This window comes from Peromyscus californicus, unplaced genomic scaffold (assembly GCF_007827085.1).
Source record: "Peromyscus californicus insignis strain IS unplaced genomic scaffold, ASM782708v3 Scaffold_5__1_contigs__length_169319896, whole genome shotgun sequence".
In the NCBI taxonomy this organism is placed as follows: domain Eukaryota; kingdom Metazoa; phylum Chordata; class Mammalia; order Rodentia; family Cricetidae; genus Peromyscus; species Peromyscus californicus.
In genome coordinates, this window is record NW_026294573.1 from 28,087,199 (window position 1) to 28,145,049 (window position 57,851).

The window sequence follows — 57,851 nt, forward strand, 5'->3', positions numbered from 1 at the left end:
GATAGGGGATGCTATGGAGATCTGAGAGACTCTCCCTGGAGATTTGAGGACTGTATTTTGATACTTTATAGGAAGAGAGTACACAGTTTATGCAACTGTGGACTGAATTAGACAAGACCAGAGACTGGTTTAAATAAATGACTTGGATACCACATGCCCCCTACCCACAGAAGGAACAAGGAATAAACTAACAGATTGACACCGACATACAGTATCTCCCAGATTTAGGCTCTCACTCCTCCTAATATGGAATTTAGAAGATGGTGGAGCTGAGTCCTACTTGGAGTTAGCACAACAGACCTTGGACAGATGATATAGAGCCAGGCTGAAACTCTTCAATCTGATCCTGTTAAAAAGGTGGAAACATGAGGCTGGAGAGATGGCTCAGAGGTTAAGAGCACTGGCTATTCTTCCAGAGGTTTTGAGTTCAATTCCCAGCAACCACATGGTGGCTCACAACCATCTGTAATGAGATCTGGTGCCCTCTTCTGGCATGCAGGTATACATGCAGGAGCAACACTGTGTACATAATAAATAAATAAATCTAAAAAAAAAAAAAAAAAAAAAGTGGAAGCAGCCAGAAAGCATACCTTTAATCCCAGCACTTGAGAGGCAGAGGCAGGAAGATCTCTGTGAGTTCAAGGCCAGCCTGGGCTACAGAGCAAGTTCCAGGACAGCCCAGGCTACAGAGAGAAACCCTGTCTCAACCAGCTCCCCACTAAAAAAAGAATACATTCTTGGGGTCAGCAAAATGGCTCAACAGGTAAAGGCACTTGCTGCCAAACTGAAGGACCTGAGTTCAATCCCCAGGACCCATATGGTGGAAAGAGAAAACCAGCTCTTGCAAATTATTTTAATTCTACATGTGTGTCTACAATACACACAATATATAAACAAATGAAATGTAGGAAGATTAAAAAAATAGACTATTTCCCCAGAAACTCAAAGAAAAGTAATGTATTTTCCCAGATTTCTCAGGCACTGATTTTCTTATAATTATTTATTATTATTATTATTATTATTATTATTATTATTATTATTATTATTATTTTTCAAGACAGGGTTTCTCTGTGTAGCTTTGGAGCCTGTCCTGGAACTCACTCTGTAGACCAGGCTGACCTCGAACTCACAGAGATCCTCCTGCCTCTGCCTCCCGAGTGCTGGGATTAAAGGCGTGCGCCACCACCGCCCGGCTGATTTTCTTATATTTAATAGCCAGTCCTTCTTTTCATTTCTCCCCAAAAAGAGCACATGGAGAGGTTAGGATACCTGCTTGGCTTAGGCAAGACCTTCAGTTTGACCCCAAGTAATTCACCACTCTAATAGGGCATGTGGAGAAGGAAAAAGGGAGAAATCTGTGGCCTCGTTTCTTGGCTCTTTTGCTCAGGGCTAAGGGAGTGCCTGCTTAGGTGCAGAACACTCAAAGAAAGCAGCAATACCCTTCACCTTGGGCCCAGAGAACACCAAAGTACACACAAGGTCAGCTAAGGAAAATGCCACTCGGAGGACAGGCAAGTATTATATACGTGAGCTCTCCCCATGACGGGCATTCAGACCACTGAGTGAGTTGTCCGATCACTCCACAGGGATGCAGAGGCCTGTGAAGGGCAGCCGCAGCACCCTCTTATTCTGGACACAGTTACCTCCTGGGATACTGTCTCAACTTAGGCACTGACTGACCTAGGAATGAGCACTCTAGCTGGACAGCAAACCCTGCCCTCAAGGCAATGAGATTTATTTAAAACCTACATACACATTAAAACAGTTTTATACACATTTCTCCCATTACAAGATTACAAATATACAAATTTATATTCCTTCCAAATCAGCATCCTGAGAAAAACAAAACCCCGAGCAATCAACAGAAAACCTACACCTTGTTTTCATCAATTAAATTGGCTGTTTTATGTCTCTCAATAAAAGACAGACACAATCTCCTCCGACTTCCTGTGCTCAGCTTTCGACACAAAGCCAACTTTCCTCTGGATGGTTTTGGCAAAGCAGCACTGAGTTCGCTTCTGAGAGGGACAATTGGTCTATACTTCTGAAAACCCAGTGGCAGACCAAGGAGGGTGAGCGGTGGCAGCTCTCTTCAACGTGCTTATTAAATTCCACTCGTCTGCTCTCAATATTAGTGATGAACTATTGAAACGTTCTCTGACTGGTCAGGACAACAAACTCAGCCCAAGAGATGCAATAAACAGTGGTCGGGTTTTCTTCGGTCAGCAGAGGGGAGGCTCACAAACGAATGCTTTGAGATCTAGTCCCAGGGAAAGTCTCTCTTCCACAGATTACCCGGTGTGGGCAGACACTGGGTATAACCTCATCTTCCTCCCACACTCCAGAAAATGAACTAGGTACCGGTTTAAGTCCTCATTTCAAAGGTAGTAAAGGTTAATTAGAAATGAAGCCTGGAAGCTTACAGGAACAGAAGGAACAAGACGGACGCAACAGCCGGTCGGTCGGTGGTTCTTGGGCCCTCCATCTAAGCCACTCACACTGGTCCTGGTTACCATGTTACAGGTCGCGTGGGTGTGGAGGAGTCATCCCAGTACTGGCTTTCAGTGCTTTCTGTAATTTTCTATAATGCCGCACTTTCTTCCTCCTCCAAACACCTCATTTCAAAGTGGCGTCAACCCAGGAAACTGCTGGGAAAAAATGTCAAATGCTTAACAGAAGTGAGGCTTCAATTATTCTGTAAGTGGCTGTTGGAAACTGTAGTGATAAGAGTAGTGGCCGAACTGGAAATAACACTGGGGAAGAAAACTGCTATCGAGAGTGCGTGGTACAAGAACTGGAAACTGGAAACTCTGCCCATGATGGTCAGCGGAGGAGAGGTCATCAGCGCAAACGCCAGTCCCACCGTTAGGGGCCAGACCTACTTGGAGCAGTTTCAGCAGATGCTGGCATCCTGGATAGTGTTAGCTTTCCAAGTATCTGAAGATGCTTCGCTTTGGTCCTGGACTGCTATTATCTGTCTTTAGCCGTTTAGGAGATGGTGACATCATTAATGATGGCCCCTTTCTTCTCACCTAGAGAAAAAAACAGAGAGTCAGGGCCAGCAGCTCAAGACTCACACAAGTGCCTATCTTCACTGAGTTCTTTCTTTCTTTCTTTTTTTTTTTTTTGAAACAGGGTTTCTCTGTGTGGCTTTGGAGCCTGTCCTGGAACTCACTCTATAGACCAGGCTGGCCTTGAACTCACAGAGAGCCGCCTGCCTCTGCCTCTCAAGTGCTGGGATTAAAGGTGTGCGCTGCTGCCACCACCGCCACCACCACCCAGCTCAGAATTTTTTTATTTCATTTTATTTTACTTTTTTGGGTATGTATGATATATGCATGTGGGTATGCTGTGCATGCCATGTGCATGCATGTGGAGTCAGAGGATGCTGGTATCTTCCTCTATTGTTCTCTGCCTTGCGCCTTTAAGACAGAGTCTGTCTCTGAACAGGAAGTTTGACATTTCAGCTGCCAGCGAGCTTCCAGGATCCACCTTTTTCTGCCCTATGTTGGGGTTACAGAGTCATAGCCATACAGCCATGCCTGCATTTTATATGGTGCTAGGATTCAGACTCAAGTCCTCATGCCTGCAAAGCAAGTCCTCTTGCCCACTAAACCAGCTCTGTCTGTCTGTCTGTCTGTCTCTCTCTCTGTCTGCCTGTCTGTCTGTCTCTCTTCCTCTCTCTCTCTCTCTCTCTCTCTCTCTCTCTCTCTCTCTCTCTCTCTCTCTCTCTCACACACACACACACACACACACACACACACACACACACACACAAATATTTTAAAAATTAAAACAAATAAGTCTGAGGCTGGAGAGATGGCCCAGGGGTTAAGATATTTGCTTATCTTGCAGAGGACCAGACTCCATTCCCACATGGTAACTTACAGCTGTAATTCCAGTTCTAGGGGATCGGGCACCCTCTTCTGGCCTCCCCAGGTACTAGACACACACATAGTGCATGCACATACATGCAAGTAAAATACAAACAAATCTTAAAAAACAAAACAGAACAAACCTCCCACAAATAAACACTATTTGGAAAGCACCACGTCAGTTTTTAAATTCCCTACCTGAGGCTTAGATGATTCCTTTGCTGCCTCGGCCTTGGTAGGAGAAAGCGTATGAAAGACAAAGTTTCTTGAGTTTCGGGGAGCGCTGGGGTTGAGGTCAGACAGGGCAGAGAGTTTCTGAAGCACAGTCTTGGGCTGGTTTAGCAAGGAGCCCATCTTCAGCTGAGGAAAGAAGAGATACCTGACACAAAACTGCAAATGCTGAAAAGAAGCAAGTCTAGCCCTGTCTGCCTCGCCTGTACTGAAGGGATGCTTTTCTACCTTAAGCAAGACCTTCTCACTTCCTGTGGCCACTTCCCTCGCTGAGTGACACCACGATCTACAGACTGTGAGACCGTGACATCAGATTAACAGGGTCCCAACTAACCTGGTGAGCACTTCCTGGTCTGATGGCTTCAAAAGGATTACTGGGCACAGACTTTGACTCCTGAACAACCACAGCCCGACTGGCTGGAAAGAAAACAAAGAGAGAAGTGTCTGGGCAAAGCCGGGTAGAATTCCCTCTACATTCAAACAAGCTAAGAAGACTTAAAAGCTGATGTAAGAACTGTTTATTTTATATTCGTGACCTTAAAACTATAGCAAGTGTCACTGATGAGACAATGAAGTCAAGATTATCAGTTAATCATTAACAAGGACTAACTTAAGGAAAAACAGCAGTTGGTGAGTGAGGAGCAGTACATAACAGTCCATTTATGGCGTTCAATACACCTATATTCAATCTCAGCTCTAATACCTGAGCATATAAACCCTGGGCAACTCAAAGACAAGCCACAATTTACCAGCAACCTTTACGACAAGCCAAACACAAACCAAAGCACAACTCTACTGACCAACAGCTTAGAGCCAACCTCTGCCTCCCCTTACCTCGGTGGCCCCTTTAAGACAGTACGACAGAATTACATTAGCCGCCATAGTCCCTGAAGGCTAGAGTCCCCTCCTAAGCTCTGGCACTGACAATTCAAGCAGCCAGACCTAAAGAGAAGTCAGAGCTCACCATTCCTCTGCAGTGCCTTGGCTGTAGCTTTCTTGGCGAGCATCATAAACTGACTGTCTTCCCCAAGGTCGTCTTCGTCAGCAGCAATTTTCCCCTGTTGAGCCTGAATATGAAGACCACACAGGATTAGCCAGGTGTGGTGGCACATGCCTATAAAAAACCCAGCACTTAAAAAGCTGAGGCAGGAGGATTACCATGAGGTTGAGGCCAGTCTGGGATACATAATGAGTTCCAGGCCAGCCTGTCTTCAAAACGAACTCATAAAACATAAGATGATGATGATGATGATGATGATGATGATGATGATGATGCTTATTACAGCTTCCCTAAATAGTCAACTTACAGGAGCTGGAGAGATGGCTCAGTAGCTAAAAGCACTGGCAGCTCTTCCAGAGGATCTGGGTTCAACTCTCAGTACCCACAGGGCAGCTCATAAATGTAGGGCAGGGAGGCTAACACTCTCTTCTGGGCTCTGTTGGCACACATGTGGTGCACAGACATACTTGCAGGCAAAATACCCATATACATAAAATAATGATATAAAATTAAAGGTTGGCATGGTGGCTCACCCCTCTTTTTTTTTTTAATGTATACAGTGTTCTGTCTGCACATATGCCTATAGGCCAGAAGAGGGCACCAGATCTCATTACAGATGGTTGTGAGCCACCATGTGGTTGCTGGGAATTGAACTCAGGTCCTCTGGAAGAACAGCCAGTGCTCTTAACCTCTGAGTCATCTCTCTAGCCCGGTGGCTCACACCTTTAATCCCAGCACTCAGGAGGCAGAAGCATGTGGACCTTTGTGAATTCGAGGCCAACCTGATCTACATAGTGAGTTCTAGGACAGCCAGAGATACATAGTGAGACCCTGCCTCAAAAAAAAAATTATCTAAAAAATTACATATATTAGAAAAGAAGTTAACATTGGCTGAGGTGTAAAGTTGGGTTACTGAGACATCATTTGTTTTCTTTTTTACAACCTTTGCTACCTTAGATCAAAAATATAAAAGGGCTGGAGAGATGGCTGAATGGTTAGAAGTGGCTAAGCGGTTAAAAGCCATGTGCTGCTTCTCTAGAAGACCCAAGTTCAGTTCCCAGAACCCATGTAATAGCTCAAAACTGCCTGTAACTCTAGTTCCAGGGGATCTGGTGCCTTCTTCTGGCCTCCACAGACACTGTACTTACATGCACCTCCCCCACCTCATAAACACATAATTTACAAAAGTATTATTTTATTTATTTTTTTGAGACAAGGTCTCTGAAGTTTTGGCTGGCTTGGAATTCACAGAGATCCACCTGCCTCTGCCATGTAACAGCTGGGATAAAGGCATGCGACACAACTCTCAGCCTTAAATATATATATATATCTTTTTTTTTTAAATTGGACAGTTAGCTAGAGAGTTGACTATGGTAACCTTTTCAGTGCAAAAAAAAAAAGCAAACCCCTAGCCGGGCAGTGGTGACACACACCTTTAATCCCAGCACTCAGGAGGCAGAGCCAGGCGGATCTCTGCGAGTTTGAGGCCAGCCTGGTCTACAGAGTGAGATCCAGGACAGGCACCAAAACTACACAGAGAAACCCTGTCTCAAAAAAAACAAACCAAAAGCAAACCCCAAGATTAAACTTAGGTATGTTGTTGCTTAAGTCTCATGGCTGGTGAAGTAGCTGAATCTTTGCCCCCTTAAACGTGGTCAAAACGGGCAATTTTCTCGGATGCTTTCTACCTGTTCCCGAAGCCACTGCTCTCGTTCAATTCGCTCCTTTCTCCACCTGGCTTCAGTCTCGTCAAGCTGTTCTTCAGTCTGATTGTCATCAGAGTCTCTGTGGAACAGATCCATCTGGGAGGCATCATCTAAAGGAAAGAGGTAAGGGTTAGCATTTTGTGATTCTCAGAGTGATCAGACAGACACAAAACAAGCCTATAGCCGCTGCACATTGACATAAACCTTTCCCAGCCACAAAAGAAAATCGATGGATCTTTTAAAACAGCTATGGCTACCATGTTTTGTTTGTGTGTGTTTTTTCCCAGAAAGGGTTGCAGGTAGCCAGGTTGGCATTGAACTTGTTATGGAGCTAAAGATGATCTTGACTCCCAATTGTTCTCCCTCCACCTCCCAAATCTTGGGATTACAGGCATGCCTAGCTTCGATCTCTCTTTTCTGATTTTTTTTTTTTTTTTTTTGGAGACAGGGTTACTCTGTGTAGCCCTAACTGTCCTGAAATACTGTGTAGACCAGGCTGGCCTTGAACCCAGGACCTCAGTATTCTAGGTAAGCACTCTACCAACTGAGCTAAATCTCTGGTTCAGTTGTGATTTCCATTTACCATCTTAAAGTAGACAAATATACACACATAGATACCTATGTGTTTCCACCGGAATTTCCTCGTTCGTCCAGGCCCATCGCTGTGCAGATCCCCGTCAGCAAGGTACCTCTCCTGGTATAACCGCAGTTGTCGCTTATCGTCATCCAACAGGGTTTTCCTACAACAGAAAAACAAGGTGCTCGATACCAGGACCTTCCTGCCTGATAAAACGGCCACCTTGAGGTGCCCTACTGCTTAGAAGGGTTTGTTAGGATACTAACATGTGTATTTTCTTGATCTGACTCTCCAGTTCCTCATCAGAAGGAAGCACTTCATCAATGACGTCTTCTTCGTATTCGTCAATCTCTTCCCCATCATACTCGTCTTCACTTCCCACATCACTTCCCGACACCTCTGCCTCATCTTCCAGGTATTTCTTCAGTCTCCTAGAAAGCAATTTGAAAGATTAGAAATCAGACAATGGCCATCTACACAGACTGTGGATACAGTAAGGAAAGCAGGAAGCCACTGTGAGTTATCCATGCTCTAGTGGATAGCCCCATGTGCGTGGCCCTCATTAAATCCAGTAAGTCACAAAGCAAAAACAAAGAGATGTGAGTAGGATGGGCTTGGTGGGGTAAAGGGGGGATGGGGTGATGACTGTCAGGATGCGGGGGGGAGAGTGAGAGGGTAGAGGAATGAATGTGAGCAGATTGCATCATATACATGTATGAAGTAGCCAAAGAATTAATAAATTTAAAAAAGCAGAACATAGAATCATCAATAATAATAGGCTTAAATTTATACATTTTGATATCATCTCAAATAATTTTTTGATATTTAAGTGTTGGTCACTTAACCTATACTATGTGCTAATAGCTGTACTTTATAGGTATTACCATTATCTTATTATCTTAGGAACGTGTACTATTACCTCTGCCATTGTATAGTTAAGAAAGAGACTATCAAAGTCCAAGGAGTCCAACACTAAAAATGCCACTAGTTCTGAAAGGAACTAGAGACGTTTGTATAGAAATCATTTAATGACGCTCAGAGAGATCAGTTTACTCAAGTTCCCACAAGTAGGTGGCACTTAACCCAGCATGGATAATCCTACAGGCAGAAACTTTTAAAATGTATTTTGTGTGTCTTCACGCAGAGGTCTGGGGACACCTTGTGGGAGTCCATTCTACAGCCTTCCACCTAGTTGAGACAGGGTTTTTATTTCAGCTGCTATATTGGATACTCCAGGCTAGCTAGCCCACAAGCTCCCAGCTTGTTCTGACTCTTAGAAAAACCAACCAACCAACCAACCAAACCAACCAACCCTTTTAAATTTTTGGATTATTTTATATGTATGAGTATTTTTCTTAAGTGTATGTCTGTGTACCACATGCTTACAGTGTCTATAGAAGATAGAAGGGGCTGGGCGGTGGTGGCGCACACCTTTAATCCCAGCACTCAGGAGGCAGAGCCAGGTAGGTCTCTGTGAGTTCAAGGCCAACCTGGTCTACAGAGTGAGATCCAGGACAGGCACCAAAACTACACAGAGAAACCCTATCTCAAAAAACCAAAAAAGAAAAAAAAAAAAAGAAAGAAAGAGAGAGAAAATGTAACAACAGGCTGAAAGCAACAGTATAAATCCAACAGAGATCAACAGGATGTTCTGGTGGGGGTCCTCTTTTCCTCTCAGCCTGTCGGCCATCAGTCGGCGAGGAGAAAGAGACAGAAGGGGTGACAGAAAGCTTTGTGCACAGCCTCCAGAAGACAGACTTCGGTGAATCAGCTCAACTTTATTCCAGAGTATAGGGAATATAGGATTGGGGAGCCTGGGGGCAAAACCCTCATTTGCATTAAGTGGCACACTCCTACCACAGGACTTAGTATATGGCAGTAGGGTCCTATAGCAGAAGTCTTCTTATCAGGGATCTGTGCCAAGGGTCAAGCTAAAGATGAGTCAGGCATCTGGTTTTAGAGACAGGCATCTGGTTTAGAGAGCTTTCAGATAAGGTCAGGCCTCCAGGCCTAGGGTCATCCTCCAGATAAGGCTAGGTAGAGAGCAGGAAACTTTGCTGGGGAAGGAAAGAGTTTCCATATTACCGAGATTAGAGAAAGCTGCCAGGCTATGGCACACTGCGACCTCTACCAGCCAACAAAAATCTCAAACATCCTGGATCCAAAAATCATGCATGTGCTATATGTTACCGAACATTTATTAGAATTACGTTTGTGAAAATTCTTTAAAATCATAAAATACTATAGGCTGAGTGGTGATGTCATAGCTGGGTAGTGGCAGCACACACCTTTAATCCCAGCACTTGGCAGCCAGAGGCAGTTGGGTCTTTGAGTTTAAGGCCATCCTGGTCTATAGATGAGTTCTAGGACAGCCAAGGCTACATGGAGAAACCCTGTCTCGAAAAACTAACCTCCTCTACCCCCAAAAACAAAACCCCCAAAAAACCATGGATATGCTACAAGGAGGTAAAGTCAAGATGCAAAATTAAACACATAGGGAAATTATTTAAATCTCAGTTGTGTAAAAACATTTGCATAAAAAGTTATGAAGAAATCATTATCAACATTTTCACAACATTCTGGCCAATCAATATGAATAACTACCTTATTTTTTCCCTCCCTCCCTCTCTTCCTTCCTATTCACCCTTCCTCCCTTCATGTTTATGGTGCTGGGAATAAACCCAGAGCCTTGTGCACACCAGGCAGTGCTCTACTATTGAGCTACACTTCCAACCTGTCTGGCTGTCCACCTGTAAGTCCATATGTCCATCTGTCCATCTGTTTTTGTTTTTATTTTTTTTTCCAAGACAAGGTTTCACTGTGTAGCTCTGACTGTCCTGGAACTTGATCTGTAGACCAGGCTGACCTCAAATTCACAGAGATCTACCTGTCTCTGCCTCCCAAGTGCTGGGATTAAAGACATGCACCACCATGCCCGGCTTCCATACAGTTTTTCTGAATGCTCTAAAATATGACCAGAGTGACAAATACCATAAAATAAAACAATAAAATGGGGGATTGGGGATTTAGCTCAGTGGCAGAGTGCTTGCCTAGCAAGTGCAAGGCCATGGGTTTGGTCCTCAGCTCCGGAAAAAAAAAAAAAAAAAAAGACAAAATAACAAAAAAATTAAATGGGCCATTTGTCCAAGACAAGAATCAAGAAAACCAGGAATGACAGGAATTCATAGGAGCAAAGTTATGGGCAATGTCAGTTATTCACGAGGTCCTTCAGTTATAGGAAGTGATTCAGCTCTTGTCATCTTGGGTGACAGATGGTAGTACCCATCCAGCAAACAGCCAGACCACACCTGAGTACAAAGAGGACATCTAGGACACAAGAAGTGTAGAAGCAACACTACTGAGAGGGTCATCAGGTCTGGGAGGTAACAAGAGATATTCAGTACAGATGTGACTTAAGTACTCAAGAAGTGGCCATAGAAGGGTTTTTAAACACTATTAATTGTGTGCATCTGTGTGCCGTGGCACAGGTGTGGAGGGCACAGGACAACTTTCGGGAGGTGGTTTTCTCCTTTCACTGTGGGGTCTAGAGATTGAACTTAGACAGGGTTGCACAGGAAGCACTTTTACCTGTCACGTCATCTCATTCACCTAGAATCCACAAAGCATTTGTTTAATTTATGGTAACCACAAAAAGCAAAAACCAAACCAGCAAGTTTATGTAAAATGGTAGCTATACCTCAACCTAGAACTGTCTAGGAGGAGGAGGAACGGACAGAACACCTACATTTGCCTTTTCATCTTCTCCGACTGCTTTAGGAGCTCTTCTTCATCATCTTCCTGGTCGAGGGCCAGCTCTTCATCACCGGAGTCACTGTGTTCATCCTGCAGTTAGAACATCACACACAGAGCTGCACACAATAAAAACATGGACCACAGGAAGTAAATGCTGTCGTGCTTTGAGCATAAAATAAAAGTTTGTGTGCTCTTTCTCCTGTTTTTAAATTTATTTATTTTGTAGACAGGGTCTTGTCATATAATCCCAAGTGGTGGGATTACAGGCACATGGTCCTGGGTTTGAGCTCCAGTACCATGAGACAAAACCAAAAAAAAAACAAGAGGATTTGTGAAGTCCTGTCCCCATGCCTCATCATAGGACATTGCTTCTGGTAAGACGCTCAACTCAGAGTTCGCAAACACTGATGATGTAAGAGCAGGAACCTGAGGGAAGCAGCGTGTGGAGCTTGGCTGTGTTCCTGCCACACTCACCTCATCACTAGCAAATTCATTTTCATTTGAAACAAGCTGAAAATCTCCAAATTCCTCCTCTTCACCCTCTTCTTCCCTAGAAGACAAATCACTAAGTTACTAAAATCGAACTACAAGCAGCCAGCTAAGTCAAGAATTTAATACATTTAGCAACACCAGTAATTTCCTTAAGAAACAGGAAACAAGGTATTTTACCTTCTGTAATTACAGCCTCATAAAGCAGAGATAGGGGTGCCCAGGATGGGCTCACTAGAAAGTCTAGTCATGCTTAGGCATAGTGATACATGTCTTTAATCTCAGCACTTGGGAGGTAGAGGCCGGAGGAGCTCTGTGAGTTTGAGGCCAGCCTCTTTCTTTCTTTTTTTTTTTTTTTTTTTTTTTTTTGGTTTTTCGAGACAGGGTTTCTTTGCGTAGCTTTGTGCCTTTCCTGGAACTTGCTTTGTAGACCAGGCTGGCCTCGAACTCAGAGATCTACCTGCCTCTGCCTCCCTAGTGCTGGGATTAAAGGCGTGCGACACCACCCGGCGAGGCTAGCCCTTTCTACAAAGCGAGTTCCAGGACATTCAGAGCCATACAGTGAGACTCTGTCTCAAAAAAACAAAACAAAACAAAAAAAAAAAACAAACAACAACAACAAAAAAAACCCCAACAGTTTATTTTTAAGTATATTCATACGAGCTAGGTGTGGTGGCACCCATCTTTAATCCGAACACTGAGAAGTCAGAAGCAGGCAGATCTCTGTGAGTTTGAGGCTAGTCTGGTCTATATAGTGAGTTCCAGGCCATCCAGGGCTAGACAGTGAGACCCTATCTCAAAAACAAAACAAAACAAGTATGTTGATACTGTCATATAAGCAGCTTCCAAAGTCAAATGGTTACTAAACACTCTATATCCGTTAGACAGATCTTCACCCTCTCTCCCCACTTCCTGTCTACATAAAACTGCCTATTCCAAAGACCATACAGAAGTGGACTTATACAGTAGCTCTCCTTCTATGACAAATAGTTCTTACTCCTAGCATAACACCTCCCTGGTTCCTCCATGGTGAGGCATGTGTCATAATTCCCTTCCTGTTGGGCTGGGTATGGTGGTACACACATGGAGGATGAGGCAGAAGGATCACTGGTTTGAAGTCAGCCTGAACTAACACTAAACTCCAGACCAGTCTGGGATGCATAGGAAGACCTAGTCTCAGACAACAAAAACAAACTTCCTTCTTTTTAAAGCCATTTAATGTGTATAAATTGTATTTAGCAGATGTGCTGGCTAGTTTGATGTCAACCTGACACAGCTATAATCACCAGAGAGGAGGGAGCCTCAGTTGAGAAGATGCCTACGTAAGATAGAGCAGTGTGCAAACCTACAGGGGCATTTTCTAAATGAATGATTGATGGGGGTGGGGCAGGGGTGTTGAGAAAGCAGGCTGAGCAAGCCATAGGGAACAAACCATAGAGCATCCCCCATGGCCTCTGCATCAGCTCCTGTCTCCAGGATCCTGCCCCACTTGAGTTCCTGTCCTGACTTCCTTTGACGATGAACAGCGAGGTGGAAGTGTAAGCCAAATAAACCCTTTCCTCCCCAGTTTGCTTTTTGTCACGGTGTTTATCACAGTAATAATCACCTTAACTAAGATGGCGGGCCACTGCAATTCCTCTTCATTTTGGCTATTATCAAATAATATTAAACACAAAGTATAAAAACCTATTTTATTCATTTATTTATGAGAAAGAAATTCATGTAGCTGAGGCTAGCCTTAAACTTTTTTGCCTTTATTTATTTATACATTTACTTATTTAATGTGTGTGCATGCACCACCGTGTGCATCTGTAACTGTGTGCATGCCATTGCCTGCATATATAGAGTTCAGAGGACAATTGTGGGAGTCAGTTCTCTCCTACCATGGTAGACACCAGGGACTGAACTCAGGTCTTTAGGCTTGAAGACAAAAAACCTTACCCACTGAGCCATTTACCTGGCCCTAACTTCTGGTTCTCTTGCTCCTGCTTCCTGAATATTGGGTCAGGCACACACACACCAGGCTTTCTGGTTTGCAGGTAGGTCTTTCCCATGTCACTCACGTGGCCTGGAGCTCTCTATACAGCTGAAGATGACCTTGAACTCCTGATCCTACTCCCTTCACCACCTAAGTGCTAGAGTTATAGGTGCATACCACCACACCTGCCCACTTGAATCTTTACTTTTAAGTCTGTGTGTGTCTCTCTCTCCTTTGAGATAGAATTTCAATGTCTACGCTAGGCTGGTCTGGAATTCACAATCCTCCAGCCTCAGTCTTCCTAGTGCTGAGATTATAGGCTACCACACCTACCACTTACACTTCTTTTGAACCTAAGAGGAGTTGCTGGATCAGATGGTAATACTGTTTTTTCTAGCAGCTCACCAATGGTAAATAGAGATTTTTCTTACCTTCACTGATACTTAGTTGTTTATATAAAACTGTAATCATTCTAATGGATGTGAGGCAATATCTCTGATTTTCCTTCCCAGAGTTATTTAGTTTATCGCTGAACCCGGAGAATCAGATCCTAGGGTTTTATCTTCCCAAGTTCCCACCAGTCTTTGGGACTCACCTGTCTGTCAGGAAAGAGCCAGAGCAAAGAGCAAGTGCCTCTTCCATGGGGTCATCCGTGCTGCTCTCCTTCTCCTGCTTGCTCAGCTCCAGTGGAGCCACAGGGGAGGCGTCTACCTCAACGAGGAAAGATCAGTGAGGAAGGAGATGACACCTTTACTCTCCCTGGCCATCTAAAGACCGGCCAGCTCAGTTCAGGTTTTAGATAAAATGTTGAAAAGTTCACTATCCATTCTTTCAGCAAATCCTCCTACTTTCTGTGTAGGAAGGTAGCCACAGGAAGACAGTAATGAACAAAACAAACACCCAATTACCTCACAGAGCCTACATCCTATTCCAGCATGCAACATTTACTATATATCAGATGAATTCACAATCCTCCTGCCTCAGTCTTCCTAGTGCTGAGATTATAGGCTACCACACCTACCACTTACACTTCTTTTGAACCTAAGTGGAGTTGCTGGATCAGATGGTAATACTGTTTTTGTATACAGGTTAACTTGGGCCAAAGCTAAAGCATTTCTTAGTTGACACTGTCATTCTAAGAAAGGAAGAGCTATAAAAGTGAAGAACTAAGAGTGAATTCCATCCATGCCTGTTTTCTATGCACTCACTTCGAGGGGCAAGGGATTCCTTTCAGGGATGCTGATGTAAGCTATCTGGCTGTGGTAAGCCGGAAACTTTCACTGAATATTTACCTTGAGAAGGAAATTTGCCTGAGCAAAGATTCAGAAGTTCCTCCATGTCTTCTTTTTTGTTATTCTTCCTAGGTGGACATTTCTCTTCAGACTGAGATGTAAACTGTCCAGTACACAAATCCAGCAGCTCATCCATGTTGGCATCCATGGCGTTCTCATCCATACTGGCCAGGGGCAACTGAGGCTTCAAAGCTTGATATCGATTCCGGTGATTTCTAATGTTTAAAAATCTACAAGCACAATGAAGTGTCAGAAATTACCCAGAGAAGAGGCAAAACTTCAGGTAAAAACTGTCTGATTTCCAACACTAGGGTTAGAAGCTGAACACAACCAGCAAGATGGCTGAGTGGATAAAGGTGCTTGCTGCCAAGCCTGATGATACGAGTTCAATCCCCAGGATCCACATGGTGGAGGGAGCCAACGGCAGCAAGTTGTCCTATGATCTTCTCACGTGTACTGTGGCACATATGTGCTCACACGTATACACACACAGGATAAACAAAATGTAATTTTGAAAAAACTATAAAAAGAAAAGCAAAAAAGAAGTTGATGTGAATTGTGAATTTCAACTTGATGGAGCTTAGAATCACCATGGAAACAAACCTGTCTTCAAGGGATCATTTAGATTAGGTTAACTGAGGTAGGAGACCCACCCTGACTGTGGGTGGCATGGGCTGGGGTCCTGGCCTGACTGAAAAAGAGAAAAGGAGCTGAACGGAAGCGCCTGTTGCTTTCCTCTTCCTGACTGTGGCGGCCGCGTGCCCAGTGCCTTCTGCTCCAGTCACCGTGACTGACCTGCCGTGACACATGGTGTCCCCTGGAACCATAAGGCACAAGTCCCTTTCCCTCTTTGGGTTGTTTGTCAGGGTTATCAGAGTGATGAGAAAAGTGACCAGCACACTGCGCCTCACCCCAGAAAACAAGATCCAAACGTTAGCCTCATGCTAACCGAAAGAGGGTAGGGAAGTTTTGTCAAAAGGTAAGGTACATAGCCGGGCGGTGGTGGCGCACGCCTTTAATCCCAGCACTTGGGAGGCAGAGCCAGGCGGATCTCTGTGAGTTCGAGGCCAGCCTGGGCTACCAAGTGAGTTCCAGGAAAGGCGCAAAGCTACACAGAGAAACCCTGTCTCGAAAAACCAAAAAAAAAAAAAAAGGTAAGGTACAAAGGTTGGCTTCTAGGGATGGGTGTTATATCCCAATCTCACCCCACAATCAGAACAGAGAAATGAACAGAGAAAGCACTTACAATATCTATGTGTTTGAAATAAGATCAGAGGGTCGGAATGTCAGCAAGAGGTGATTTACATTTTCTTTTCTGAGACTTTGTTCAAACTCATAGAATATAAGACTACTGGTCGGCACACCTTCTCTTTCTCAGAAGAGAAAGCCCAGATGGAGTGACAGAAGCTCATTTTATTTTTAAACAGAATTAAGCAGCACCCAGCCCCATTCCCACCCACAGAAACACAAAACTACCTACCCATCTGCATCCAACAGTTGGCTCTGAGTGTCATCTTCTAAACAGAACTGGAAGTCTCCTGCTCCTAGGAAAAGTGTCTTAGGCTCTGGGGAGGCGGTGTACAGATCCTGGGAATCCTCTATGGGAAGTGAAGGCTCAGACAGTTTTCCTGAACTCTGGCACCAAAACAAAAACAATAGCAAAACATTTTACAAATGCCATTCAGTGTCATGACAACAACAGAAGCTGCTGCTTGCACTGTGTCATCTGCTCTCAGGCAACTACAGTTGAGGAGGACAGTGCACAGTCAAAGGAGCCCACGGAAAAATACCTCTAAGCAAGAAGAACGCTTGCTAATACACAAAGGGGGTGGATTTTTAAAGCTGAACACACATAAGCTGAGGACCAAGGTGGTGGGAGTTGGCTGGCTGGGACACACTTTATTTAGCAATGTGGGAAGTAAAAGGAGGAGGAGATTAGAAAACTATCACCACCTTACCTTAGAAGCTGAGCTGATCAAACTGGCTCGAAACAGCCCAGGGGAAGGGGATCTGAATCCACCTGCTGTAGGGAGAAAACTGGTCCCACGGCCTGTTTGTCTGTTGCAAGGTTGATAGGATGGAATTGTGGAGCCAATCAGCTCAAAGCTGCTATTGTGGCTGCTCTCCTTTGTCAGCAGTGAACAGGAGTCATCTTCATCTAAAAGAGGAGAGAAATACCTTTTAAAGGTCTGATTACAGAAATAGGTGCATTTGTTTAGGAAAAGGAGCTGAGAATCAAACAACTAAAATTCACCAGCAAGCCCCTTAAGTTCTGGGCTCCAAATCATTCTGTTAAAGGTAAATTAATTTACTACAACAGCATTTTGTAATCAGGACTCATTACTCTGAGCTATGTGATACCTGGAAATTCTCTTCCTTCTCTTCCTCTGCCTAAGGCTTTCATCAGTCTTTATTAGTCCATCAAATTATATACATTTCTTGGATCTATGTATAAAAATATTACATTTCACTCAATCAACAAATCAACATATACCTACCCACTCAGGACCTACCATATGCCCATGGTCTACTATAAAAATGCAGCCCAGAGGCTGGAAAGATGGCTCTGCAGTTAAGAGCCCTTGCTGCTCTTGCAGATGGCCTGGGTTCAGTTCTCAGCACCCACATGGCAGCTTACAACCATCTGTAACTCTAGCTCCATGGGATCCAACACCTCTGACCTCTGTGAGTACCAGTCACATACATTCATGCAGGCGAAACATTAATACTCATAAAAGAAATATAAGTCAATGTTAAAAAGACAACAGTAGGCCGGGCGGTGGTGGCGCACGCCTTTAATCCCAGCACTCGGGAGGCAGAGCCAGGTGGATCTTTGTGAGTTCGAGGCCAGCCTGGTCTCCAAAGCGAGTTCCAGGAAAGGCACAAAGCTACACAGAGAAACCCTGTCTCGAAAAACCAAAAAAAAAAAAAAAAATAAAAGACAACAGTAGGCCGGGAGGTGGTGGCGCACATCTTTAATCCCAGCACTCGGGAGGCAGAGCCAGGTGGATCTCTGTGAGTTTGAGGCCAGCCTGGTCTACAGAGTTCCAGGACAGCCAAGGCTACATAGGGAAACCCTATCTTTTTTTTTTTTTTTCTTCAAGACAGAGTTTCTCTGTGTAGCTTTGTGCCTTTCCTGGGACTCACTTGGTAGCCCAGGCTGGCCTTGAACTCACAGAGATCCGCCTGGCTCTGCCTCCCGAGTGCTGGGATTAAAGGCGTGTGCCACCACCGCCCGGCGGGAAACCCTATCTTATCCAGGCCCCCCAAAAAGAATGTGCTGTCACTAGAAAAAAAAAAAAAAAAGGAAGAAAGAAAGAAAGAAAGAGGGAAGGAAGGAAAGAAACAAAGAAAAGTTTTCCGTAAGAACCACTACTTACCCAGTTTGCCAGACTGCTTGCCCAAGTGTTCATCTGTTTCCGATTTTTCTTCAGTAGGAAAGTAACTTTAAAATAAAATAGTAAACTGCTTGAGTATCTGTTCTTACTCTTTATTCCCTTGTAAGAAATTCAAAGGGTGGGCTGGAGAAACGGCCCCATGGTTAAGAGTGTGCACTGCTCTTCCAGAGGTCCCAAGATCAGTTCCCAGAACCCACATCAAGGGGCTCACAACCACTCCAGCTCCGGGGGATCCAATGCCCTCTTCTGGCTTCCTCAGGTACCTGCACTCATGTGCACATATCCACACACACAGACACACACCCCTTAAAAAAAAATACAAGCCTTTAGAAACCCAAAAGAATTTTGTATTTCCTTTGAATAACTTACCCCATCTTGGAAGAGCTGTCCTTAAACAGAAGTAAGGTGGAATCCGAGGAGAGGGGCTTGGGAACAGAGAGGTCAACACACTTGCCAATTTCACTACTGCCATCCGTATTTTCTTTGTCCGTCTCTTTGTCGTCTTTGGTTTCTGTATCTTCACTACCAAGAAGAAACTCTGTAGTCTATGCCAATCATGTAAAAAAAAAAAGGTGAACTTGAAACAAGTTCAGTCTGAGTACTGTCAGCAATGTCATTCCCTGATACTCTTTATAGTTGTTTTTATTCTTTGGTTTTTGGGGTTTTTTGCCTTGTTTTGTTTCTTGAGACAGGATCTCACTCTGTGGGCCTGGCTCCCTGACTAGACTGAACTCACTCTGTAGACCAGGATGGCCTGGAATTCACAGAGATCCACCTGCTTCTGCCTCCTGAGTGCTGGGATTAAAGGTGTGCATCACCATGCCTAGCTGACTTCACACTCCCAAAATCAATACAAAATTATGAAGGAAGATTAGATTAGCATGTTACTAAGGTAGTAAGGGATTAATCGATCTAGAGGAAGAGTAACCACTGATCACAGTCAACCACAGACTATGACGTGCTGTCCAGCTCAGCCGCTGCCTTCTCTTTCTTTATTCAGGGTTAAACACTAACCATGTCTTTCAACTGACAAGAGAGCTCTTTTCATACCTAACACCCACATAACCAATCATTGCCTCCCCTGGGGCGTAAAACTCCTATGGAACAGGGCCAGGGGCTCATCTATAAATGCCCTTCTTAGTAAGGAATGAGATTAACTTAGGAAGACCTCCTGCTTGAGAACTTATTCCAGACCTCAACCTAAACAAGAATCATCACTTTTCAATATCGGTCGAAGAGAAACATAAAAGTCCTTATTAATAAGTTATTTTCGCCAGGCAGTGGTGGCACACGCCTTTAATCCCAGCACTCGGGAGGCAGAGCCAGGCGGATCTCTGTGAGTTCGAGGCCAGACTGGGCTACAGAGTGAGTTCCAGGACAGGCTCCAAAGCTACACAGAGAAACCCTGTCTCGAAGAAAAAAAAAAAAGTTATTTTCAATATTAGCACTACGTTAAAGTACATACACTAACAGGTAGAAACAGGACACACACAGCTGTAAACTGCAGGCACTCAATGTTGCCAACAGAACTGTATGTGCTGAGCTTTGAGCACATATAACATAGCTGTTTTCTTTCTTTTTTTCGAGACACAGTTTCTCTGTGTAGCCCTGGTTGTTCTGGAACTTCCTTTGTAGACAAGGCTAGCTTCGAACTCAAAGAGATCCAACCGGCCTCTGCCTCCTGAGTGCAGGGATTAAAGGTGTGCACCATCACCACCTGGTTTAGATAGCTATTTTCATCCATACTCCAGGCACACATGTAGTACACACATATACATACAGGTAAAACATACATACACATTAAAACAAAAAACAAACTTTCTGCCGACCAGAGAACTCTGTTTCAGTTCCCAACGCCAGCTAACAACCATTTGTAACTGCAGTTCCAGAGCATCCAATGTCCTGTTGTAGCCTCCACAGGCACTGTAGGTAAGACATCCCTACACATAATAAATAAATCTTAACTCTTACTTTCTCTTACACATCATGACCAAGTAACAAAATTACATAATTGCCCCAAACCTCCGGAATGTCTTGATCCTCCTCCTCTTCTTCAACCTCCTCTTCTCCATCTTCTTCAGACTCCTCCGTCATTTCTTCCTCTTCCTCCTCCTCCTCTTCAAAGCCATCTTCATTATCTAATTTAAATAATGCCTGGCGCTTTTGCCGCTCCTCAAACCTCCGCAGTTTCATTGCCTCCTGCAATTTAGCTTTTAGCATCTGCAGCTTTTCACCTGAACAACAACAAAAAAATCAGTAGACTGTAGATGTGACCGACTACACAATACAATAAATAAACATGCAATTTAAGTAACTCTATTTGTATTCTAGACACCCCAAAGGAAAACCAAAGACCTTAGTACTCTAGGCTTTTACTTATGTTTTTTGTTTTCAAAACAGAGTTTGTGTAGCCTTGGCGACCTGGAACTAGCTCTGCAGATCAGGCTGGCCTCGAACTCACAAAGAACCACCTGTCTCTGCCTCAAGTGTTGGGATTAAAGGCATGCACCACCACTGCCCAGCTGGCTTTTACTTATTTTAACATAGGATAGTATAGAAGACAATGTCTACACCCAGTTAATTATAAGTAACTGTTTAAAGGATGGTGGGGAGAGAATGAGGCTTCACAAGTCTGGAGCTCTAAGGAACAGGAATGCAGCTCACTAGAAAATCACTTGATTAGCCTGCAAGGGGCTCTGAATTTGACTCTCAGTGCTGGAAAAGTAACAAAAGAAGCCATGATAGAAAATAGCAACATGCTTATTTATATAAAGACAACAATTAAAAAGTAAGCTTGGGCCGGGCGGTGGTGGCGCACGCCTTTAATCCCAGCACTCGGGAGGCAGAGCCAGGCGGATCTCTGTGAGTTCGAGGCCAGCCTGGACTACCAAGTGAGTTCCAGGAAAGGCGCAAAGCTACACAGAGAAACCCTGTCTCGGAAAACAAAAAAAAAAAAAAAAAAAAAAAAAAAAAAAAAAAAAAAAGTAAGCTTGGTAAAAGAGATTAATTCTCCTGCCTCAGCCTCCTAAATGCTGGGGTGTGCACTTGTGTGCACCACCATGCCTGGTTTCTCTATACATTTTTCTACAGTATTTATTACTTGGTAAGTGTCATTTTAAAAAATAAAGTTATGGTACCCACCCCACATCTCTCACTGTGCAAGTCTCCAAGGAAAATGGTTCTGTCTTTTTACAATAGGGCCTTCAATAATAAATACAAATACCTGGTTTTGTGTGGCTTGCTTCATCCAGCTTCTCAGCTGCCAAAGTCACAGGCACTACATCTGCCTTTAGCTCTTCCTTCCCATCACTGCCCAAGTCCTTCACTATGATGTTCACATTCACCGTCTGACGAGCCCTGGGAGTGGCTGCTGGATTAGCGTGTCTCCAGAAGCGCTGCTTCAAGGCTTCCAATTCTAAACCCAAATGTGAACCAGTGCATCAGTTTGTCATGCTCCTGCTCTTTCCTTGAAGATTCCAGTTAAGAATGATACGTTTTCCAGCTTAACAGCATCAAGGAAAATAACAGAGAAACCAAATCCCCCTTGCTACTTAAGGTCTGCATAAAATTCATACACTGTCTCTCTGTTTTAAAAAACAGACATTTTAAAGCAAATTTTTATTACACTTATCACTGTGTGTGTGTGAATGCATACCATGGCACATGTGTGGAGGTCAGAGAACATTTATTAGAGTCAGTTCTTTCTTTTCATCTTGTGGGTTTTCCCGAGATCAAACTCAGGTCTACAGACTTGACGGCAAGTGCCTTTGGGCCCTCTGCAGCCGTTGCTTCATTCTCAGTATCAAATCAGCAGTAAAAACAAAAGACAAAAGCCGGGCGGTGGTGGCCCACGCCCTTAATCCCAGCACTCGGGAGGCAGAGCCAGGCGGATCTCTGTGAGTTCGAGGACAGCCCGGTCTCCAAAGCGAGTTCCAGGAAAGGCGCAAAAACTACACAGAGAAACCCTGTCTCGAAAAAACAAAAAACAAAACAAACAAACAAAAAAAAAACAAAAGACAAAACAAAACAAAAAACTTGCCTGAATTTCAGCTATTAAAAAGCTTACTTTGGAGCCTGGTGTGGTGGTACATACCTTTAACCCCAGCATTCGGGATTAAAGAGGCAGATGTGTCTCTATGAGTTCAAGGCTATCTTGGTCTACATAGCAAGTTTCAGGCCAGCTTAGTGAGACACTGTCTCAAAAAACAAAACAAGTTTAATTTGGGGCTAGAGATGGCTCAGTGGTTAGGAGCACTGGCTGCTCTTGCAGAGGACCTGGATTTGGTTCCCAGCATTTCAGTTCCAGGGGAATCCAATGCCTTCTAACCTCCAAGGACTCCTGCACACACGTAGTACACATTCATATACTCAAGCACATATATAAAATGAAACAAATAGTAACTTTTTAAAAAGAGGTAAGATTAGTTTTAAAAGTATAAAAATAAAAAGCTTATTTTTGGTGGATCTTATTATTATTTTGTCTGTTTTTAGAGACAGTCTCATGTTGTCCAGGTTTATCTTGAATTCCTGCTCCTCCTCCCTCTGCCATCTAAGTGCTGAGATTATAGGTGTGCACTAGCACACCCAGCCAATGGTTAATTTTCTAAAAACATGCATCCAAATCCCATGTTAGTAGTAATATCATTAGCGTCTACATGTGTTCTTTACTTTCCCTAAAGAAGGAGACAAAAATTTTCTATTGTGCTTCTTTCTTTCTTTTTCTTTTTTTTTAATTTTAATTTTTTTTGAGACAGGGTTTCTCTGTGTAGTTTTGGTGCCTGTCTCAGATCTCACTCTGTAGACCAGGCTGGCCTCGAACTCAGAGATCCTCCTGGCTCTGCCTCCTAGTGCTGGGATTAAGGGCGTGCGCCACTGCCACCTGGCCTTTTATTGTGTTTCTAACAATAATTAGCAGTAAAAACACAACTCTAAAAGATGTTGTTTCTACTTACAGACAAAAGAGCAGCGAGAGAAACCTTAAGTCTGCCTCCTATTTATAGTGGCTCGGTAAACTTGGAAGCAACAGGTGGCACCAGCAGAAAGGGAACACAAATAGGCAGATCATTATTGATGCTAATAAAACAAAGCAGTTGAGTAGGAAGAATTCACTAAGGCCCTAAAAGGATAGTGAGGAAGCACCTTCATTCATAACTAGAGAAAGTGACGACTTTCGAGGCTCTTGTCTTGGCATCAGTGAAGCAACCACTCCCTTTGCCCTTCATCACGTGACTCAACCATCCCTTACTCTCCTCCCTCAGTCTTTTCCTAGTATCTCTCATCTCTTGCCAAGTGAAAAAGCTCTACCCCAGCTCAAGTCTGTATCAGTAGCTTCGGTCCACTGTTCTCATTTCCACTAAGAAGAGCTAGAGGCTATTTCCTGTACCTTCGTAAGGAATACAAATAGTATATTTCCTACATGATTAAATTAAATCCACATTCATTTTTCTCATGGAAATTAACTAGGAGATAAATTGAGATATTATCACTCTTTTCATTCTTGTTTGTACTTTTTGAAATTTATTTAAAAATTTTAAGTGTGTGTGTGTGTTTATGTGCACGTGACTACAGGTGCCCCTGGAGGCCCAGAGGCATCAGAACCCTGGAACTGGAGTTATAGGTGGTTGTGAGCTGCCAGACATGGGTGCTAGGACTGAACTTGGATCCTCTGCAAGAGCAGCACATGCTCTTGACCACTGAGCCATCTCTTCAACCCTCTTTTCTGTTTCTTAGGTTTCTGAAACAGGGTCTTGGCTATGTAGCCTTGGCTGGCCTGGCACTTGCTACATAGCCCAGGGAGGTCTTGAACTTTCAATAATTCTGCTTCAGCCTTGTAAGTGCTAGGATTATAGGCACATGGCATCATGCTCAGCTTCTTAATATCAATCTTGAGCCCTTCAAGGCATCAACTATGCTAGTCATCAGCTTGAACTTCCTAAAATGAATAAGTGACTGACTCATTTTTCCTGTTTAAAAAAACAAAATTTTTCAATAGTCCTTTACTAGAAAAGGAGCAATCGAAGCTCTAACATGTCCCCAACCCCTACAGGCTCTAGCCTTTCATTGTCAACTCCCCACAACCTTCAAATCCACCAGCCAGCACTCCCTGTGATTTCTATTATGTGTGTCTTTTGCAGTTAGTTGTCTCTACCAGAAAAGCTGTCTTCTCCCTCCCTGCCTTGGTATCTCCTCCTCAGTTTTCAGTACTCTGATGGCTTTTTTGTTTTATTTTTTCTTCCAGAAACTTCTCTGAATTTCTAATCCAAGTAAGTGCCATTTGTTCTAGGGTTCCTATGCATTTTCTCTAATGACATTTACTGACCACTTTATTTACCACCCAGTAAGGTAATAGTCTGTTTGCCTATTGCCTATCTCCATTATATTTTCATTTCCTTGAGAAGAGGGATAGTAGCCGGGCAGTGGTGGTGCATGCCTTTAATCCCAGCACTTGGGAGGCAGAGCCAGGTGGATCTCTGTGAGTTCGAGTCGAGCCTGGTCTACAGAACGAGATCCAGGACAGGCTCCAAAACGACATAGAGAAACCCTGTGTCAAAAAAACAAAAAACAAAAAAGAAAGAAAGAAAAGAAGGAAAAAAGAGAGAAAGATGAGGGCTTGTGTCTTACTTGTACACAAAGTACCCAACAAAATACTAAATCAAAGTTTACTGCATTAATGTTGACTCCAACTTCATGTCCACAATATCATGGAAAAAGGCTAGTCAGGAAACTAAACTTTCACGTCAATTATACTTAAAGGAAAACTAAACTTTTTTGAGTCAGGCAGGGTTTGACTATGTAGTTCTGTCTGTCCTAGAACTCTCTAAGTAGACCAAGATAGACTTGAACTGACAGAGATCAGCCTGTCTCTGCCTCAAGTGTTGGGACTAAAGGCAGGTGCCACCACACCTAGCTGGAAAATGTGCTGAGTTATAAGAAAGTGTCCATCATGTGCCTGGTATTATGCTAGGTTCTGTATAAGCTAAGTGTCATGCTGGAAAAATCACACAACTCCTGATCCTGTTCCTTCATTTTGCAAAATAATCTCCAGGGCTATAAGAATTAAGGAAGATAAAAGAAGATATCCTGTATCTTAGTCCAGGGCTACTTCTTGTCCTTTGCTGATGAATCTATGCAGTTGTGTTACATAACACACACACACACACACACACACACACACACACACACACACACACACACACTGTATCTCTAGTTCCAATCAAGGGTCTTCTCCCAATATGTGCCATGAAGAATTTTTTCTGTTATTTTCAAAAGCATCCTTCTCAGACATGCTCGTAATGCACACCTGTAATTCCAGGCAGAGGTAGAGGAATGCTGCCAAGTTTGAGGCCAGCTTGATCTATGAGTTCTAGGATAGCCAAGGTTACATAGTGAGACCCTGACTCCTCTCTCCTCTCCAAAGTCTACAAAGTCCATCTACCCAACAAAGTCACCAGGCATATTTTATACTGGGCACAGTGGCTGATATAGCACCTGCCAATGATAAGCTGCTAATTGAAACAGTCTTTTTTCGAGGCGCACGCGCAGGGGCGGGGGAGTTGCTGGGAACCCCCGCGGGAAGCAGGAGGACTGGGAGTTCAAGGCTAGCCTGAACTACACAGAGAGAGCCTGATTCAACAATACCTAAATACCCTAAACTCAGTTAAACAATTTGTAGTATATTCTAGGGATAGGGACGTGACTCACTTGGTAGAACGCTCACCCAGCCTGCAGGAAGTCCTAGGTTCAATCCCTAGCATCCACGAACCAGGCACAGTAGTGCATACCTGCAATCCCACCACTCAGAACGTTAAGGATACCCATGGCTACACAGTGAGTTTGAGACTAGCCAGAGAAACATTAGACATGAGAATGTCCAGAGTCCCTGGAGCTGCAGTTATACGTAATTATGAACCATCAGATGTGGGTGCTGGGAACCAAACTCTCTCTGGTCCTCTGGTGAAGCAACAAGTGCTCTTAACCAATGAGCCATCTTTCCAGTCCCTACAGTGAAAGTACCATTTATCTGGGTGGATGATGGAGTGCCCTGCTTGTAAAACAGGATTCTTATAAAGTTACAGGTAACCTTGCTCTGTCAGCTCAGAAAGCAGTATAAATTTTTATAAATGCAGCAAATAGTTTAGCTTCTGTTGAGTGTGGGGTCAGGGGAAGAAATTCAGTTTTGCTGACAATTTAAGTGGACCAAAGGTTTCTCTCTGGCTGTGAAAAATGGAATGTTTTTTATGAATGATTTAATAAGATCTGACACAGGTCATAGAAAAATTTAGATGTTCAAGTCAGAAAGGCAGAAATAAATTCCTAAATACCATAGCCCAATAGCAGCATGCCTATTCAGTATGTTATTTATCACCAGGTTTCCATCTGAGAAAAGACTGAAAAGGTCCCCCTGACATTCTGTCAAACTCATCTGAACGGGATTCTAGTGCATTGAGAATAAGATTGTGTGCAATCACTGGCTTCTGCCACGTTCACCATCTTCCACAGTATCAAAAGCTGCCGGTGTGAACCACCCCAGAGTCTCCCCAGTTTCAAGGGTTACCTCTGTTGGTTTCAGGCTCATCGAGTATCACAAAGGAATCTTCATCAGCGCCCAGCCGTGGCTGAACGGAAACATCCACTCCCAGCTGTCTGAGTCGGTCCACAGTGAATCTTCTCACCTTTTCGGGGGGTGCGGCTACTGACAACTTAGTTTTCTGCTCCAGCTCTGCCTCTTTTGAGTCTGTTTCTTCAGTGTTTTTCAGTTTTTCTCCCTCAAGCATATGAGGGTCAGATGCCGTGAGTTCCCCAACCTGATACCCCTCATTGGCCTTGTTCCTGGAGATGGGGGATCCCTGCTGTGACACTGATCTGTCCCCAGGGGAAGGTCTTTCATCACTGTGCTTCTCAGTCTCCTCAATTTCCAGCTCTCTGTGTCTTACCGGCTCCTCCCCGCGAGCCTCATCTGATCCAGCAGTGATCCCAGCTTCTTCGGAGACCTCAGGGAGAATGCTAGCTTCCGCTGCAAACTCTGCACCTGTTGTCCGCTCAGGGCCTTTGCTGGGGCCATCAGCATTCACTCCAGCTGCATCTGCTGCGTTTATGGCGTCCTTGTAATGGCCTGACTGATACTTACATGACCTAGAAAAGGGGAAACAAGCTGGAATTGAAGATTCTCAAAATTCTCACTGTGAAACACTCTCTTCCCTCAACACAGAATTAATCGTTTAAATCAGTTTTAAGGGACTAAGGAGTCTGAACTTTATACCAGATGCTACAAAACTGAATATTCACTAAGACTATAATCACAAGGAAAGTAGGTTCTTACTTTAGCAGGGCCATGGCATTTCCCTGGCAAGTGGGCCGGGGTTTACGTTTGAAGAAATCATGAATAGTTTTATTCTCAGGCATATGATATGGAAGATTAAGTGCAGATTCTAAAAAATGGAACAAAACAAGGAAATACTCAAGTGTATATTCTGAAATGTCACTTCATACTCAGTTAATCAAATAGTATAAAACAAAGCTATCATGAGAAACAGAAAACAATCCTGCTTTCCCGGGGGCAAGAGCAAACACAAGCAAGCCCCTTAGAGACTCCTGGCTTCTGTGTTTGTTTTCTTATGAAACAGGGTCATGTTGTGTAACATGGGCTAGTCTGGAACTTGCTGTGTAGTCCGTGCTGATCTCAAGCTCTCAATCCTCCCAGCTTCAAACACCTTAAGGGCCTTGGACCATATGCCAGGCAAAATAAACTAGAATGATTTTAACAAATATATTTTCTTGGATCCCATTTCAAACTTATTGAGTCAGAATCATTGTGGGGCCTAAAATTCTATACATTTCAAAACTTCCTACAGAGATTGTGTCGCAGTCAGTCCACAGACAACGGAGGATTCAAGGTCAGTTCCCAGAACCCATGTTGGGTCAGCAGTTCACAACTGCCTATAACTCGAGCTCAAGAGGATCTGACTTCCTCTGGCCTCTGGGCAATTACACTCACATGCACCCTTCCATATACATACATATACAAATAGTTTAAAATTTTATATATATATATATATATATATATATATATAGACATATACATAGATATCTTATAAACAAAGTTTCTCCTTTAGTTCTATCTCAATTCTCAAACTTTCTATTTATATTAGTGGTCCATGGGCTTGAGAACAACATTTATCAAGTTTAACTCTAAATTTCCTATCACAATGTGAATTCACATTAGGAGTGTTAGCAGACCAACTCCCCAGTATCCAAGTTGGGCTGACCAAAACAAAACAAAACAAAAAAACCTCAACAACAACAAAATCCATGATTCACCTCAAAGTTTACCATACTGGTTTGTATTACCTCGGACGAGACGTTGAGTCTCACTATGCAGCTTTTTTAATGCTTCCTTACTTAACTTCGCTGCCTTTCTTTCCTTAAAACAAAACAAAACAAAAGGTAAAACTACATTAATGGTGTTTTCCAGAAAGATATTTATCCCTAAGAGTTTTTCTCTCCAAGAAAATAGGAGAGAAGAAAGAACAGGCACTAATAAACTCAGTACGAGCATAAAATGTACTTATTAGCAAGTCTCAGAAAACAAATTTAACCTAATGATATTTCTGTTCCTTCCATGTACAAAGAAACCTTAGAGGACAGAGAGATGGCTCAGTGGTTAAGAGCTCCCACTGCTCTTGCAGAGGACCCAGGTTCAGTTCCCAGCACCCACATGGCAGCTCGCAGTCCAGGGAATCTGACGCCCTCTTCTGGGCACTAGGCACTGCATGCACGTGGTACACAGACATACATACAGGCATAGCACATACACATAAAGATAGATCTTTAAAAAAGAAAGAAGTAAGCCGGGCGGTGGTGGCGCATGCCTTTAATCCCAGCACTCGGGAGGCAGAGCCAGGCGGATCTCTGTGAGTCCGAGGCCAGCCTGGGCTACCAAGTGAGTTCCAGGAAAGGCGCAAAACTACACAGAGAAACCCTGTCTCGAAAAACCAAAAAAAAAAAAAAAAAAAAAAAAAAAAGAAAGATTTTGGTTACCAAGGAAATCAAATAAGATAAAGTGTTTATCTATGAGAAATGCAGTCTCCTGTTGAAGAGATCAATATAAATACTAGGTAGGGCTGTCTTACCTTCCTCCCACTGCCTTTAGAAAATTCATTTTCTTCTTCTAATGAAAACGTCTCACTCTCCAGGCATGGTTCCTTTTTCTAGAATATTGCAAACCAGCAAAAACTAAACTCAGATGAAAAGATGTTTTTCTCTTGGTGGTGCAAGGAGTTGAACTCAGGGCCCAGCACATGCTAGGCAAGTGCTCTTCCCCTGAGATACATCCCCAGCCCTCAAATTTTGTTTTGAGACAGGGTCTCATCAAATTTCCCAGGCTGACCTTGAACTTGCAATTCTCCTGCCTCCCAAGTATCTGGGATAACACAACTACCAGGGCTGACAAAAGGATGTTTCTTACTACATTATACTACTTTACTCTTAAATTAATAATTACCAGATAGAAACTTTTCCTACTGTGCTTAGAAAAAAGGTAGATACAAATGGAATCAGAACCCTAACTTTTCTATTTACATATTTCCTAAGAAGGGAAATGACTTCCAGGGAACTGAAAAAACAATCCCTCTTTTTATGGGGACTGGAAATGTTAAACCAGCAGTTAAGAGCACTTGTTTTTGCAGAGGACCTGCGTTCAGTTCCTAACACCCATGCTATAGTTCACAAAAATTTATAACTCAAGTTCCAGGGAATCCAATGCCCTCTTCTGGCTTCCACAGGCACATACATGCACATGGGACATATATACACATGCAGTGTATACATTTATACACATAAAATAAAATCTTAAGAAAGAAAGTAAATCCTTTGTGGTGGTTGATTTTTGTCAACTTGACATGAATTTAGACATATCTGGGAAAAGGGAATCTTAACTGAGAAAATGCCTTCATAAGACTGGCCTGCAGTGAGCTGGCTTTCTGGAGCCCATTGCCTATGGTGGGATACTTTCCTCAGCCTTGATGCAGGGGGAAAGGGCTTGGTCCTGCCTCAAGTGAATGTATCAGGCTTTGCTGACTCCCTTTTGGAGGAGGGAATGGGGAGTGGATAGGTGGGGGGAAGGCTGGAGACGGGGGAGCAGGAGGGATGAGAGAGGGATCTGTGGCTGGTATGTAAAATAAAAAAATTTTCTTAAAAAAAAAAGAGATGGTCTGCAGGCAAGTCAGTGTGGGTACTGTCTGATTAATCATTAATGGAGGAGAGGCCCAGTCCCCTGTGGGAGCTACTGTCCCTGGGAAGGTGGCCCTGGCTTGTAAAAGAAAGCAGGCTGAGCAAGATATGGAGAGCAGGCTAGTAAGCAGCACTCCTCCATAATTTTTGCTTCAGTTCCTGCCCTGACTTCTCTTCATGCTGGACTGCAAGTGTAAGCTCAAATATACCACTTCCTCCCCAGCATGCTTTTGGCCACACCAACAGAAAGCTAACTAAAATATTCCTTTTTGTTTGTTTGGTCTTTTTATTTGTGTGTGTGTTTGTATGCATGAGTGCACATCTGCTGTATATGCATGTTTATCTGGGCACTGGTGTACACACGGAGGCCAGAGAAGGCTGGCAGGTCTCCTACTCTATTGCCCCACCTTGCTGTCTTGAGACAGGGTCTCTTCACTGAATCTGGGACTAGGCTGATCACCAAGTCCCAGCAATCTTCCTGCCTCTGCCTCCCACAGTCCTGGGGTTACAGCTCATGACCACACATTGCTTTTTTTAATCTGGGTCCTGGAGATCTGAACTCTGGTCCTCATGCTTGAGCAGCAAGTGATACTGCCCACTGAGCCAAAGTGCAGAAGACCCAGATTTGATTCTCAGCACCCACAAGGCAGCTCACAACCATCTGTAACTCCTGTTCTAGGGGATCCGAGGCCCTCTTCTGGCTTCCATGGGCATTGTACCCATGTGGTACACAGAATATATGCAAGCAAAAACCCCCATACATAAAAACAAATCTTTTAGAAATTAAGTTAAAAAAAAAATAAAAGTTGCAAGAGTAAATCAAGAAACCAAGCAAAGATTGGAAGAGGTGGGCTTGGCTAGGACGTTCTTCACTTGCCTTGTGATTTCTCACTTTGTTTTTCACAGCTGCCCTTATCGACTCTAATGACTCTTCATCTTCCAACGGAGAGTCATTTTCTTCTTCCAAACCTGTTTCAAAAAGGTCACTGTCTTCAAGACGACAGCCACTGTCATTAAGTGGCTGGTCTGCATCACTTTCCTGGACAATAAAGAAAAGGCATAATCCAATCATTTTAAAAGTCTAGCATTTCATAACATCATATGACAATTTGAAACAGACAACAAAGCCCACCTTTCATCAACAGACAATATAGCTCATCTAGAACATTCTCACTGGTTCCTATCCTACACTTACCCTCCGAAATCAAAGCTGGATTTTTGTTTGTTTGTTTTTGTTTTTCCGAGACAAGGTTTCTCTGTGTAACAGCCCTGGCTGTCCTGGAACTCACTCTATAGATCAGGCTGGCTTTGAACTCACAGAGATCCGCTTGCCTCTGCCTCCTGAATGCTGGGATTAAAGGTGTGCACCACCACTGCTCGGCTAACAAATGAACTTTTGATTGATGTGTGTGATTTAAAAATCAGCCCTTCAAAGTCAATTTCATGAGAGGAGCAGTAACAAGGAATTGCTACAAGAACACACCGAGAAACCAGAAACTCATCTATTTGGAAGTGTCTTTCATGCATCCACAATGGCAAAGAGATCAAATAATTGTAAATTACATAACCATCACTCTTTGTGCAAAGCAGTCAATTTAAAACTATATTTTGTGTGTGGAAACAATATTAGGAACTAAAACCTACATTTTTAAAACATTAATCTATCTGAAAAATGACACCTAATTACCTTAACAAGTACATACGTAAAATATTCATACATACTCCAGGGTATATTGTTCACCCTTAAAAATGAAATTCTGTCATTTGCAGCAATGTTATCAGGACTAGAGGACTGTGGTATTAGAATGTAATTGGCCCCACAATCCAACAGGGAGTGGCACTCTTAGGAGACATGGCTTTGTTGGGTATAGTCTTGTTGGAGGGAGTGTGTCACTGTGGGAATGGGCTCAGGTTTCCTATGCTCAGGATACGGCCCAGTGTCTCAGTCGACTTCTTGCTGCCTGCAAGACGTAGCACTTCAGCTACCTCTCCAGCACCATGTCTGCCTGCATGCTGCCGCGCTTCCCACCATGATGATAATGGACTAACCCTCTGAAACTGTAAGTGAGCCCCCAATTAAATGTTTTCTCTATAAGAGTTGCCTTGGGCCGGGCGGTGGTGGCACACGCCTTTAATCCCAGCACTTGGGAGGCAGAGCCAGGCGGATCTCTGTGAGTTCGAGGCCAGCCTGGGCTACCAAGTGAGTTCCAGGAAAGGCGCAAAGCTGCACAGAGAAACCCTGTCTCGAAAAACCAAAAAAAAAAAAAAAAAGAGTTGCCTTGGTCACGGTGTCTCTTCACAGCAATAGAATCCCTAACTCAGACAAGGACATTATGTCAAACTAGAAAGAGAAACATCACATGTCCTCACTTATATGTGGAAATTAAGAAGTTCATTTTGGGCTAGAATGATGGCTCAGCAGTTAAGAGCTCCTGTTGCAGAACCTGTCCCAGGTTCAGTTCCCAGCATCCTTATCTGGTGGCTTCCAACTGATTTTAACTCCATTCCCAGAGGATCTAACACCTCTGACCTCTACAGGCACCTGCACCACCCACATGGTGGACATGAACTCACACAAACACATACACATTAAGAAAAAAAAAATCTTAAAAAAAAAAAAAAAAAAAGAGTAGAAGAGAATAGCAGGGCCTTTGATAGGTTATAGAGAGATACAGTCAGTGGGTGCAGGAGTGTGGATGGATAAGAATAACATTTCTTATAATGATTTATGTTGTGTACATTGGTGTTTTCCTTGCATGTATATATGTGTGAGGGTGTCAGGTCCCCTAGAACTGGAGTTACAGACAGTTGTGAGCAGCATGTGGGTGCTGGGAATTGAACCAAGGTCTTCTGGAAGAGCAGTCAGTGCTCTTAACCACTGAGTCATTTCTCCAGCTCCCAAGAATAACTCATAAGGTCCTATAACACAGTAAGATAACTATGGGTTGACAATTATTAATTCAATATTTCAACATAACCAGTGGACAAGATTTTTAATGTGCCCAACACAAAGAAATGCCAACTGCTGCAGGCAACAGGTTTGCCAGTTGCTCTGATCCGATCCTTACATGCTGCACACATGCACTAAAATGTCACAGTACCCCTAAGTATGTGCCATTACCCGTCAAGTAAAACTACATTATAGAAGAACCTTGAATAAAGACTGAGTTATAAAGTTCAGAAAAATGATTGCTGGGCTTATGGCGCACGCCTTTAATCCTAGCACTCGGGAGGCAGAGGCAGGTGGATCTCTGTGAGTTCAAGGCCAGCCTGGTCTACAGAGCAAGTTCCAGGACAGCCAAGGCTACATGGGCAGACCCTGTTTCAAAAATAACAACAACAAGAAGGATTACAAGGTTCAGAAAATCACAACACACCTCATATCTTGCTTCCTTCTTTTTCAGTCGCCTAATTTTTTCCATCGTTCTCTCCTCTTTCTCCAGCCGTCTCTTGGATTTTGCTTTTGCTTTTCCTTCAGTTCCTTCTCTAGAGAGTTTTTTGGCAAGCTTTCTGTCAGTGGTGAGGTCCACGGGGCTTCCAGACTGGTGGCTCAGCTCTAAGGAAGGCGTATCTTGAGTTTCGGGATTCTCCTGACACACAGTTCCCTCCATGTTGCTCTCGTCACTGTCGGCCAGAGTCTTAGAAAGGCTTTTGACCTTCCTGTTCTTCTTCGAGTGTAAGTTCTCTTTATTCTCCTCCGCGCTGTCATAGGTGGGTTTCTCTGGAGAGGCATCTCTGTCCTCGGCCTCAGAATCACTGTCTTGCAGCGCTTTCCTGCTCTTCGTTTTCTTACTCACAAATATCTCTTCGTCAGAATCTGGAGGAAACATTTTTTTTTTTTTTTTTAAAGACGGTACCCAATCATTTGGCCTTCTTCCTAGCTACTTAAAATTATATTTAATTATACCTGTGATATGTCACCTTGTGGAATTACACAATCACCATTAAGAACTGACTGTGGCAAAGCGTATCTAAAAATATACTAAAAAATTCTTCTCTGTGGCAAAACCTCTCTTGCTAAAAATGTAATTATATATATTTATAATGTGTAAAGTTGTTCTAATCATCCTGGCAAGTGTTAGAAATCCTTTTCTATAATGAATGCATTTAACCAAGCAATGTAGTAACTATTAGACATTTTATCTATTCAGTTATATAACAGAAATGGATATTCTTTAAAAATCTATGGTCATATGGTAGTGGTGCACGCCTTTAATCCCAGCACTCAGGAGGCAGAGGCAGGTGGATCTCTGTGAGCTCGAGGCCAGCCTGGTCTACAGAGCGAGTTCCAGGACAGCTAGGGTTGTTACAGAGAAACCCTGTCTTGAAAGCAAAAACCCTGTCTTGAAAACAAACAAACAAAAAACTATGTAAGCACTGTTGTTTTGTATCTGTAAAAAAGAAAATAAATAATAAAGTTGGGGCACTAACAATTTGGTAAGTCAAGACAATAATGAGATTAACTGATATAGCTTACAACCCAGGCCCCCACACTCCATTCTTAAGATTAATGTAAGCATATTACAAACCTCCTTCACTCGGGGGCTCGAGTGTTTCAAAGCTGCCTTGTCCACTGTCTACAGGACTGTCTGCTGATTCTTGTGAAACCAGTTTTAGATCACTGACTTCCAGGTTAACCTAGAAAATGAGAATAAACTTTGCATCAGCAGGGAGACAGAGCTCCAAGTATGTGTGGATCCACAAAGCATGTGGTCATCCAGCTGTAACTGGACAGAACCAAAACAATGGTTTGATAAAGGGATGACATATAGAATTACTGGCCAAAACAAAACCATAAATTGCTACAGGATGCTAACTGAACAACTCCTTTTACTTTTAATTATTAAACACACTAATTGCACAAATCAGATTCACTGTGCTATTTCCTTTTTCAAATTGAAAAGAAGATTTATTTATTTTATGTGTATGGATGTCTCATCTGCATATATGTCTGCACACCATATTCATGCAGTGCCTGTGGAGGCCAAAAGGGGGTGGGAGAGCACCTAGAACTGTAGTTAGCCATCATGAGGATGCTGGGAATTGAACCAGGGTTCTCTGTAAGAACCGCAAGTGCTCTTAACCATTGAGCCATCTCTCCAGACCCTTTTAAATTTCTTTAAAAAGATTTACTTAGTTTATGTGTATGAGTGTTTCTCCTGTGTGCATGTAAGGGCCCTGCATGCATGCTTGGTACTCATGAAGGTCAGAAGAGGGCACTGGATCCCCCAAACTGAAATATGGATGGTTGTGAGCCACTGTGTGGGTGATAGGAACAAATGGAGGTCCTCTAGAAGAGCAGCAAGTGCTCCTAGGTAACAGGCCACCTTTCCAGCCCGTTTTAATTTTTTAAATTACATCATTTATTTTGTGTATGGTATATATGGGCATGTACGGTGAGGGAGTATGGAAGTCAGGGGACAACTTACAGAAGTCTTCTACTAGGTGGGTCCTGGGGCTCGAGTCAGACGGTCAGGCTTGGCACCAAGTACCTTTACTCATGAGCCACCTCTCAGGCCCTGCTGTGATCACACACACACACACACACACACACACTCACACACACACTCACACACTCACTCACACGTCATGCAGTAGTTTTGTTCATCTACCATTCTTCTATCTTTGACTCCCCATCTCTCTGGTACCCTTCTCTGTCCCTAGGAATCCCCTCTCCTACTTTCAGGGTTTTTTGTTTTTTGTTCCTATAATAAGCAAAAGTATTGCTTATGAAGTCAGCCACCTGTCTTTGTAAATAATTTTATTGAAACCAAGGCTTTTCTTGGCTTCGGGTGAGGTGAGAAGACAGGTTGAGATCTCATCTGGATGGAAGTCTGATACTTTGTTCAGTATCTAATCACGGAAACCATGTCAAAATACGGCTTTCACTTGGTGATTAGCTTTTCTGGTACCCCATTTCTGTTCCCAAGGCAACCGTCTGGTCCTTGTCCTGGCTCCAGAAAAGAACACAGATCCCGAAACAGTTTCCTATGGCCAAATTCCACCAGTGAGCCGTCAGCTTCCAGAGGGACGCCGCGCGGGAAGCACTACTGGCAAACACAGCGGGCCCACGCTTGAGACCCTCAGAGGTGCCTTCCAGAACCAGTTCCACCTTCGTACTCCCCTCCCCACCCCACATCCTCCAGGCCAGCTGCCCAAGGCCTCCTTCTTTGCCGGGGATGCTGTAAAAAGGAGCTTGCGCGGCAGGAAACGCGCCAAAGAGCAGGGCGGGCTGCCGTGACAAACCGAGGAGCCGGCTGGGCCGACAGAAGCGCGCGACAGGAGCCTCAAGGACCGAGCGCGGGAAGCCTCCCGGAGACCCGTGCGAGGCCCAGGCCCCCTTTCCCAGCCCAGGGGTCTCGGAGCGGTGCACGCCGGGAATTGTAGTCCTCCGGGCTCGGCACTCTGGCCCGGCTGGCTCCCCTGTCACACTCCGCCCTCGGCGAGCGTCCTCCACAGCCCAGGCTGGAGCCTAAACTCACCTCAGAACCCACCTCGCCGGTCATGATTCCGGCCTCCCTACCGCGCAGCTCCGGGAGAACCGGTCCTCAGCAACCTCAACTTGCGGGCGGCAGCTCCCGCTGTCTCCAGCCCGGCAGCGGAGTTCGAGCTTTCGCGCCTAGACGCACTACAGCACCCACCCTCGATAGTTTGGACCAATCCGAGGGAGCGTTTCCCGCCGAGGCCCCACCCCCTACCGTCCTGCCAATCAGGAAGCGCCTCCAGCCGGCCCTGCAAATGTAATTTGGGTTGATTTGGCGGGTCGCGGCTGCCGTTGTCAACCAGATCTAGGAGTGGCTTTGGGGTGGCTGGGGGTGCCCGGGTGCGAAGAGGTCGGGCGCTATGGCTTGGAAAGAAGGTATCTTGTGAATGGTGTTCTTGGACTTTTGATCTTTGTCTTAGTTCCATGGGTCGCACCAAGCGCAATTTGCGGAGTGATGAAACTTCCAGACAGGAAGTGAACTAGGGAGAAGTCTCTAGGTATCCCGGGGGTGTTTCACACCTGATTTTTAGCTAAGGGAGCATGAGATCCCATCGGAGGCTTTCTCCGTCAGTTCATCCCTGGAGCAATCCTAACCTACAGAGTTATGTTTTTGCCTCTTGTGGTCGATTCTTTGTCCTTGATTTGCTCTGCTCTATGGGCAGGCAAGACTGACCCTTCTGGACCGTATGGCCCCAGCATGGTCAGGTCAGTGCTAAAGCTACTGACAAGGTTATTGTAAAGAAACCTCTGGCACAGGGAAAGAAAGATCTGAGTGTTTATTACCCTACACACACACACACACACACACACACACACACACACACACACACACACACACCTCGACTGGTATGGTGACCAACTTGGCCCAGTTTTTGAGGACTTTCTCTGTTGTAGCACAGAAGGCCTCACATCCCTAGAACCTGTTCAGAGGCATATGGGAGATGACTGGTCACCCCTCATACTGGCCTCCCCTTTCAAGTTTCCAGCCTTACCTGAATCCACATTCAGAAAAAAAGCAACAACTCCATTTCTTCACCACATCTCAACCCACTTCTACACCCTAAAGGTCTTGAGCTGGGGGTGTAGCTCAGTAGGAGAGCTCTTGCATAGCTTGCATGAGGCCCTGGAAGTAAATGAGGCTCCAGGATTGCAAAAACAGAGTCCCATCCTCCTGTTTCACCTTTTACCTATTTTACAATGACTATACATTAATGATTCATAAATATGCCTCTATCCGTAGCACTTCTTCAGCATTTGGAGGACCAACCTTTATTGGCCATGCTCTTTGTGACAGAAACAATAGACAGGATTTTTGAGGTTTCATTTCTTTTTGTTTTGTTTTTTTCAAGACAGAGTTTCTCTGTGTAGCTCTGGCTGTCCTGGATCTCACTCTGTAGACCAGGCTGGCCTCAAATTCACCAAGATGCACCTGCCTCTGCTTCCCGAGTGCTGGGATTAAAGGCGTGCGCCGCCGCCGCCGCCGCCACCACCACCACCTAGCTTTTTATACTTCTTTTTTAAAATAATGTATTTTTATTTTATTTGCATTGGTGTTTTGTCTGCGTGTTAGACAGTTGTGAGCTGCCATGTGTGTGCTGGGAATTGAACCTGGGTCCTCTGGAAGAGCAGTCTTAACTGCTGAGCCATCTCTCCAGCCCCTGGACAGAGTTTTATAATCGTCATCTTCCTAATCTCTGAGTAAATCTTAAGGTAAGTAATATAATCATCTCTGTTTTAGCGAATGAGAAAAACAGACTTTAAAGAAACTAGAAACTAGTAGAGCCAGTGTCACACCCTGTTCCTTATGACTTCAGAGCTCACACACACCAGTGTCACACCCTGTTCCTTATGACTTCAGAGCTCACACACACCAGTATCACACCCTGTTCCTTATGACTTCAGAGCTCACACACACCAGTGTCACACCCTGTTCTTTATGACTTCAGAGCTCACACACACCAGTGTCACACCCTGTTCTTTATGACTTCAGAGCTCACAGGGAGCAAGCACCCTCTGATGTCTCCCTTCTTCCCTCTTCTGGTTACCCCAATAATACAAATTACTTTCAGGAGCTAAAGAGATGATTCAGAGGTTAAGAGCCCTGGCTGCTTTTCCAGAGGACCTGGGTTCAATTCCTAGCACCCACATGGCAGCTCACAGCTGTCTGTAACTCCAGTACCAGGGGATCTGACTGATGTCCTTTTCTAGCTGCCATGGGCAATAGGCACAAACACGGAGCACAGATGTACATTCAGGCAAAACACCCATACACATTAAAATAAATAAAAAATTATTTTCATGTACTAGTCTGTTCTTCCAAGAAGTTAGGCACTTTGGATTTTGATATAGCACACAGAATCAATATTTACAAGCCAGTTCTAGGCCAGCAAGATGGCTCAGCAGGTAAAGGTGCTTGTGGCGTAGATCAATGACCAGACTTCTGTCCCTAGAACCCACAATGGAAGGAAAGCACTGACTCCCTAGATTTACCCTCTGACCTCCACATGGATGTTACGGTACATGTGTGCTGCACTCACTCACACGCATCATACACACAAAAAATGACCACAAAAAATAAAAACAGCCGGGCGGTGGTGGCGCACGCCTTTAATCCCAGCACTCGGGAGGCAGAGGCAGGCGGATCTCTGTGAGTTCGAGGCCAGCCTGAGCTACAGAGTGAGTTCCAGGACAGGCTCCAAAACTACACAGAGAAACCCTGTCTCAAAAAAATAAATAAATAAGTAAATAATAAATAAAAATAAATTCTGAGAAAAACAGAGCTTAACATGTTCAGGCCATTGTCAAGTGTTCTGTTATGATTTGTCCCGTGGCAGATAAACAAAACAGATGCTAAAGATTAAGAAAAGCTTGAAGAGATGCCTAAATCCTACCTTTCACTCCTTTGGATTTTGTTGCTGCTATGCTGAGAATCAAAGCCAGGACCTCATCCATGATAAATAAGTGTTCTCCCACCCTGATCTTTCTCTAGGTTGTTTTTTTCTTCTTTTTATGAAAAAGAACCTATCATGTTACAGTTTTACTACAATTCTGTAGAATTTGTGAACTGCTGTATTCTAAAGGCCTAGGTCTGGGATGCCTCATTTCTGGAAAGGCACTGCCCCCAAGTGGTAGATCTCCGTCATGCCAGTCTTTTGTTGTTTTTGTTTTTGAGACAGGGTTTCTGGCTGTCTTGGAAGACTTTCTGTAGATCAGGCTGGCCTCGAACTCATAGAGATCCACCTGCCTCTGCCTCCTGAGTGCTGAGTGCATATACCACCATACCTGGCTTTACTTCTTTTTTATTTTTATGGTAACTCCCCCCACCCCCGTTTAATTTTTTGTATTGGGGGGATGGGTAGACATGTCATAGCCCATGTGTGGAAGACTGATAACAACTTGTGGAAATCGGTTTTCTCATTATGGCATGTGGGTTCTGAGACTCGAATCTCCTAAAGCTGGAGTTACAGGTGGTTGCAGATCCCCAGATGTGGGTGAAAGCAGTAAGCGCTCTTAACTGCTGAGCCATCTTTCCAGGTCCCCATTCTATTTCTCATCTGAAAGAAGTCTTGGGTTGTGTGTGAATGGGAGAGTCACTGTAAGATTATTTGAAGAGTTAGCTGGGCGGTGGTGGCACACGACTTTAATTCCAGCACTCGAGAGGCAGAGCCGGGCGGATCTCTGTGAGTTCGAGGCCAGCCTGGGCTACCAAGTGAGTTCCAGGAAAGGTGCAAAGCTACACAGAGAAAAACCAAAAAAAAAGATTATTCGAAGAGTTATTTAAAACTTATCTATGGTAGAATGACATATTTATATCACTTTATATTCTGAAGCATAGGACTTCAGAAAAATTTCCTATTTCAATTTCAAACAGCTTTAAAGCCCTTAGAGAATGTCCTTGTTAGAGGTTACATCTGATTGTCTTGCTTAACACAATACCTCCTAATCAAAAATAAAATAAAAGGTCGTGCAAGACCTGAAACAAAGTAGGCGCTTAACTGTTGAATGAGTGAGCAAAATGTCATACTAAAAGCAGAAAATGGCTAGGGCCTTTCTTCAAGGTAAGCCAGCACTCTTTCTGCGCAGAGGCTCCTGTGTCACAACTTTGTCCAACCTTGAGTACTTGTAAAATAGTCACCTGTTCATTCAACAAACACCAAGCTCCTATTTTAAGTCTGTGTTAGGCCCGAAGAATGCAAAGACACATAGAAGCCAGTGTGTTCTCAGAGAGCCTCCCACTGCCAGTTGGAGATGGGCAAGCAAGTATATGCAATATGTAAATGTGTACAAGAGATTGTGGGGAATTGGAGGGAGAGGCAGCTATAAGCTGGTGGCAGACTATGGCTGGGGCAAGTCAGGGGAAATGACTCACCAACTGAATTTCAAAGATGAATTAGTTTCCCCAGGCTGGCACAAAGAGGAAAAAGCATCCCGTGTATGTGTAGGGGCTTGATAAAGCACGTTGTGTTTAGGGAACTGAAAGTAGGTCACTATGACTTGAGCACGGGGTGTGTATGGAGGTTTGGAGGAGGGGTCAAAATGAAGGCTGCAAGTCACACGTGGAACAAAATGTCTGGAATGTTCTACTCAGAATTTAAACAGAATGAACTGGGCAGTTGAGTAGGGGTGGGAATTGTGAAGGAGAGCGATACAGTCAAATACACACCTGAGAAAGATTGTCCTAGCAGTGTGTGAAAGATGAATTGAAAGGGGATTAGACTGGACTCAGACAGACCAGTTGTCTCTGGGAGATTATGGGAACTTGAATTAGGTCAATGGTAGTAACAATGAAAGAGAGGGGATGGATTGGAAAAAAGAGATGAAATTAATAGTGCTTGGTGGGTGATTAACCTTGAGGAGTGAGGGAGAGTCAAGGTGACTCCGGTGATGTCCACATTTCCGGTTTGATAGTGGTGGACCATGATACTATCCATCAAAACTGAGAATGCATGTCACTGATTAAAATTCACCCATCACTCAGGAGGTCTAGGGAAGGAAGATTCTGAGTTCGAGGCCAGGGGAGGGAGGAGAAAGAGAGACAGACAGACAGACAGACAGAGAGAGAAGAAAGGGGGGATTTGAAATGTAGCTCAATTGCTAGAGTGCTTGCCTAACAAACTCAAGGCCCTGGATTCCATCCCTAGCACCAGAAAAACGGCATGGTGGCACACATCTGTTGTCCTAGCATGAAGGAGAACCCTAAGGCAGTGGCTTTTTGTGTTCCACTCACATGTAGTCTCTTCACCACTCCATTTCTTCCCTAGTTCCTACCCAAGAAATACGTAGAGCGGAAATTCCTCTGCCCAGGTTGGATTCAATTTTCCCAGGTGTTCCAGCACTTGATCAATCATATATATATATATCAGTCTGGGCTTTAGAGATGGTTTAGCAGTTAAGAGCATTCGCTGTTCCTGAGGAAGACCAGAATTCTGTTCCCAGCGCCCACATCAGGTGGCTGGTGGCTCATAACTGCCTATAACTCCATCTGTAGGTGATCGGACATCCTTTTTTGTCTTCCATAGGCACCTGTACACACATTTGCATACACACATATGTAAATAAAAAACTACAGCTTTTCAATGTATATGTGTATCTATACAGAACATATATTATGGATATATTCATCTATATTATTATAGAATAGCTAATCATATATATGTATACTTCGATCATATAAACCTCAGCCAATGTAGGGAGACTTCTCTAGGTAATGCGTGAGGGAAAGGATTCTACCACAGAGTGACAAAGAGATGCTGGTCTCTTGGTACAACCTGTTCAATTCCAGTAACTGCTTTATAGATTGATTAATACCCGGCCCCTTTCAGACATGTCAGATAACTAAAGTATACCAAGAAAGGCAGAGCCCCACAGGAATATGGTAATGCCTTGGAGTACAGTATAGTTGGGATGTTTTCATAAAACAAGGGGTGGTACTGGACAGGATAGAACTCTCAGGCCCGAAGAATGGTTTTACTATTGGTATCAACCAGAGATCTCTCTGGCTGTCTCCATGACTCAGATTTGATTGGCATTTGGTAGGTGAGGCCAAGTCTGTTAAATGTCAGTGAGAAACACTCACATAAAGAGGAAGAGGAGGAGGATATCTGAGGCAGGGGATAGAGTGACCAAAGGTGTGAAGGTAGGAAGGACACTGAGGTTCAAGGAATCATTCAGCTAGTGACTGTGAGAAGTGTGGGCAACTGTGATGGAAAAGGAGACAGGGATGAATAAGACATGAAGGTTAAGTCCAACTCACTGAGAATCTTCCGTGGGTCGCACCAGGCGCAATTTGCGGAGTGATGAAACTTCCAGACAGGAAGTGAACTAGGGAGAAGTCTCTAGGTATCCCGGGGGTGTTTCACACCTGATTTTTAGCTAAGGGAACATGAGATCCCATCGGAGGCTTTCTCCGCCAGTTCATCCCTGGAGCAATCCTAACCTACAGGGTTACGTTTTTGCCTCTTGTGGTCAATTCTTTGTCCTTAATTTGCTCTGCTCTATGGGCAGGCAAGACTGACCCTTCTGGACTGTATGGCCTCAGCTGCCCTGCCATTTGGCTTCAGCATGGTCAGGCCAGTGCTAAAGCTACTGACAAGGTTATTGTAAAGAAACCTCTGGCACAGGGAAAGAAAGATCTGAGTGTTTATTAACACACACACACACACACACACACACACACACACACACACACCCCTCGACTGGTATGGTGACCAACTTGGCCCAGTTGTGGAGGACTTTCTCTGTTGTAGCACAAAAGGCCTCACATCCCTAGAACCTGTTCTCTGTGCTACAGAGAAACTCTGTCTTGAAAAACCAAAAAAAAAAATGAAATGGGTTTAGAGGATGCTAAGTGTACCTTTACAGAATCAAATCTTTTTAAAAGAAATTTGGGTGTGTGTGTGTGTGTGTGTGTGTGTGTGTGTGTGTGTGTAGTGGCCATGTGGAAATTGGTTTTCTCCTCTGTCATAAGGAACCCAGGGATCGAACCCAAGTCATTAGGCTTGTTGGCAAGCACTTTACCTCCCTAGCTTTCTCTCTAGCTCCAAGAGAAAACCAGGTTGTAAAGAAAAATATGGACGTTTATTCAAGAAAAGGGGAGTTCCTAGGTCTGGAGAGATGGCTCAGAGGTTAAGAGCACTTCCTGCTCTTGCAGAGGACCCAGGTTCAACTCCCAGAATGCACATGATGGCTCACTCCATTCAGGGAATCCAGTGACCTCTGCTGGCTCTGCATGCGTGTGGTGCACATACACATGCAAGCAAGACACTCGTACTCATAAAGTAAAAATAAAATCTTAAAAAGAGGTGTTCATGCTTGATGACTCTTTACCAACTGTTATTAAGTTTTTTTCCCCATGATTCTAACCCAAATTCTGGGGCTGGAGAGGTGTCTCAGTGGTTAAGATTGTGTACTGCTCTTGTAGAGGACCCAAGTTTGCTTCCCAGCACCCATGTCAGACAGCTTACAACCACTTATAGCTCCAGCTTCAGGGAATCCCATGCCTCTGAGCTTTGTGGGCACCTGTACTCATGTACATCATTAAAAATAAAGAATAGCCGGGCAGTGGTGGCACTTGCCTTTAATCCCAGCACTCGGGAGGCAGAACCAGGTGGATCTCTGGGAGTTCGAGGCCAGCCTGGTCTACAGAGCGAAATACAGGACAAAAAAGAATAAATCTGTAGGCGGAGTTTCTCTATGTCCCAGCAGCCACTCCCAAATAACCACTCAGAGACTTATTATTAATTATAAATGCTTGGCCGATAGCTCAGGCTTATTACTAACAAGCTCTTACAACTTAAATTAACCCATTTCTGTTCATCTATGTGCTGCCCTGAGGATCATGGCTTTTACCTCTCCTGCATGTCCTGCTCCCTTTCCATCTGGCTGGTGACCCTCCTCTGACTCTGCCCTTCTTCTTCCCAGCATTCTCTCTGCCCCAAAAATCCTGCCTAGCCATCAGCCAATCAGTTTTTTATTAACAACAAGAGCAATACATAATTACAGTGTACAAAGATTGCTGTACAGCATAAATCTTTGATCCAGATCCTTCTATCTGCTTTTAAATCTTATAAAATCATAAGAGATCGCCTCTGGAAGAAATCTTAGAAATCAGCTTGTCCTGTCTCATCACATCACTGAACTCCAGATAAAGTGTCACCTTTTCTATAATTCTTTAAATAGTGTAAATTAGAAACAACATCAAACATCATATATTTGTATATGCTCTGTATATGTACAAATCATAGTGTTTTTGCTGGGCGGTGGTGGTGGTGGCGGCAGCGGCGGCGGTGGCGGCGGCGGCGGCGGCGGCGGCGGCGGCGGCGGCAGCGGCGGCGGCGGCGCACACCTTTAATCCCAGCACTCGGGAGGCAGAGGCAGGTGGATCTCTGTGAGTTCGAGGCCAGCCTGGTCTACAAAGCGAGTTCCAGGAAAGATGCAAAGCTACACAGAGAAACCCTGTCTCAAAAAAACAAAACAAAACAAACAAACAAAAAAGCCAAATCATAGTGTTTTCATGTACGTGAAGATTTGACACTTGCATGTGTCAACTATCCTTAATGTAAACTCCAGAGGCCATAAGGAATATACATTCCAGAGGTGGGAATGTAACTCAGTTGGCAGAGTGCTTGCCTCACACTCACAAAGCCCACAACATATAAAGCTAGGTGTGGTGGTGTATGCCTATAATCACAGAACTTGAGAAGTAAGTCTGAATTAAGGATTCGAAGCTTAAGATCATACTTAGCTACACAGTGAGTTGGAGATCAGCCTGGGCCATATGAGACCTAGTCTCAAAAAAAAAGGGGGGGGGAATACTTTTACACTCTAGGAGTGGTTAGAAGTATCTGAGAAATTCCAAGCAATAATTCCAGTGCATTCCAGTGGCGATTATTGTAAGAACGGCTGTCGTTCCCTCCAATCAATGCTCCAGGATTGTTAAATGTATTTCAGCTTTGGCCATGGTTTTTTCCTAAGTGAAATGGGTGGAAAGAAGGTATGTGATTTGGTTAGAAGCATTGATTTTTACAGCCTTCTCCACCCTTGTGTATTCAGGCAGAAGAATCTAGTGAGGCCAGGAACTAGATTTTTCAGAGTAATGTATAGACTAAGTCCTATTCAGGCCTTTACACCTCTTTCAGCCTAGAATCCTGTTACCTGTTTCTGACAAGGATGGACAAATCTGGTCAGAATGTCTTATTTACCTAAAGTAAGGCTTGCGTGAAAGGTTCTTGACAAAGTACATAAAAGGACCCAGAGCTGAGACATCATCGAGCTTACAACTTGTATGAGTAAGTAGTTTTACTGGATTGCTAATAAATGTTTGAGCCTGTGTCAGATTTCAGTCTTAAATTTGGTATAACTGTAACACAGGACTTGGTAGTAAGATTAAGGAACAGGTAGCTTACCTCTCAGAACTTGAGAAGTAAGGCTGAATTAAGGATTCTGCTCTCCACTCTGCAACATCAAAATCCAATATGATAAAATGTTCATATAAGATTACTAATAAATGATCAAATCGGATCAACTTGAAACAGAAGATGGCTTGCCTCAATTCACATAACAGGTTGGTTCTCAGTGGCATTAAATGCCCAACCAAATTAAACCCGTTACCAACGAGAAGTCAAGTTGAATCAAGTTGAACAATGCAGTGTTTTCTGAAGCTGAATTTGCTTCGGTCTGGAGAATGCACCAGGAAGGAATGTACTGGATCCAGGAACATGGGAGAGGAGATTGCCACTGTGGCCCAGGTCAAACAGTGAGAAGGGCAGATGGCACACTGGAGCAAGGTAGGCCCCAGCACCAGAGACATCCTTGTTCAGACGCTGGCTCTGCCACTCAGCCGTGTAGCTGAAGAGAAGTTGTTTCTCTTTCCTTAGCTTCAGTGAGCATGTGCGTGCACACAAACACAATAATACGTTGGTACCCACCAAGTTCTCTAACTCACTGACTGGTATGTGGCAAGTACAAAATAAATACTGATTCCCTCAGCCACCATCACAACTATAAAATGCTATGGTAGAGCGCGAAAGCTGAAAGACTAGTGAGTCTCAGGTTTAACTATTTCTCTGTCACTGAATATTACAGTGAATTCTTTGACGGAAGTTTGCTAAAATTCTCTCGCTCTTCTGTCATGGCAAAGTCACTGTAACAATGCTTAGATATACTGAAAGTATAGAGGTGATAATAAGAAGATGTCGGCTTTCAAAGAAGTTTGGTGTTACTGTTTTGTATCAATGTTTATTCTCAGAGTTAAAACTAGCCTTCCAAATAGTGTGACATCAGATTCAACTGTTTTGTTTTTGCAATACTGAAGATCCAGGGCCTCATACATGCTGGACAAACCAAGATACTCCTGAGCTGTATTCTCAGATATACCCCACCTCCAGAATCAATTACTGTTACTATTTTTTTTAACTTTTATTTATTATGTATACAATGTTCTGCCTGCATGTATGCCTGCACACCAGAAGAGGGCACCAGATCTCATTATGGATGGTTGTGAGCCACCACGTGGTTGTTGGGAATTGAACTCAGGAGATCTGGAAGAACAGCCAGTGCTCTTAACCTCTGAGCCATCTCTCCAGCCCCACTGTTACTATTTTTTATTTTATGTGTATGAGTGTTTTGCCTGCGTGTACCACTTTTGTGCCTGGTGGCAGCAGAGCCCAGAAAGAGGGCATCATATCCCCTAGAACTGGAGTTACAAACAGTTGTGAATTGCCATGTGGGTGCTGGGAACCTGGGTCCTCTGGAAGAGCAGTCAGTGCCCTGAACTACAGAGCCATCTCTCCAGCCCTGTCAGCTATTACTTCTGAGAAATGACTGATATGTAAAGCACTAGGCTAAGTCCATCATATATATTATTTAACCAATACAAATAATTTTTGTATTGTATTTAACCAATACAAAATATAAGGTAATACTTTTATTATCTTCATTTTTATAGCTTAAACTGAGATCCAGAAAATTGAAAAAAAAGATTCATTATTTAGAATCACATTGATGGTTAATAACTTACATGTTATTTTATGAGGAGACAGTTATCAGTTGACAATGTGTGTGTGTGTGTGTGTGTGTGTGCGCGCGCGCGCGCGCGCGCGCGCGGGGATAGGTAATATTTACTGTCTGTATGGGGGGGTGTATGCTAGGATTCAAATACAGAACCTCATGCCTGCTAGGTATTCTACCACTGAGCTATCACCCCAGCCTTAGAGACAATTTTTGAAAAGTCATTTTGTATTTCTACAGCTACTTAGCATGTATTCTGCTCTTCATTAATCCTAATAGGTCCACACTTTGGTCTAGTATCATTTTCCATCAGTTTCTAGAACTTCTTCTAGCATTTCTTACAATGCAGGTCTGCGTGAAATAAGTTCTTTAAGTTTTTGTCTAGCTGCAAATGATTTTATTTTCTTTATTATTTTTTATTTTTATTTTTGGTTTTTCAAGACAGACTGTCTCCTGTAACAGCTTTGACTTTCCTGGATCTCACTCTGTAGACCAGGCTGGCCTCGAACTCACAGAGATCCGCTGGCTCTGCCTCCTGAGTGCTGGGGCTAGAGGTGTGCGCCACCACTGCCAGGCCTGACCTCCATTTCTTTCTTTTCTTTTTTGTTTTTTTTCAGAGCTGAGGACCGAACCCAGGGCCTTGCACTTGCTAGGCAAGCCCTCCGCCACTGAGCTAAATCCCCAACCCCGGTGACCTCCATTTCTTATAGTCTCCCATTGTTTCATTGTTCTTCTGTATATATTATTTTTATTCCCAACCCCACCCCCTACTACTTTTAACTTTTTTGTTGTTGTTTGGTTGGCTGGTTTTTCGAAATGAGGTCTCACTATGTAGTCAGGCTGGCGGCAAACTCAAAGAGATCCACTTGGCTCCATCTCTGTTGGGATTAAAGGCATGCCCCACCACACCCTGCTTCCCCTCTGCTACTTTTGATACAGCTGACTGAGAGTGTGCATATCTGCATATGGGTATGTGCCTGTGAGTGCAGACGCTCACAGAAGTCAGAGGGGTTGGAGCCTGTTGGGAAAGATTTGTTTGTGTTGATTGCTCTGAGACTATCAATAGAGTCCAATCTTGAGTTGATAGACCCTGAGACTCTTAATCTCAGGGTCCTGGGTTCGTGCTCCAGGTTGGACACCAGATTTCGTGATTTCTTTTTTCATTTTATTAAAAAATAAAACTCGGGCTGGAGAGATGGCTCAGAGGTTGAGAGCACTGACCGCTTTTCCAGAGGTCCTGAGTTCGATTCCCAGCAACCACATGGTGGCTCATAACCATCTATAGTGAGATCTGGTGCCCTCTTCTGGCGTGCAGGCAGAACACTGTATACATAATAAATAAATAAATCTTTAAATAAATAAATAAATAAATAAACTCAGGAGTAAATATTAGAGAATAAACCTGAGAGATCCACGGAGCGACAGAGCCACGAACACCTGCCTCTCCCCACTTCCCAGATTGAGGAGACTGTACAACTTCTTGGCTCCTCCCTTTACTCCTTCTTGTGTCTTTCTATCTCCCCCTGAGTCCTCCAGGAAACTCTATGGTCCATTCTGTCCAGCTGAATGTGAACTCTGCCCTCCAAACCAAGGTTGGACTCTGTTGGTGGTCTCGGAGTGATCAACGCAAACGAATGTCCCCCACCTGGAGCCCCTGGAGCTAGTGTTTCAGGTGGTTGTGAGCCACCTGATGTGAATGCTAGAGCTCAAAGTCAAGTCCCTTAGAAGAGAAGTATGTGCTCTTTACTGGAAAAACATCTCTGTTTTGTTTTTCAGTAGTTTGACTATAATATGTCCAGGTATGATTTCACATGTATTTATCTTGCTTACAGTTTGCTAAGCTTCTTGGAGCTGTGCATTTTATCTTCTATTTGTTTTAGGGAACTACATGTTAGACTTATGTTTATGTCTTTTGATTTCTCTGTCTCTCTCTCTCTCTCTGCCTGCGTGCGTGCCTGCCTGCGTGCGTGCCTGCATGCGTGTGTAAAGAATAGAGGTCAACACTCAGTGTCTTCTTTAATTCTCCACCTTATTTTGTTAGTCAGGGTCTCTTACTGAGCCTGGAGCTCATTGATTTGGCTAGACTTGCTGGCCAGCAAGCCCCAGAGATCCTCCTATTTCTGCCTCCTTCACGCTAGGATCACATGCATGCACCATGGCATCCATCTTTTCACACAGGTGCTGCAGATCCCAGTTCCTGTCCTCATGCTGTCAAGCAAGTGTTTTACTTTCCCATGAGGTATGACGGCATGATGAAGTTGATGATGAGATGGGCCAGGAAACAGATGTGGCTGCTATAGGAATGGCAGGATGTGACATTGGCAGCGCTCAGACAACCCGGGAGTGGACGGCGGTCGCCATCCTTCTAACAGTCACCTTCCCTGTCCCGGCTTTGATTTCTTTAACAGCAAATGGGAGATGATGATGGTAACTGCATCATAGCCCTGTTGAAGATAATATATCTAATACGCAATTACTTATTTTACAAGTTAAGTATTTAGAGCTGTGTGTGGTGATACATAATCTGAGAGCTCAGGAGATGCAGGCAGAAGAATCTAGTTCAAAGTCATGCTCAGCTATATAGTGAGTATGAGGCCATCCTAGGCTCCATGAAACCCTGCTCTAAAAAAAAAAAACCCAAAAACCAGTGGGACTAGGTATGTAGCACAGTTGGTAGAGTGCTCACCTAGCATAGACAAGATACCATGGCCAAAACCTCAGCACAGCTACAAAAACAAAAACAAACTTGAAAATCCATGGTGGGCCTCAGCCATTGAGCATGCGTATTACAGAGGATCTGGATTCAGCTCCCAACACTGATGAAACAGAGGAGAAGGAGGAAGAGGAGGAGGAGAAAACAGGCTGGAGAGATAGCTTAGTAAAGTGCTTGCTGTATGCAAGCCTGAGTACCTGAGTTCAATCTCCAGAACCCATGTTGGGGGGGCAGAGGCAAGGGAAGGCAGCTTTGTGATTCCGGGACTGTAGGGCTGGGGAACGGGAGACCGAGACAGGCAAATCCAGACCAATGAAAGACTCTGTCTTTAAAAGCAAGATGAAGCCGGGCGGTGGTGGCACACGCCTTTAATCCCAGCACTCGGGAGGCAGAGGCAGGCGGATCTCTGTGAGTTCGAGGCCAGCCTGGTCTACAGAGCAAGATCCAGGAAAAGGCGCAAAGCTACACAGAGAAACCCTGTCTCAAAAAAACCAAAAAAAAAAAAAAAAAAAAAAAAAAAAAAAAGCAAGATGAATGAGGATTCCTGAGAAACAACACCTGAGGTTGCCCTCTGGCCCCCATAAGCACATGCATGTGTGTACTCAAGGAACACACACACACACACACACACACACACACACACACACACACACATTAAGTATTTAGAATAGTACTGTTTTACAATGAATGTTATGGAAGTGTTATCAGTTATTCTTAGCATCATCTTTATAATTTGTTATTCCACTTCTCAATAAAATCTTGCTTGATTGTCTGAGAGAGAGAGAGAGAGAGAGAGAGAGAGAGAGAGAGAATGACACTGATACAAATTTAAATTTGTGACCTAAATCACCCTTATCCATGCCACAAGCATGCACTCAGTCCAAAGTTTGTAAATATCTTTCCCATATAACTTACAGATTCCTTGTTATCATTTCTATTTCTTTGAGGACTTAATACAGTTGTTCATTTTGTTCAACGACAAGTTCTATGTGACACACAGGCTTGACAGTTGACTCCTCAGAAAGTAGGAGATGCCCCTGTAGTCAGCTAGCTGGAAAACAGCATGTGTACCGTGCATACAATACTTCTGACTCACTTTAGCCTCTGGAAAAAAGGAACTCCAAGCATACCAAGATCCCAAAGGATCTGCAAGAGAAGACTCTCTGCCCTGAAATTCTGTTCCCAGAGCTGATAAATTCTCTAAGAAGCGATCATATCAAAACATGCTCGATAAGGAAGGCAATGATGGCTTTGAATATAGATGCTTTTCTCCTGTTCTTCCTAGAGCTCCACCAAAGTAGGAGCACATGAATAACACTGGAATAAACCCACGAGGATAAGGAGTGGGAGGAGAACATCAGAGGGGAAGATGAAAGGCTGAGTGGGAAAAAAAATGAGCCAGGCTGAGAGAGAGGTAGAGCAAGTGTGCAGAGACGATCCTAACAACAAGCAAGCTCGTCCCTGCCCCAGAACTACAGCTCGGTTCAAATACTAGAAGACCTGGAAACCCAGGTAGAAAGACCAAGGAGAAGAAGGAGCTGAAGACAAGAGCATTAGCAGGAGGTGCCGGTCAGGGGCTTTCCTTTCTGACTCCGAAGGTTTATATAGAAAATGAAAGAAAAGGGGGAGGCAAATTCGAAACTTACGACTCAGTTCTTTTTTTTTTTTTTTTTTTTTTTGGTTTTTCGAGACAGGGTTTCTCTGTGCAGCTTTGCGCCTTTCCTGGGACTCACTTGGTAGCCCAGGCTGGCCTCGAACTCACAGAGATCCGCCTGGCTCTGCCTCCCAAGTGCTGGGATTAAAGGCGTGCGCCGCCACCACCGCCCGGCCACGACTCAGTTCTTTGTCCACTCTCATTTCAGACCCCACAGACTCCTTATTCTGTAGTGAGGCATGGAAATGGTGATTGCTCCGGAGAACTGAACATCCTTAGAGAAATGCAGCTTCTATTATAAAAGGCCATCAACTGGCAACATTCATAAATGGATAGAAAATTGCAATCAACTTTTTTTTTTTTCCATTTTGAGATAGTATTTACTATGTCCCACAAACTGGCCTTGAACTCACTATGCTTCTGTCTCAACCTTGAAAATGATGGCGTGTCAAGCCTGTGGCACCAAGCCAATTTCCAATCAACTTTTACTTTTATTTTTAATGATTTTTATATTTTTAATATGCACGCGTCTGGATATGGGTTTGTGTACATGCATGCAATGCCCCAAGAGGCCAGAAGATGGCATCAGACCCCTTGGAGCTGGAGTTTTAGGCTTGGCGGTGTCCACACACCCATAATTGCAGGACTGGGGAGGTGCCACATTTGGGGCAGTCCTGGGTTATCTCACACATCACTGTCTCACCTGAGGGAGGTAGGAGCTGGGCTATTTATACACTGATTCCAGAGGGTTTTTTTTTTTTTTTTTAAACGCAGTTTAATCTCTGGCACTCCAGGTCTAAGACTGGAACTGTTAGGGTGGCTTTTCTTTATCCTTCTGGGAAAGCCCTCAGGCGTGGAGAGGCAGATACCTGGAGCACTGACAGCACCGAAAATTTGAAATTATTTTTAATGACTCTCCTTTTTTCACATGCCAAATTCAGCTCATCATCAAATTCTATCAGCTCTGTATTAAAAACACAGCTGGGACTTACAGCTACACCTCTTCACCTAAGCCACTGTGCTTGCTCATTCTCCTGGGTCACTCTGTGACCTGCTTCTTCATCTTCCTGTTTTTGCTTCTGCCATATTGGTTTCCTAGAGCTGCCACAACAAGCTAGCTGGTACAAGCAGCAGACGTGCACTATCTCACAGTGCTGTAGGATAAAGATCTGAGGTCAAGGTATTGGCCCGGCCACACTTCCTTCGATGACTGAAGAGCTGGCTAGCTTTCCTGGCCTCTTCTTAGCTTCCGGGGGTTTGCCAACAATCTTTGAATTTCTTCGGCAGGTAGATGCATCACTCCAAACACCTGGCTGTACATGTTGTTCTTCCTATATCTCTTTTGTTTGTTTAAGACAGGGTCTCACTATGTAGCATTAGCTACTCTGGAGCTCCGCATCTAGACCAGGCTGGCCTCCAGCACAGAGGTCTGCCTGCCTCGGCTTCCCTAGTGGTGGAATTAAAGATGTGTACCACTTGGCCCTTCAACCCGGCCTCACTATATCTCTGCATAGTCTGTGTGTTTGCCTGTGTGGTCTGTTTCCAAATCTTCTTCTTCTTCCTTCTTCTTCTTCTTCTTCTTCTTCTTCTTCTTCTTCTTCTTCTTCTTCTTCTTCTTCTTCTTCTCCTTCTTCCTCTTCTTCTTCTTCCTCTCCTCCACCTCCACCACCACCACCTCCTCCTCCTCAATATGTAGCTCTGGAATTTACTATATAGACCAGGCTGTCCTCAAACTCACAGATACCTACCTGCTTCTGCCTCCTTAATGCTGGGATTAAAAGTGTGTGCCACCACACCTGGCAAAATTTCTTCTTTTAAGGATATCAGTCATGCTGGATTAGGATCCATCCTAAAGATGCTATGTCATAATAATTGGCTGTGTCTACAAAGACCCTATTTCCAAGTAAAATTTTGTCTGGTGCTATTAAAGACTAGGAGTTTAACCTACCTTCTGCAAGGAACACTAGTCAACCCATTACATTCCTGCCCATTTCCATCCTCTATTCTTAAATCTTGGTCATTATTTATTTATTTATTTATTTATTTATTTATTTATATGTGTGACTGCACGAGTTTATGTATACCATATGCATATGGTCCCCTTGGAGGTCAGAGGGCATCAGATCCTGTGATAGAGTTACAAGCAGTTGTGAGCCACTTGATTTGGGTGCTGGACCCAAGCCCAGATCCTCTATAAGAGCAATAAACTCTCTTAATTGAAGAGCCATCTCTCCAACACTTCATATTCTCTTTTTTAAAACTTATTTATTTTTGAGACGGGGGTCTCACGTAGCTCAGTCTAACCCTCAACTATGTAATTAAGGATGACCTTGAACAACTTCCTGGCTGTCCTAGAACTCGCTCTGTAGACCAGGCCGGCCTCAAACTCGGAGATCCGTCTGCCTCTGCCTCCAAGTGCTGGGATTAAGACTCACAACACCATGGCCTGGCTGACCTTGAACTTCTGACCTTCCTGCCTCTACCTCCAGAGTGCTGGGGTCGCAGGCATGCACCCCAGCACCCCCGGTTTTTGCAGTGCTGAAGATCAAGCCCAGATCTTTGAGCATGCTCAGCAAACACTCTACCAACTTGAGCCACACTCCCAGCCCCTACTTTGACCTTTTCAAAGAGCAAATGAGGTTCTTATTTCTGTTTAAATGATCTCCATGATTCAGAGTAAAAATCCAACGTTTCTAAATGGTCTACGAGACCATAATTGTCAGCCTGCCCATCTTCTCCTCTCCGACTGTCTCTCATTCTCTTCGTTTAGTCCGTTTCAGTCCACAGCTTTATTGTTTCCCGCAACGCTATGGTGATAGTCAAAAGATTAAGTGCGTGTATTAGGTGAGGATACCGCCAACTTGTTCTCCCCTTTTCCACATCAGTGAGCAGTCAAGCTCATATTTCCCCGTTTGGAGATTTGAAGATCTTCCCCAGGGAAATTAAACCAGGGGAAAGCCCACAAACTCACATCTGGAAGTCTTCTAACGAGAAAAGAGATGTTAGGATGGCCAAGTGGTCTAAGGAGCCAGACTCAAGCTTAGCTTCTTCACATTGAGGGTTCTGGACTCCCATGGAGGCGTGGGTTCAAATCCCACTTCTGACACATCTGCACATAAAATAAAAATAAATAATTTTTTTTAAAAAAGGAAAAAGAGACCACCTCATTCGTAAAGTCCACCAGAAAATAAGCCATGCCTCTGTATACAAATATCCCACTGACTTTCATCAATGCTTCCCTCTCTGCTAGATGTGATGGTACACACTGTGGAGGGGCCCCCAAAACAGCCTGACCACACAGCTGCCATGACAGGCTTAGGGGCCTAGACATGGTTTCTGAGACAGGCTTACTGGCAGGCAATACCCAGATCCAGGAAAAGCCTTAAGCTGACACCACCCAGGGATCCACCCAGGGATCCACCCAGGGATGAGGAAGTACCTAACATTCCAACCATTAGATAAGGTGGCCAGATGTCCTTGAGCCTAGCACACACAGCTATCTTCCTTTCCTACCAAGATACTTAGAAAATTGTCAGCCAATCAGGGTCCTGAACCCTGGAAATCCCCTCACCCCAACCTTTGTTATGATAAAAATCCCACCCTGCCTGGGCTCGGGGCACTCTGCTCTCACCCCTGTGTCAGACAGATAGAGGGACCAAGCTCCAGAGCTTGAAATAAAGGCTCTTTGCTTTTACATGCAGGATTTGGTCTCCATGGTGGTCTTTTGGGGGTCCCTGTGATCTGGGCATAACAACACCTGTAACAAGAGCCAGGACAATTATATTTAAGGCCAGCATCAGTTATACAAGGAGTTGAAGGCAGCTGGACTATATAACTAAACCATGAGGAAGAGATTTCTTTTTTTTTTTTTTTTTTTTTTTTTTTTTTTTGGTTTTTCGAGACAGGGTTTCTCTGTGTAGCTTTGTGCCTTTCCTGGGACTCACTTGGTAGCCCAGGCTGGCCTTGAACTCACAGAGATCCGCCTGGCTCTGCCTCCCGAGTGCTGGGATTAAAGGCATGCACCACCACCGCCCGGCTTAAAAATCTAGTTATTAGTTATTTTATTTGTATGGGTGTTTTGTTTGCATTCTGTGAGCTACCATGTGGATGCTGGGAATTAAACCTGGGTCCTTTGGAAGAGCGGCCAGTGCTCTTAACCTCTGAGCCATCTCTCCAGCTCCCGAGATTTCTTAAAAGACAAATGAACAAGAAACATTTCTCTTGGCTAGCTAGACGGCTCAGCAGTCAAGAACACCTGCTACCTGGTGCTCTTCCAAAGGACCAGGGTTCAATTCCCAGCACCCACATGGTGGCTGATAAACACCTGTAACTCCAGTTCCTGGGGATCTGACACCCTCCTCTGGCCTTCTTGGGCACCAAGCATGCACATGTTGCACAGATATATATGTGGAAAAACATCTATACGCATAAAATGTTTTAAAAATAAAATGAGATAAAGAAATGCTATTCTTGAGGCTAATGAGATGGCTAAGTAGGTATAAAGAGACCAATGACCTGAATTTGACCCAGAACACACCCGGTGGAGGGAGAGAACAAACTTCCACAAGTTGTCCTCTGACCCCCATGCAGGCACTGTGGTACTCACATGTGAATGCACACATGTGGGTGTGTACACACATGCACATAAACACACACAAAGTAAAAAAGTATAAAAAAAAAACCTTAATGCCATCCCCATAACCAGAAATCTCCTGCAAGAACTCAGTAAGCACCTGCTCTTTTCTCTGTCATCAGACAATCTGGATTTCTCAAAATCAGTGCCGACCCCTTTTCCTCAAACCCTTGTCTTTGCAATTAAAACTTCTGCTTTGAGTTTGCACTTAGTTTTGTTTCTATAACCACTGGGATGATTATAATCATCACCCCATCCTGAATCATCTGCTGGCCAAGTGTGTCAGTAAGGTACCCTGAAGGGACTGGTTGCTGCAGGCCGCAGGAAAATACTATAAGTACTCAGCTGGTTATGGCAAAGCCACTACCTGAATGGATCAAGGAATTCTTTCAGAGGAAGCCAAGTTCCAAGGAGTTTTGGGTGTTTTTTGGCTTGTTATATTTCAGCTGTCTTCTGTTATGAAAATCATGTGTGCCTTCATAGTTTTCCCAATTGATTTTTCCCTAAGAAGTGCTAACAGTGTGGACTGATCATTCTCTGGACATATACACTGAAGGTATTTGGAGAACAGCCTCAGGAAAGGCTTCCTTCCCCCCCACCCCCAGCCCATCCATTTCTCCCTTTTCATCACTGGAATCTGATATCTCCCTTAGCCACTTTCAAGGACTAACAGAAATAATAGTCCACATGTTAGTCTCCTGATTTAAGGTAAATTCCACAAGGAGATACCACCTAGGTCAGGTGGATGTTAAGTAATAGCTTTACACAATTTAGCTCGGACCTTCCTTTCTTACAGCTTTACTAACTTTATAGACCCCTAACTTCTTACCTAA

The 57,851-nt window shown here is 44.0% G+C and overlaps 1 protein-coding gene and 1 non-coding gene across 2 annotated transcripts; one reads left to right on the forward strand and one right to left on the reverse strand.

The window, feature by feature from the left end:
• Positions 1-1,700: 1,700 nt before the first annotated feature.
• Clspn (claspin) lies at positions 1,701-37,138 on the reverse strand. Its single transcript, XM_052718311.1, has 25 exons — positions 37,010-37,138; positions 35,057-35,165; positions 33,905-34,344; positions 31,405-31,566; positions 29,429-29,506; positions 28,647-28,719; positions 27,619-27,727; positions 26,854-27,431; positions 21,523-21,714; positions 20,322-20,533; positions 18,669-18,844; positions 18,282-18,346; positions 16,860-17,059; positions 16,382-16,536; positions 14,902-15,131; positions 14,205-14,316; positions 11,617-11,692; positions 11,135-11,232; positions 7,656-7,820; positions 7,431-7,552; positions 6,795-6,922; positions 5,071-5,173; positions 4,441-4,523; positions 4,074-4,235; positions 1,701-3,032 (listed from the first exon to the last, which is right to left on the reverse strand). The coding sequence occupies exons 1-25, from the start codon at positions 37,031-37,033 to the stop codon at positions 2,922-2,924; spliced, it is 3,963 nt and encodes a 1,320-aa protein (XP_052574271.1). The 5' UTR covers positions 37,034-37,138; the 3' UTR covers positions 1,701-2,921.
• An 18,248-nt stretch (positions 37,139-55,386) lies between these two features.
• Trnal-caa (transfer RNA leucine (anticodon CAA)) lies at positions 55,387-55,491 on the forward strand. The gene is made up of 2 exons: positions 55,387-55,424; positions 55,447-55,491. It is a non-coding gene; the product is annotated as a tRNA-Leu (tRNA).
• The last annotated feature ends 2,360 nt before the right edge of the window (positions 55,492-57,851 follow it).

What these genes read in the sequence shown, in the direction of transcription:
- Clspn (XM_052718311.1), bottom strand. Translation starts at nt 37,033, where the DNA reads ATGACCGGCGAGGTGGGTTCTGAG. An exon ending in CTAAAGGCAGTGGGAGGAAG is followed by an intron (nt 28,720 to 29,428) that starts GTAAGACAGCCC and finishes TTTTGTTTTAAG; the next exon opens with GAAAGAAAGGCAGCGAAGTT. An exon ending in GACCAGGAAGTGCTCACCAG is followed by an intron (nt 4,236 to 4,440) that starts GTTAGTTGGGAC and finishes TTCTTTCCTCAG; the next exon opens with CTGAAGATGGGCTCCTTGCT.